The following is a 66482-nucleotide window of genomic DNA, read 5'->3' as shown; positions in this document are numbered from 1 at the left end:
GAGGCACATGTTGGAGTCACCCAGTGGGTCCAAGACTGGAGAGAGGCAGACCCAAAGTCACTGAGAAACATCTAGAATGGCATCCTGGTGCCGGCGATTAGAAAAGGCAGGAGAACCAAGGCCTCAGTGCGGGCTTCAGGGTTTGAGAGGTCAGGAGACGGGGTCCGAGCGAGCTAGGCAAGTGGGGGTCCGTCTGAAATTCCAGCCCGGCCTCCCAGTCCCTGGAAGGGTGGTTCCCAGCAGCATCTAACGCTCAGTCTTTGATCCTGAAAACTCAGGCTGCGGACAGCACACAGGCCCCAGAGACCTGACCATGGCCCTCAAGTCACCCTCCCCAGCCTCCTCCTGCTGCCAGACCCCTCCCTCCTCTGCCTACATATATAATTGATTTCAGAGAGAGGAAGGAAGAGGGGGAAAGAGAATCATTGATCGACTGCCTCCTGCTTGGCCCCCACTGGGTTCGAGCCCGCAACCTGGGCATGTGCCCTGACGGGGAATTAAACAGGCAACTCGCCCTGACCGGTTTGGCTCAGTGGATAGAGCGTCGGCCTGCGGACTGAAGGGTCCCGGGTTCGATTCCGGTCAAGGGCATGTACTTTGGTTGCGGGCACATCCCCAGTGGGGGGTGTGCAGGAGACAGCTGATCGATGTTTCTCTCTCATCGATGTTTCTAACTCTCTATCCCTCTCCCTTCCTCTCTGTAAAAAAAAAATCAATAAAATATATTTTAAAAAAATAAAAAATAAAAAAAATAAACAGGCAACCCTCTGGTTCCTGGATGGACACTCAACCACTGAGCCACACCAGCCGGGCTAACACTGCATTTTTAAAATGAAAATAGACGGACATGTGTGCAAGTTGTCTGGGAGCCACGGGCCAGAGTGCCCCTCAGCCCTGGGCAGTGGCGAGGCGTCCGGAGGAGGCAGAACTCACGTGTAGACATGGATGCATCTTAGGGGTTTCCCACGAGCAAGGAAGGGCCAGGCATTCCCGGCCGGGAGAGCAGCAGGGACCCGGGTCCCGAGGCGTGACTCCACGGAGAATCACCACTCATTCTCCAGCTGAAGGCAAAGGTCAGGGGACAGGGCGTGGGGAGAGATAAGGCGGGACTCAGAGGCAGGAGCCTCAAGTTCACGACACTCCTATTCCAGGTGCTGTTCGTGACATTCGACTAGAGTGGATACAAATCTCTCGTCCTCTACTCAGGATTCCGTGGGCCGCTGCTGACTCATTTACCAAGGCCTTGGTTCGGGGGCAGCATGATGCCCAAGTGGGCCCAGTCCCAGTTACCGAAGAGTGTCACACTGACAGCTTTCATCAGGGAGTCTCTAAAACCCCTTGAACTCTAATTCCTGGGATTCTGGTTTTCCTGGAGGTAATAGGATTGTCTGCAGCAGAGGGAAGTGATCAAACCTCCAGTTCAGGGAGGTCTCGTCTGCAGGAGGAGGAAGGACCAAAAAGAAGGAGAGTGGAGGCAGGGAGGCTGGGGCTGCCCCACGGTCACAGGCAGAGGGGCTGAGCTCAGGCTGCGGTGCTGCGGGGGGAGTGGGAGGGGGGGCTTGTAGTAACTTGCTAAGGGAGTGACGCTCACAGGATGGGCGGTGGGGGGTGAGGGGGGACTCGGGATGGTCCCAGAGGCTTGCTTGGGTGCTTGGCTGGGTGTGGTGCTTCTGATGAGCAGGGAACGTGGGAGGGGAGGCTGGGTTGTTTGGAGGGAGATACTGAACTCATGCTGAGTTCCAAGGCGTCTCCCGGAATCTAGCATCGTGCCTGCTTCCCCATCTTTGCTGAAGCCAGCTAGGGTCAGAGGGCATGGGGTAGGTGGGGGAGGTAAGAGAGCAGAAGAGAATGGGGGTGGGGTCCCTGCTGGGTGGGAGGCGACAGAAGAAAGGGCAAATGAGGTAGGCCCTGCCCGAAGGAACTCTCAGCCCTCCACGTCATGCCCGCCGAGGTCCCAGTGCCCAGACCCGCCTGCTCCTACGTGGTCCATGTCCTGGACCACCTGGGCACACACGGTCACACATCCACACATGCAGCACATGTGCACACAGATGCACATGCCAGCCCACAGCTTCCCGAGGCCTGGGTGCCCCTACAGCGCCTGCCCCCTGACCGCAGAGGCCCGAGGTGCACTCTTCTCCTGTCCCAGGCCAAGTGCCTGATGCTGACTGGGGGGCCCCAGAAGAGGAGCCCAAAAGGCAGGGGGAGGGGAGCCCCTCCCTAAAGCCACAGGCCAGCTGGGAGCTGGGAGTCAGGGTCCCTGGCTGAGCCTGGGGCACCTGTGGGCGCACACGGCGCCTCTGGTCCAGGCTGCGGTGTGGGCAGGTGCCTAGAGGCCTCCCCACCCACCAGAGTCCAAAGAGCACAGGTGTGGCCGCCTCCTGGCCTCATCAGCTCGGCCGCCTGCTGGGCCAGGGCCGCCTCATCACAGGGCCTCTGCCTGGCACTAGCGGAGGAGACAGCAGACGCAGCTCCCACCACCGGCGCCAGGTCACCGCCAGCGCCAGCCCCCTCGGGGGACCAGGCCTCACTGGAAGCCAGGTAAGGCCGGCCCTCGGGAAGGTCAGGGCCCAGGTGGCTGCCGGGGACCCCAGGGTGGTGGGGGCAGCTCAGAGCTTCCCAGGCCAGGGTCTCAGCCCAGTGCAGCCAGGAGGAGCAACCCCATGCAGGGCGAGGGGCTCAGCCGTGGGCTGGCCGGCTGGGAAGAAGGCAGGGCAGCCAGGGCTCCAGGCGCTTCTCCCAGAGGCCGTGATGCAGACTCCCCTTCCCTACTCCACGCCCCTAACTCAGGGGTAAGTGGAGGGTACTGGGCTGCCACAGCCCCCATTCCCCAGCCAGGGGCAAGACAGGCCAAAGCCAGCCTCCTCCCCTCTCCTGCATCAGGATCTGAGCAGCAGAAGCTGCAGGGGGACCCACGGGGACCCACGGGGCCAGCCTGGCGTGGGGCGAGCAGGAAGAGGTGTTGACCACTGCTGGCCATATGTACAGTATGTAGGAGCAGGAAACACTGCGCCAGGGGTGGGGGCTGGGGGGTGGGGGGTAGGGGAGCAGCTGCCAGCACCCCTTACCTTGGAGAGAAAAGGGGTCCCCCCCAACAAGACGCACAGACCTGCACCCCCCCCCCCACAGCACCTCTGCTGTTTACTGGCAACTCATTCCCCACTGCGTCACCATGGGAGACGCTATTTTCATACCAGTCCCCGTAACTAGGGGTGTGGGCTGCTCTCTTACCCTTTGCCCAGGATTCTCCGGCGCTTCCTCACAGTTGCAAGGACACACCCACAAAACAGAGACATACTCATGATGCTTAGATGCCTCATTCCAACAGCACATACCTTTGACCTACACCAAGCATGTCAAACTCACAAGGAATATTTTTGTGGCCCAGCCAATATAACGGTGTGAGCAGTTACTTACAACTATGAAAGGAAAGAAGTCTCCCGTCAGATCCAGAATTGCTGACATTCACCTTGGGGCAGTTTTGAAAGTGGGACCAGGGAGGAACAAGATTTCCCCCCAAGTAGGAAAGAGAGTAGAGAGGAGCGGTGCCAAGTGTCGGGAAGAAAGCATTAATTTTATCACTGCTCTTGTTCTTTTTTTTACACTCTACTTTCCTAAATAAACCTACGTTTCTATGAAAATTGAAGCTTTTGTTTTTTTGCGGCCACATAAGCTTAAACCTTGTTTATTTGGCCCCTGTTAGCCTTTGAGTTTGACATGCTTGACCTACACCCTCAATTAGGCCCCGCCCTGCATGAACACACACATTCACACACGCGCCTTCACCCATGTCATCATCTCCGTCTTCGGGCCCCTCTGCCCGCAGTGACAGAGGCACACGCATAAACACTCCGGCACCTCGCCTGGTAAATAGCATAATAACAGCACCACCGTAAGGGCGAGGACGTTTTGAGGATTAAACAAGCTGACGAAGGCAAAGTCCGCGAGCAGGCTGGGTGTAAGGGACGGCATGTGGTGGCGGTGAGAAGTCCACGGCGCCGTGTTCATCGGGGCCTCGGCCCGGGCTCTCGGCACTCACCGGGTGGCTGTTGTCTTTAAAGGAACAGACCAGGTTCCGGGTGGAGTGAGGAGGGCGCTCTGGGCGGGGGGTGGGGTGCTCATGGAGGGCTTCACCCAGGAGGTGATCCTCGAGCTGAGATGTAGGGTTGAGTGAGAGGGACCTGGCGGAGGGTTCAGAGTATGGAAAGACGAAATGACAGGAGACCTGGGAAGGCATTCGGGGAGCACAGGTCACCGATGCAGGGCCCCAGAAGGGTGCACGCACGGGCGCACCGTGCCCACACACCCTCGTGAGCGGTGCCCAGCTTAAGAGCCAACATCGACCTCGCAATGCGCGGAACTGAACCGGCCGCACAGGGGCTGGCTTTGGCGGGAAGCTGGGGGCAGCCCAGTCTCGGCCTCTTTCACACTCGGGCCCAGGACGGGATCTGGGCCGAGGTCCCCGGCCACCAGCTTTCCAGTGCCCATCGAAATGGCTTTATTGACCAAATAACAGGAGGCCGGGAGCCTGCCTAAGGGCCCCCAGGCCCAGCCCCCATGGAGGGCTCCTCGGTGGAGGAGGCATGGCTGGTGATGCCTCAGAGAGGCCCCTGGGGCCAGGGCTTTGGGTCTCAGAGGCCCCGAGTGGGAGCCTGGTCCAGGCCTCAGGCGGGTCAGGGACCAGGCACAGGATCCGCGACCTGCCCCTCCGCCCTGGGGTTTCTCTCCACAGCTGACGGCTGTCCCTTTGGTTCAGTTTAGGTCCTAGGAGCTCGCTCAGCAGCGTCACCATGTCCCGGCCCAGCAGCAAAGCCATCTACAGTAAGTTCTCCCTCCACCCCCTCTCCCTGGCCCTCCGCATGCTGCCCACCCCGCACTGCCTCGGTCTCACCTGGGCCTTCCGCTCCCGCCTCCCCCCGCCCCGCTGTCCCCCGCAGTGCACCGGAAAGAGTACTTGCACAGCCTGGCCTCAGAGCCCGCCTGCCCGCAGCACCGGGTGGAGGTGAGTAACCTGGGGCCCAGGCAGTTTCCTGATTCCACACCATTTTCCTGGTGCCCAAGGCCCTGCCTCAAATCAGACACCCAGACAAGTCCTGCCACGGAGCCAGCAGCCTGGCCCAGCCAGGTCAGGTGGGCTCGGGCTGGCAGCCTCGCTGGGCATCGGGGAGGCCCCGGGCAGCTGAGCTGGGCGGGAGGGAGGCCGGGCTGGAGGTTGGAGGACGCCAGGGCAGCAGTGGAGACACGTGCAGCCACTCCCACCCCCACCTGTCTCCAGCCCCACCCCCTGCCACACCTGGCCCCGGGGAACTGCTCTTTGCCCCGCATCAGGCACAGGTGCCAGAAGGAATGTGTGAGGTCAGCGGTCCCACAGGGCGGTACCTGGGCCTGGGCGGAGCTGCTTGGAGGCTCTGCCCCTGTGGCATCCGGTTACCAACACAGCTCAGGCTGGAGGGCGTGGTGGGGAGAGCGAACCGGGGCAGCAGCAGAGCAGGGCTGTCCCAGGAAGGAGGGGGGAGGGACATGGGCAATGGTCTGGAGGCTCCACAGGGCAGCAGAGGCTGGGACCAGGGTCCTGGGCTTCATGGCGGGGCAGGGGCTGGGAACTGGCTTCCCTTGGGCCCAGCGGGTGAGAGCAAGAGGAGGCATGCCCAGGATGCCAGGGCGTTTGCCCAGGATGCCAGGGCGTTTGCTCACGTCGCCAGGCCGTGGGCGTGCAGGCGGCTCCCCCAGGAGAGGCGCTGGGGCCTGGGCAGAAATCAGGGCAGTGGGACCAGGGAGGAGGCAGATGACACTCCCCCTGGAAGGGACCCAGGGCAGGACTATGACCTGTGAAGGCTGCCTGGACGGGAGGTGGAGGGGTCTCCGCCAGGAGGGAGAGTAACAGCGGAAACAAGAAACCGGGGATGATCAGACCAGCGGGGATGGGCCTGCACCGAGATAAGATCACTGCGCACCCCACGGGGCAGGAATCGGGAGGAGGGGGGCCTGGGTTTCCTCCCAAGACGCTGGGAGGCGCGGGATGAGCAGTGGGAAGGGGGTGGGGACCAGCATGAGCGAAGGCAAGGAGGCAGGAGTGCAGGTCAGAGAGAAGGCCCAGGCTGGGATAGCGGGTTCCCAAAGCAGCAAAGGAAGCCAGGGACAGAATGTGAGGGCCCTGCATCCCCCCAGAGGAGTCCGCGCTTTATTCGTTGGGTGGTGGAAGCCCACACTGACCAGCATCCGGCCCCCTCAGCCCCCTGGACCTGCCCAAGGCCACGTCCTCCCTCCGGAGGCCTAAACCCCCTCGCACAGCCCTCAGTCTCACTGGCCCTGGAAGGCTGCTCTATGGGGAGGCCCTGCTTCCTCCTCGGCGGCCCTTCCTCCACCCCGCGCGCCCCCTCTGCCCCCTCTCCAAACCTGCTCCAGCCCTGGCCTCCTCGCCCCTCAGCACCTGATGACGTGTAAGCTGGGCACACAGGGCGTCCGGGAGCCCAAGGACGCCGTGCAGCGGCTGCAGCAGCTGGACGCTCAGGGCCGGGTGTGGAGCCAGAACCTGCTGCTGCAGGTCAGAGACGGCTGGCTCCAGCTGCTGGACATCGAGACCAAGGTCAGCCCTCCGCGCACCTGCAGCGGGTCATCGCTAGCCCAGCTGTGGGAGAGCTAGCCCCGGGCGTCGGCTCCACCCTCCCTGCCCCAGACAGCAGCCGCCCTCCCGTGGGCAGTGCCCAGGCCTAGGAAGAGACCGGGCACAGAGGCCGGGGGCGGGGGAGTGGACACTGCAGCCCCAGGCCACTGCCGGGCTGGGGTGACCCCGGTCAGGAGCCCCTACGAGCCACCCAGGCTCTCGGTGACCTCACAGCCACCCTTCCACCTGGCCCAGGAGGAGCTGGACTCCTACCGCCTGGACAGCATCCAGGCCATGGACGTGGTGCTCAACTCCTGCTCCTACAACTCCGTCCTGTCCATCACCGTGCAGGGGGCGGGCCCACCGGGCGGCAGCACTCTGCTCTTCCAGTGCCCGGAAATGGGGGTGAGTGGCCGGGGTGGGGTCGAGAAGAGAGTGGGTGTGGGGCCCAACAACCATCACTCTCCCCAAACACACACACACACACACACACACACCCCTGCCCACCTGCTACTCTTCCAGGCAGAGCGGCTGAGGACCAGCCTGCAGAAGGCCCTGAAGGAGGAGCTGGAGCCCAGGTAGGCAGCCTCTGCCCCGCCCCCTGCAGGAGCGTAGAGCTCCCTCCAGCCCAGGTGAGAGCCCAGGAGCTTGCAGCCCAAGGAACCGGGGCCTGGAGCTGGGAGGGGCCAAGCTGGGGCCAAGGCTGGAAGGGCTGGGGCCTGGCCGAGGGGACACTGGAGACTGTCCCTAGAGCCTGACCAGGGACCTGAGAGAGCTCAGAGGTGGGCACATGAGGCAGGGAGTTGGAGGGGAAGCAGGGAAGGTTCCAGGGGGAGGCCTGGAGAGAAGTGTGGGCAGGGCCTCTGTCTCCAAAACACTGTCAAGCCTGTGTCCCCACCGTGTGCTCGGCAGACCCCGATTTGGAGTCCCTCACCCCGGCCAGGACAGATGGAGGGGGGCCCCTCTGGAAAGGCCACTCCCTAAGGAGCAGGCAGCCCCCCTGGAGTGGGGGCCCCCTCCAGAACAGCCCCCCTGGATGGCCCCAGAGCACAGTAAGTGTGGGGTGCGGGGACGGGGGAGGAGAGGTTTAGATTAAAGATCAGAGGCCATGCCCCCTTACATTGCAGGCGTGCCACCATCCCCACGGCCCCTGTCACGACACTCCAGTGCCCGAGAACCAAGCACCTTCGCTCTGCCTCCTCCAAGGAGCCCCCCGACCCCTGAGGACACAGTGAGGGACCAGGTAACCGCAGATGGTCTGGGCCTGCCGAGCTCCTGAGCCTGGCGAAGGGGGACACCAACCCTTCCCCCCAGAAACCAGGTCCCAGGGTGGCCAAGGCAGGGCTGGGGCTGAGAAGGGATGGGAGGGTGCGGGGGGGTGGGGGGGCTGGGGCAGAGGCAGGGGCTGGGGCTGGGGCAGGTTGGGGGTCCCAGGGGGGCCTGATTGCCCGCCTAAAGCCCTAGCTCTTTGTGTCCAGGAGGTGCTGAACCACATCCTGAGGGACATCGAGGTGTTCATGCAACCGCTGATGAAGACCCAGGTCAACGCCGGTGCGAAGAAGACGAAGAAACAGGGGAAGAAAAAGAACGCGGGCCCGGGGGGTGAGTGCTGAGGGCCAGGGGAGAGGGGTGGTGCCCCGGGATACCCTGTGACCCGCCGCCTTCTCCCCACCCCCTCCCCCACAGGGAGGACACCGGCGCAGTACGTCGATTGCTTCCAGAAGTTCAAGTACAGCTTCAACCTCCTGGTATGTGGCTCCCACAAGTTCCCAGCCCTCCCTCACACCCCTGCCCCCAGCACCCCCATTCTGGGGCCTCACAGGCGTCCCAGGCTTCTCCCCTGGAACCTCCCCTCCCCCCTCTCAGAACCTTGGGGTGTGCCAGGCTCCCAACCAAGGCCCGGGACACGGATGGGCCCTGTGGTCCCGGCGCAGGTGGGGTGGATGGAGGGTGGTGATGGTACCCTGTGTCCCCAGGGGAGGCTGGCCATCCATCTGCAGAATATCAGTGCCCCCGAGCTGCTGCACAAGCTCTTCCGGACTCTGCACTTGGTGAGTTGGGGAGGTCAGGGTGGCGAAGAGGTACAAGCTGAAGCGTAGACCAAGCACAGGCCAGGGTGGCGGGCAGAGGGTAGAGGGAGGCTGTGGGATCTTCCCCTCACTCACCCCCACACATTTTCCTTGACCCCAACACACCATCCCACTGTGTACAGCGCCCTGGGCAGACTAGAGGGGCTGGGGGTGGAGCCAAGGACAGTGGGAGCTCTGAGGGCCAGAAGGAGCAGCAGGCCTGAGGCCTTGGGCACCGCAGAGGCTGCACGAGACTCCGGCCCTGCCCACTCCAGCTGGGCCTGCGGGAGCCTGGCTTCCTGACGTCGCCCTCCTCCCTCTAGGTCCTGACGCAGTGCCCTGAGCGTGACCTCGCAGGCCAAGTGATCTCACCCCTCCTCACCCCCGAAGCTGTCGACATGCTCAAGTTCTACCTAAGCCCGCCTGACAGTAACCTCTGGAAGAGCCTGGGCCCGGCCTGGACCACCAGCCGGTGAGGGAAGATGAGGCTGGGCGTGGGGCATAGGGCAGGGCATGGGGTGTGGCGAGCTCTACACTGTCACAGACCAGAATCATCTCAGAACAAAGCGGTGGCTCCGCATGGAGCTCCCAACTCTATGTCACACCAAGTGCGAACAATTTATTTATATATATTTCAGAGAGGAGGGAAGAGGGAGAGAGGGATAGCAGCCATCAATGAGAGAGAATCATGGATCGGCTGCCTCCTACACGCCCCCTACTGGGGATCGAGCCCACAACCCCGGGCATGTGCCCTGACCAGGAATTGAGCTGTGACCTCCGGGTTCATGGGTCAACGCTCAACCACTGAGCCCCACAGCCAGGGCGAAAAACACTTCTTTTTAAACCATCACCTGCCATCACCTGCCTCAGAAGGTAAGGCGTTATCTCAGGAAAAAAGAACAATTCTCCCAAGAATGTAGAGTTGGCAACCTTCTACCAAAACACTTTCTCACTTTTGTCAAGAACAAAGTGAAAACGTGTCTCAATCGGGCCCAGAACTTAAGAATTACTGACATAGGAATTGCTGCAAGTGTAACATCTGTAAGACGTGGCAACCAACTGGCCGAGGAGTTAAGATCAAACATGAGGTGCCACATCCGTGTAACCCTGAGATGGGCAGTTGGACAACAAGGCCAAACCGATGAGAGCCGTGGGGAGTGGGGGGTAAACCCAGCTTGGATGTGCTGGGCTGGGGTATCAGTGAACATCCCGCAGAGATGGGGGGCGGGGAGGCCCTGGCCCTCAGGTGAGAGGTCCCACCTGGCTATGAGGGTTTGAGAACAGTCAGCACAGAAATGACAGCGCCACCTAGAGGCGAGCCCTCCACAGGCAGCCCTGGAACTCACCTTAGTGAGCAAGGTCGCTCTGTCCCGGAGAGAGAAGGGGAACTTCTATATGTAAGTGGAGAAAGGAAAGAGGATTAAGGAGGCAAAGAGATATTCCAGAGAGTTGAAAGAAGAAACAAAAAAAGCAGAGGCATAAAAACCAAGAGAGAAGAGGGTTTTAGAAAGAGAAACCACCAGGAAGCAAGCCACCTGCTCCGGCATCTTGCCTAGTGAGTTCTTTTCAACTCAGCTCCATTAGGGGGTGGTTGTCCAACCCACCCCACGACATCAAGTATAGTTCAATGTAGTCTATCTATTTAGCTGTGACAGAATGTACATAAGATGCAATTTACCATTTTAATGTTTTAAAGAGTATAATTCAGTGGCACTAAATACTTAACAATGTTGGGCAACCATCACCACTATCCATTTCTAGAGCTTTTTCCGGGTCCCAAACAGAAACTCTGTACCCATTCAGCAAGCAACACAACTCTGTGCCGATGCCTCCCTCTCCCCAGCCCCCGTGAGCTCCTCCTACTTTCTGGCTCTGTGTATCATTTTAAATACAAAACTAGGTCAGATATGCCCTGGAATGTTTTCTGATTTCTTACAATAACAAGAAGTTAGTGAATGAGTGAGTTGGAAGACAAAAAATACAGAAAATTGTCTAAAGAGGGTGTAAAAACCCTCAAGAGTTGAATTTCAGGCAAGTTCTATTTAGGTGGCCTGATTTTACGCAAATTGACCCCAAGCTGTAAACAATGCTAAATGCTGTGGTTTGGAAGGACATGGGCCATACGAAGCCAGTGGACTTGGCAATCAGGAGATTATGGGGACTTTAGAAAAACTGGTAGCAATAAAGTAATGGTGGAGGTAAGAATCGGGTTGCAAGGAATAATGAAAAGTAGGAAGGGCGGATAGACACATTCTCAAAAAAGTTGGTACAGAGAAGGGACTAGAATAACAGATTAAAAGCAGTAGTAACACAGTCAAGGGAAGGCCTGAGCATGTTTTTAAGGCAAAGGGACCACTTAAAAAGATTCAGAAAATAAACAATTTATTTGTTCCCATTGAACACATATTCTTAGCTGACGCCTATATACCCTCCACTGTCCTGGGGACAGCAGCTCCGGGGACAGGTGGAAGTCACGTGCAGCACATGTGAGAAGCGGAAACCCAGGCGGCCAAGTGCAGTGACAGTGCAGGAGGAAAAATCCACACTGCCCTGCCCCCACCTTAGGTCCGACCCCCAGTCTGTGTGATCGATTGCCCGGCATGTTCTCCTGGAGCTGATATTCTGAACTCCGTGGGCAGAGGCGAAGCTGGCCACAGATCCCTGCCCTGTGGGATCTGCTCACACCCTGCCCTTGCCCCTTCGCGGATGTTCTGGCGCCTTTCAGCTGTGTGCGTGGGCACGGTCAGGGGCGGGGAACGTCCGGCCCTCGGGCCATCTAAGGCGCACGAAATCGTTTCGTCTGGCCCTGCTGAGGCATGAGGGGCGAGTTAATTAAATGTTGGGCCAGATACCGCAGGCTGGTTTTTCAGTTGATAATTGTGTGTGGCTCTCGAGTGATGTTGCAAATGCCCAAATGGCCCTGGGCAGCAAGAAGGTTCCCCACCCCTGCCCTAGGAGGCCCCGAGGCTCTGTTCCGTCTCCTCCTCCGTCCCACGGCCTGGAGCGGAGTGGACTCAGCTTGGTTCTCTCCCAAGGGACAACTGGACAGGCCATGAGGTCCCACCCTACCAACCTACGTTCTATGATGGCTGGCAGCCTCCAGAACCTTCCAACCAGGTAAGGGGAGCTTAGCACGGAACCCTACTCAAAGCCCTGCCTCCGGCTAGTTTCTGCCTTCTCAGTCCACACCATGGTCACGTGGCGACCGAGAACCCACATGTAGGTGCCAGGCAGGCAGGCAGGGGAGGGGCCGTGAGGCGGCTGGGTGGGCAGCTCTGTGGCCAGCTCCCTGCCTCCATGCTGCCCTCCCTCACTCTGCCCTCGCCCGCTCTCTCCTGCCCCCACAGGCACCCCCAGGATACCAGGACTCTGCTTCCCTCCGGTGAGCCCGGGGCTTAGGCAGGGCTGTATGGTTAAGGGAGGGTGAGAAGGGGCTGACCCTGTAGACCTATAGGAGAGAAGTCCCCAACTGAGTCCTCAGAGATCAGCCACATCCCAGACCCTGCTGCCTGCAGACAACGCCCCCCCAAGCCCCACTAACACTGCCCTGTCATTCAACCCTGTGGAACCCAACAGTGGCCTCCCGGCTCGGGTGGGAGACAGCTGGGCTCCGGGGCTGGGCCAGGGGCTCCATTTCCCCGGTCCTGGCTCCAGCACCCTCGGTCGGGAGCGGGGGTATCAGGTCAGGGAGCACCCCCTACCAGGCTCAAGTGGAGACACACACCATGGCCCTCCGTGCGGGGCCCTAACCTTGTGCCCTTCACCCCAAGGCCAGTGCAGCCAGCCCTGAGAATGCAAGTCTTATTGGAGTTTGAAGCTAGGAACCCAAAGGAACTGACAGTGGCCCCGGGAGAGGTGGTGGAGGTGAGGCCGGGCTGGGCGGGCGGGCGCTGCAGGCAGCCTGGGGTGGGGGTGCGGGTGGGGCTGCTGGGGTGGGTGGCCTAGAGAGAGCGGGAACCTGGGGAGGGCCGGGGAGGAGAAAGCCTTGTCGGGGAGGGAAAGCCATGTGACTGAGGGTGACTCCCGGCAGGTTCTGGACCACAGCAAGCGGTGGTGGCTGGTGAAGGACCAGAAGGGAGACAGCGGCTACGTTCCCAGCAACATCCTGGAGCCCCTGCAGTCGGGGCCGCCCGGGAGCCAGAGCCCGGCCCTTCGGGTACTCCAGGGCCCAACCAGCCTCAGCTCTGGGGCCAGAGCGGGTGGGGCGGGGGCCTCGGGACCGTGGAGAAGGTCGTCCTGGTTGATTTCATGTCATCGCGTGCTCACGTGGCCGAGCTTATCAGGAGCCAGAGCCGAGGCTAAGCCTGGGCCCTACCTGCCAGCATCCCAGAGCAGGGCCCAGGCGATGGGGGCCCTGGGGGGCTCTGGGAGGAGTTGGTCTCTGACTCCCAGTGCCCCCAATTCTAGGCCCCGATGCTGCGACTGAGCTCCAGGCCCGAGGAGGTCAGAGCCTGGCTGCAGGCAGAGAACTTCACCCCTGGGTGAGCGCTTCGCCCTGGGGGTACATGGGTGGCCTTGGTGGAGGGTTCAGACAGTAACCAAGGAGACCCAGAACCCCAGGACCTGCCTCCTGTCTACCCGCTACCTACACGGTACTTACATGGCACATGACAGTCCCACAGAGCAGAAGAGGGGCTGTGTTCACTCCTAAGTGGGGAGCCCTTGCCATGGGGAAGGCAGTAGGATTGGGGGAACACAGGAGGAACCTCAGCTGCTACCCCCCTATCCCACCACCTACCCCGACAAGATTTTCTTCCCTGCACACCTCCCTCCAGACCAGGAGTCTGAAATTGGTTTAAGCCAAAATGCATAGGTTACTCCTTCACCTCCACATGCCCTGTTCCATGAATTTTCCCGCAACCCCAGCCTCGGATCCCAAACGGCCCCTCTCTGCCAGACTCGGCCCAAGTCCCCTGCCCACACTGACGGCCTCTGTCTGTCCCCAGCACCGTGAAGACCCTCGGGGCCCTGACAGGGTCGCAGCTGCTGAACCTGAGCCCGGGGGAGCTCCAGATGGTGTGTCCACAGGATGCCCCCCGGGTCATGGCCCGGCTGGAAGCCAGCAGAAGGATGCTGGGGGTGAGAACACCCTGGGAACCCCAGTGGAAATGTGGGGTGCTCCCTGGGTGACAGTGAGAGCCAGCAGGCCCGCCCTAGGGAGGAACTGAGCGTGGCGGGTTCTGGGCACGGGCTCTTCCCCCAGGGACTTGACAACACGGGCTCGGGCAGGCCTGGAGGTCCAAGCAGAGTGTCCACAGGACCTCTGGGGGGTCCCTTCCCTCATCTCCATCCTTCTTTCCTCAGATAAGCCCTTAGGCACCAACTCGGACATCTCCAAGATCAAGGCCTTCTCACAGCCAGACAGAGGATCCGATTCTCTTTAGAGCCCCGAGCAGTCCTCTTGCAGGCCCCCAGATTGCAGCGAACCCCACACCCAGCTCACACAGCAAAGAGGACGAGCAAGCCCAGAGGTTGGGTGGATGGTGCCCTCTCGCTGCGTGGGGAGCCCTCTCTGGCGACCATCTATTTATTGTGTCTGTCCCAGACCCGGAGCACGTGTGCCAAGCTTTGTCAAGATGCCGCTGAGCCGAACCGGTTTGGCTCAGTGGATAGAGCGTCAGCCTGCGGACTCAAGGGTCCCAGGTTCGATTCCGGTCAAGGGCATGTACCTTGGTTGCGGGCACATCCCCACTGGGGGGCGTGCAGGAGGCAGCTGATGGATGTTTCTCTCCCATCGATGTTTCTAACTCTCTATCCCTCTCCCTTCTTCTCTGTAAAAAATCAATAAAATATATTAAAAAAAAAAAAGATGCCGCTGAGTCCTCTCCTCCCCAATAAAAGCATCTCTAAGCCTGGCATGTGCCCCCCTTGCAGCTTCTTCTGGGCCTGATGGGGGGTGGGCAAGGGAAGGGAGGCAGGAGGAGCTGGGACACTGGGCGGGACCCAGCAGCAGCCCTGCACCCATCACTGGAGCAGACTGAGTGGGAGTCCCCGCCACCTGGAACGCGGAGGCAGCCTTTGAGATGATGGCCCTCTTGCTGAACAAACTCCCAACCATGCTCACCATCGTTGCCCTTCTGCGCACATTGTTCCGGTGTATCCCAAGGCGCCCGCCACGCCGAGGGCAGGGCGCTCCCCAGGACCAGAGTCCGGGCTGCAGACAGCGGGAGGCTTCGATCAGCCGTCCTGGCTGCTGGTCTGCTTGGCAGCTGCTTCCCTGGATACCATTTCGGTCCCCTCCTGCTGGGCAAGCCGACCTTGAGCTGCCTCCCCAGCTTGTCTCTAGAGGCAGAATGTAGGGAACGGTGGACTGGACGTTCAAAGTCCACCAACTGGCTGGCAAGGCACCTCACTCTCTGGGCCCTATTTTCTCAAAGATTAGTGAAGAGTTTCAGCACTAATGTGGCTTCTAGGATTTAAGGTACACAGCACAGGCACTTCTACGGATTCAGCCTACACATAAGCCCTGATGTGCTGTGGATCAAGGGCCCCTGGAGTTCTTTTTCTTTTCTTTTTTTCTTTTTTTTTTTTTTGTTACTCCTCACCCAAGGATATTGTTCCCATTGATTTCTATTGAGACTGAGTGGAAGGAAGGGGGAAAGACAGAAAGTCAATGTGAGAGAGACACATCAATTGGTTGCCTCCTGCACATGCCCCAACTGGGGCCGGGAATTGAGCCTGCAGCCAAGGTACGTTGCCCTTGACCGAAATCAAACTCGGGACCCTTCAGGTCTCAGGCCGACGCTCCAACCACTGAGCCAAACCAGCTGGAGGCACCCTGGGGTTCTTAGAGGTTTCCGTAAGTATCTCTTAGCTGGATTCGTCCAGGACCTTAACATGGCTGAGGCCCCAGATCACCGGAGGTACAGACCGCCTACGTCACTCCCTCGAGTTTCCAGCCTCAGAATATCATCTCTTTTCCCTCAAGCGAAAACAGGCGAGACCTTCGGGGTCTGACACTCAAGGGCAAAAGTTAATCAGAAAGTTAATGTCTTGGGATGGGGAGGAGATATTAAGCCACTGTCCTCTGGGCTGGTGGACCTGCAGGCGTCCTAGGAAAAGGGACATATTCCAGGATCAGGAAAAAAGGGCTTTAGCGCCGTGCCCCCCAGATTTCCCAACAAAGATTGAGATAAGGTGAGGGGCTGCCCGGATGTCCAGTTCAGTGGAACTAACATGAGCTGTGCTGTTAGACAGACCTCAAACTCTCATGAGAATTTGAGAGCTTAGAATGGCAACCCACCCAACCCCTCCAGGCCTCCTTTATCTCCCTCTGTAAAATGGGCATAAAATCTACTTCGCAAAGTTGTGAAGCTTAACATATATGAAGTACCTGGATGACTGCCTGGCATTTCATAGGAAGTGACTGAAGGTTAGGCCTATACCTCAGGCGAATTTGCGACTGGCCGTTTGTTTTCTTGGGAGGAGAGATTCAGCCATTAGGAATGTATCTGTCCTGTGTGTTGCACTTTGTTTCTTTCTTCTTTTCAGTGAAATGTCCTTTTAAAAAGTCCCAACCTTGCTTCAGCCAGACTAATGGAGAAACAGGATTTCCCACATCCTGGCGGGCGAGGCGGGAAAGGATTTGGGGTCCTAAGTGGCAGGGGCTGGGTAGACCCTGGGGCCAGGAACCTTGGAGTAGCTCTGGCCTCCCGCCCACCCACCAACATGCACACACAAGGGTGGGGTTCCCGGGTGATCAGAGCCACAGCCTTGCCCACCTTCCCCCTTGCCCCCCGACCAAGTAAATATCTCACTCTCCTGGGGTTACCCTCACTGCTCGGCTGTGGGCGCTCTTCCCACCTGTGGGCACCATTAACAGAGTGCAACTCCCACCCTTGGGGAGCGCAGAGTCCCGACCCCAGGTTCCCAGGCCCTCAGCCCCCCAGCCCCCCAGCACGCGCGCTGCACCCCTCCCGGGGCCTCGGGACTGCAGAACCCGAGCCCGCGCGTGGCCCAGGGGACACGTTAGGAGGGAACCCGGCGGGGGGCGGAGTCAGGCTCTCGCGTTGGCCCCGCCCACCACCTCGGGTATAAAGAGCCGCCCGCTCCGCGCTCGCCTCCCTCCGAAAGGCACGGAAAGGACATCACCATGTCGTGCTCTAAGTCCATGGTCCTCGGGTACTGGGATATCCGCGGGGTGAGTGTGCTCCCCACGGCCCAGCCGCTGGGGCGGGGAGACGGACAAAGAGGCGCCGGGGGCTCCGGCCAACGGCCCCCACGGAAGCGCTGTCCTCGGAGCCCAGCCCCGCGGGGTCCCGGTCGAGTCCCCGCCGCCGAGGCGGCCCCGGCCCCGCCCCTGGGACCCGGGCCGGCGGAGAGAGGCGGGGACGGCCGGCCGCCGGGCCGATGGCGGGGCGGGAGCCGGGGGGGGGGGGGGGCGGGGGGGGCGGGAGCGGGGGGGGCGGCGGCTTAACGACTACCGAGCGGGACGCGGGGCTCGGCAGCCCGGGCGGGGACGTTGGCGGGTGGGATGGGGGTGGGGAGGGGGCTGCGCAGGCGCCCACCCGGCTGTCCCCCCAGCTGGCGCACGCCATCCGCCTGCTCCTGGAGTTCACCGGCACCCGCTACGAGGAGAAACGGTACACCTGCGGGGGAGGTAAGGCGCGTCCGAGCCCCGGGGGCGGCATCGCTCCCAGCCCAGGGCGAGGGGTGCCCCGTCACCTGGAAGCGCTGACCTGCAGCTGGGCTCTCCCTCCGCCCAACCCCGTCCTCACCCTCCACCAGCGCGGCCCCAGGATGAAGGGGTCAGGCAGGGGGTGGGGATGCTCCTGGGACAGGCTCTTTCCCCAGCGCTTCCCACCGCCCGGGCGGGAAGGTACGGAGGTCCGTCCCACTTCGTTCTCTCTTGCAGCTCCTGACTTTGATAAGAGCCAATGGCTGGACGTGAAATTCAAGCTGGACCTGGACTTTCCCAACGTAGGTGGTTTAGGAGAAGGGGCCCAGAGGGAAGGTGTCACCTGGACCCCCACTTCTTCCCTCTCTGGCCTGGGGGGCATCTACAGCGGGGGCTCTTCGCCAGGATAGAATAAACAGCCTTCAGGGGCTCAAGAACTTGGAGAGAAGTTATTCTCACTTCCACAAAGCACTGACTAAAGCCACCAGTTGCTTCTATTGTGCATATGAGCAGTAAGTGACGCTGGGTATGGGCCATGTTTGTGGCTCTGTCACTAGTAGAAATCAGGTATTTTCATATTCTATTGGATATGTGGTAGGTATTGTAAATAAACATGTACATCCATCATACTTGGACATTGTGGTAATTACTACCCCTGCTTGTTATTTAATTCACTAATAGGCACATATTACTGTTACAATTTTGTTTTCTTAATGTTTTTATAAATTGTGTAAATATGTGTAATTTGCTTTATGCCTTTAAAAAACTTCTGCAAGAAGGGTCCATGGCGTGTGCGCGCACACACACACACACACACACACACACACACACGCCTACATTCAGGTGGGGGCCCAATCTCCACCTTCTACTTATGTGCTTCTTCCTGCTGACAGGGCATCTTCTCTCTACTGTTCATGTCCCTGCAATTCTTACCTGCCCCCGGAGTCAGGCAGCTTGTTCACTTCACCTTTTCCTTCCAGCTGCCCTACCTCATGGACGGCAAGAACAAACTCACCCAGAGCAACGCCATCTTGCGCTACATCGCACGCAAGCACAACATGTGTGAGTGGGTAGGGCTGGGGACGGGGACAAGGCTGGCCGCTCTCTGGGGCGGGGTGGATATGCCCAGGGTGATTGCTTGTCATCTGGCCTACAGGTGGGGATACTGAAGAAGAAAAGATCCGCGTGGACATCATGGAGAACCAGATCATGGACTTCCGCATGCAACTGGTTCGAATCTGCTACAACTCGGACCATGTGAGTTTCCCCGGCAGGCAGGCATGAGGGAAAGGAGCCTTAGGAACCCAAGGTCAAGTCTCCATTCTCCTGCCCCCTTCCCACCAACCCAAGCTGTCGGAATAGGAAGCAGAACTCTGACGTGGTGGGGGTTTGTTTGTCATAAACTGGTGTTGGCCCTCTTCCGTTCCAAACCCCTCCTGTGCACCCTGCCATCCCAACCTGAGGCCCTGGAGAGGAAGGTGCCTGGGGAAGGGGCCCTGAGCCCCAGTTAGCTGTGAACACGATGACAACTATTCTCTTTCTCTCTCCTCCCCCCCCCCCGCCCCCCACCCCAGGAAAAGCTGAAGCCCCAGTACTTGGAACAGCTCCCTGGACAACTGAAACAGTTCTCCCTGTTCCTGGGGAAATTCTCGTGGTTTGCAGGGGAAAAGGTAGGAGGAGGGGAAGGGAGAGGATCGCGCTCTGTCGCTGCAGGTGCTCATGAACTCCCCCGACCTCACCATCTTACTGTGTCTCTAGCTCACCTTTGTGGATTTCCTCACCTACGATGTCTTGGATCAGAACCGTATGTTTGAGCCCAAGTGCCTGGATGAATTTCCAAACCTGAAGGCTTTCATGTGCCGTTTTGAGGTGATGGAGGCTCCCTACACGTTTCTCTTACAGAAAACACTCACAGGCTCCCCGGGACCCCAGGGACCCCATTGTGGTGGGTCTTGCCCAACACCAGCTTTTGCCTCGAGGGATCCGTGGTTGGGCACCTCCAGACCTTTCCATCTTGGGAAGGGTCCAGCTACTGTACCCCAAAGGGGGGTGGGGCCAGGCAGCTGTGAGTGCCACTGGTTAGAAACGGGCCTTCAGGCTGTGCTGGTCTCTGAGGCTTGGCGTGCTTCCCCTGCAGGCTTTGGAGAAGATCGCGGCCTACATGCAGTCCGACCGCTTCTTCAAGATGCCCGTCAACAACAAGATGGCCCTGTGGGGCTGCAAGAGAATATGCTGAGCAGGAGGCTGCCTCCCACCGCCTCCTCTGCTCTGCCTCCTCCTGCCCCCGGGGGACCTGTGTGCTTTCTTCTCTGCTCTGCTCAATAAATAGCCCTTAGGCTACTGGTGTCGCACTGGCTCTCTCTCGGGAGGAAAGGCCGGAGGAGAGTGAGGATGCGGGAGAATTATTACCAAGATGTGGCTCAGTCCCTGCAACACTGACACTCCCATCCCCCAGTGTGTTCAGTGGCTACTATAGAGGGTCTTGCCCAAGCCTTGAGGGTGAGCACTAGAAAGAAAGGTGAGCCCTGGCCTGTGTGGCTCAGTGGCTAGAGCGTTGGCCTGTGGACCAAAGGATTCCAGGTTCAATTCTGGCCAAAGGCACCAGCCTCAGTTGCAGGCTCCTCCCAGGCCCAGGCCCTGGTTGGGGCACATGCAGGAGGCAACCAGCCGATGTGTTTTTCTCACATTGATGTTTCTCTCTGTGTTTCTCTCTTCCACTCTCCCCCAAAAAATCAATGGGAAAAATATCCTTGGGTGAGGATTAAAAAACACACACAAAAAAACCTGTGTTAGGAGCCGTTCCCCAAAAAGCACTAGAGATGCTCATTTGTATTCATTGTTGAAGGTTGAGCAACTGGATTAAGGCGTTTCCAGTTCAGAAGGCAATCGCTTATGTGACTCAGAAAGACGAGCTGCAGCGTATGTCATTGACGGGAGGGTGGAGTGGCGGCCATGACGTGTGTGGACATGGGTCTGCCTCTCAAGCCAGCTTAGGGCTCAGCACCGGAGCCTGGCCTCAGAGGAGAAATTGTACAGCCCTTATCCTTCAGCGGCAGGACTAGGTTGAGCAATGAGCCACACTGACAAATGGGTTTGGGGGTTCGGGGGGATGTGGGGGAGGAGAGCATTGGGGGTTAGCCAGTGACTTTTCCAATCTGCAAATTTGCTCGTATCACTCTCCTACTTAAGTACAATCAAGGGATTCTTAAGCCTCTGGGGAAGGACGCAGTCTCCTCCAGTTTACAAAGTCCTTCAAATCACTCCACTTCCTGTCCAGCTATCTCTTGGCAGTGCCACCTGCCCCTACCTGGGGCCCGGTTCCAGCCTTTCTGAATTCCCCGGGGGCTGCAGGGTGCTGGACATCCTGGCTCTGCCATGACAGACTGGCCCCTGGACCTCGTGCCTCCTCTGACCAATGAACCCTCCCTCACCGGCTGTCATGAGAAGTAAGCCACTCTGCCTAGAGCGCCTAGAACAGACCTGTGTTATGTAAACTTATAAACAAGTTATCCAAAAGCACCGCCACAGCAGCTTCCCACAGTTATGACTCGGCTCACAGGTGCCCGGCTGAGGCCTCCGTCAGTCTGGGTTTCCCACACACCTGACCTCAGGGCCCCTGCTGACCACCTGGGACCTGAAGCTCGAGTTTGTAAAACTGGTGTATTAAGCCACTGAGATTTGTTTGATCCTGACCAACATTCCCCGGCTCCCCAGGCCAATATATATATAGATTGATTTTAGAGAGGAAGGAAGAGGGAGAGAGAAATAGAAATATGAACAATGAGAGACGAGAGAACTATTGATCAGCAGCCTCCTGCAGGCCAAAAACACCGGGGATCAAGCCCACAACCGGGTATTGCCGGAAGCCGGTCCACCCTTGCTGCTTGACACAGTTGCTGCAGGGAAGGAACATCTGCACAGCATATGTTTCAAGGGACCTGGCGTATATGGCATACTGTTCTTAATATGTTTGCTCCCCTTCTTGGCGCTATGTGTTTTAACCAAGGTCACCTCTCCGAGAAAGGTTGTTTCCCCAGGTAGGGATTTTCCCCTGAACTTAGGGAGGGAATAAAACCCCTTAACTAAGTGCCAGGAGGGTAGTTAATCACTTTACAAACAATCACGCTTAAGCTACATACTCTTAACTCCCTGGAATAGAGATAAGAAACACCCTAATCTTTGGAATAGAAATTGATAGGATTAAAATCAACTGGTATAAATACAGATGTAACAAGACAATAAAAAGACAGAACCTGGGCGAGGGTGAGACATCATCCGCTCACGTCGAGCGGTCCGAAGCCGATTTCCTAGGAGCTGGGGCGCCCGGATCGAGGAGGAGGCCTCGGGATGTCTGTAGTAGACGAGCTCCTGGCCGACCTCGAGGAGGTGGCGGAAGAGGAGGAAGGAGGAAGCTATGGGGAGGAGGAAGAGGAGCCGGCGATCAAGGATGTGCAGGAGGAGACACAGCTGGGTCTTTCCGGGGATTCGGTCGAGAGCATCGCCAAGCTGTGGGACAGCAAGATGTTTGCTGAGATCATGCTGAAGATTGAGGGGTACATCAGCAAGCAAGCTAAAGCTTCGGAAGTGATGGGACCAGTGGAGGCAGCGCCCGAATACCAGGTCCTCGTGGACGCCAACAACCTGACCGTGGAGATTGAGAACGAGCTGAACATCATAAGTTCACCTGGGACAAGTACTCGAAGCGGTTCCCCGAGCTGGGGTCGCTGGTCCCCAACACGCTGGATTACATCCGCACGGTCAAGGAGCTGGGCAACAGCCTGGACAAGTGCAAGAACAACGAGAACCTGCAGCAGATCCTGACCAACGCCACCATCACGGTGGTCAGCGTGACCGCCTCAACCACCCAGGGGCAGCAGCTGTCGGAGGAGGAGCTGGAGCGGCTGGAGGAGGCCTGCGACATGGCGCTGGAGCTGAAGGCCTCCAAGCACCGCATCCACGAGTACGTGGAGTCCCGCATGTCCTTCATCGCACCCAACCTCTCCATCATCATCATCATCGGGGTGTCCACAGCCGCCAAGATCATGGGGTGTCCGGCGGCCTGACCAACATGTCCAAGATGCCCGCCTGCAACATCATGCTGCTGGGGGCCCAGCGCAAGACGCTGTCGGGCTTCTCAGCCACCTCCGTGCTGCCCCACACCGGCTACATCTACCACAGCGACATCGTGCAGTCCCTGCCCCCGGATCTCTGGCGGAAAGCGGCCCGCCTCGTGGCTGCCAAGTGCACGCTGACAGCCCACGTGGACAGCTTCCACGAGAGCACGGAGGGGAAGGTAGGCTACGAACTCAAGGACGAGATCGAGCGGAAGTTCGACAAGTGGCAGGAGCCTCCCCCTGTGAAGCAGGTGAAGCCGCTGCCTGCGCCCCTCGATGGGCAGCGCAAGAAGCGAGGCGGCCGCAGGTATCGCAAGATGAAGGGGCGGCTGGGCTGACGGAGCTCCGGAAGCAGGCCAACCGCATGAGCTTCGGAGAGATCGAGGAGGACGCCTACCAGGAGCACCTGGGCTTCAGCCTGGGCCAGCTGGGCAAGTCGGGCAGTGGGCGCGTGCGGCAGACGCAGGTGGACGAGGCCACCAAAGCCAGGATCTCCAAGACTCCGCAGTGGACCCCGCAGAAGCAGAGCGTGGTGAACGGCGGGAAGTCCACCACCCGCGACCGCTCCTCGGGCACCGCCTCCAGTGTGGCCTTCACCCCGCTCCAGGGCCTGGAGATTGTGAACCCACAAGCGGCTGAGAAGAAGGTGGCCGAGGCCAACCAGAACTACTTCTCCAGCATGGCCGAGTTCCTCAAGGTCAAGGGCGAGAAGAACGGCATCATGTCCACATGAGGGTGCACCCTGGGTGGCCGCCCACGGCAGACGTGGAGGCCATGTGCTCCCAAGGGGTCAGGGCTGGGGGCTCCGATGGGGGAGCCCGCCAGTGCCCAGTGCCCGGACTGTCCAGGGGGGTGCGGAGGCCCCCGCACCGAGATCGCTGCCCCAGTTGGGGGCAGAGCGATCCCCACCACACCTCGTTTTTGTTATTTTAACTGGGAAAGGAGATACTTTTGGGGAAAGTGTGATTAAAAGCACATTGTCAAAAAAAAAAAAATAAGACAGAACCTGGCTGGAGATCCTGGCTGGAACCTCGCTAGGGAAACTTGCTAGGCTGCTGATCAGCTGCTGTCTTTGTGTCATTCCTTCTTCGCTGACTCTGTCCACACCTTTGGGAACCCCTGGACCTGGTGGGGTTGGACCCCAACAGGGCATGTGCCCTTGACTGGAATCGAATCAGTCCACAGGCCGATGCTCTATCCACTGAGTCAAACCAGCTAGGACTGCCCCCCTCACCCACCCACCCACCCTATTTTTAAATTGATTTTTGAAGAGAGGAAGGGAGAGAAACACTGATGTGGGACTGAACCACTGGCTGCCTCCTGCACACCCCCAACCGACCCAGAATCCAACGCGCAATCACCACACGCCCAGCCCCGGGACAGAGCACTGCGCTCTAACCACTGACCACTGGCTGGGCGGCCGTGCTCTGTGTAAGGAGCAGCGGGCTCCGGTCCGCACTGCAGGGGAAGAGCCGCCAGGGGGCGCCAGCGACCAGTGCCCGGGGCAAGACGCGAACAGGACGCAAGGGACAACAGGGCGGGGCGCCCCCTACTGGCTCCACCGTCTGTGTCATCAGAATGCCAAAGCCGGAAGTGACACCCAGGGCCCTAGTCTCCAGCCAAAAACCTGGAGAATACGTCATCATCCTGCGCCGACGCAGGAGAAAACCAGGCTCCAGGCGGTGGTGTCGGCGCAGGGTGGCTTCACTCCACTGCGGGATGAAAAGGGCTCTTGGAAAGTGAAGACCTGACATGAGATTCTCCAGGAAAAGAAGCGACGGCAGGAGCAAGAGGAGAAAGCAGAGATAAAGCGCTTAAAACATTCCGATCGGTAACCCTTGGGCTCCGTCCCAGGGGCTGAGGTTGGTGAGGTGCGGGATAGGGCTCCCTTTGAGCTGTCCTCCTTTTCCAGAAGAATGGCGCTGTCCAAGAGGGAGCGGGAGGAGCTAACACCATGGAGAGGGAAGACGGTGAAGAGGGTACTAGGTTTCTCAGAGCCCACGGTGGTCACAGCAGCGCTGAACTGTGGGGAAGGGCATGGACAAGGAGAAAGCAGCTGACCATCTGAAGCCTTTTCTTGAGGATTCTACGCTCCGATTCGTGGACAAACTGTTTGAGGCTGTAGGGGAAGGCCGAAGCTCTAGACATTCCAAGTCTAGCAGTGACGGGAGCAGAAGACGAGAGCTGAAGGGAGTGTTTGGTGATGACTCTGAGATCTCCAAGGAATCCTCAGGAGGAAAGAAGCCACGGATACCCCGTGTTGAGGAGGTGGACGAGGAGCCAGAAGTGATCCCTGGGCCTGCTTCAGAGAGCCCGGGCATGCTGACTAAGCTCCAGGTCACACAGAAGATGGAGGCAGCAACTCGACAAATCGAGGAGAGGAAGAAACAACCGAGTTGCGTGAGCCCCTCTACAGCTCAGCCAAAGACTCCTTCTTCCTCCCACCCAGAGCGCCTTCCAATGGGCAGCACTATTCAGCCCTCGCAGGCCGCCACTTCCATGAATGATGCCATGGAGAAGGCAAGGAAAGCGGCTGAACTACAAGCCCGCATCCAGGCCCAGCTGGCACTGAAGCCAGGGCTCATTGGCAATGCCAATATGGTGGGCCTGGCCAATCTTCATGCCATGGGCATTGCTCGCCCGAAGGTTAAATTAAAAGATGAAACTAAACCTACACCACTGATTCTCGATGAGCGAGGTCGCACTGTAGATGCAACAGGCAAGGAGATTGAGCTGACACGCCGAATGCCTACTCTGAAGACCAATATTCATGCGGTGAAGAGGGAACAATTCAAGCAGCAGCTTAAAGAAAAGCCATCAGATGATGTGGAATCCAATACCGTTTTTGACCCCCGAGTTTCCGTTGCCCCTTCCCAGCGGCAGAGACCCACTTTTAAATTCCATGACAAGGGCAAATTTGAGAAGATTGCCCAGCGGTTACGGACAAAGGCTCAACTGGAAAAGCTGCAGGCAGAGATCTCACAAGCAGCTCGAAAAACAGGCATCCATACTTCAACTAGGCTGGCTCTCATTGCTCCTAAGAAGGAGTTAAAGGAAGGAGAGATTCCTGAAACCGAGTGGTGGGATTCTTATATCAACCCCAATGGCTTTGACCTTACAGAGCAAAACCCCGAGAGAGATGATTATTTTGGAATCACAAATCTTGTTGAACATCCAGCCCAGCTCGACCCTCCAGTCGACAGTGACACACCAGTTGCTCTGGGAGTATATCTGACCAAGAAGGAACGGAAGAAACTTCGAAGACAAACAAGGAGGGAAGCACAGAAGGAGCTACAAGAGGAGGTCAGGCTGGGCCTGATGCCTCCTCCGGAACCCAAAGTGAGAATTTCTAATCTCATGCGAGTATTAGGAACAGAAGCTGTTCAAGACCCCACGAAGATAGAAGCCCATGTCAGAGCTCAGATGGCAAAAAGACAGAAGGCGCATGAAGAGGCCAACGCTGCCCGAAAACTTACAGAACAGAGAAAGGACAAGAAAATGAAAAAGCTTAAAGAAGACATTTCACAGGGGGTACACATATCTGTATATAGAGTTCGAAATTTGAGCAACCCAGCCAAGAAGTTCAAGATTGAGGCCAATGCTGGGCAACTGTACCTGACAGGGGTGGTGCTACTGCACAAGAATGTCAATGTGGTGGTAGTGGAAGGGCGCCCCAAGTCCCAGAAGAAATTTAAGCATCTTATGCTGCGTCAGATAAAGTGGGATGAACAGACATCTACCACAAAGGGAGAGGATGAGGAGGAATCCGATGAGGAAGCTGTGAAGAAAACCAACAAATGTGTACTAGTCTGGGAGGCTACAGCCAAAGACCGGAGCTTTGGGGACATGAAGTTCAAACAGTGCCCTACAGAGAACATGGCTCGGGAGCATTTCAGAAAGCACGGGGCCGAACACTACTGGGACCTTGCGCTAAGGGAATCGGTGTTGGAGTCTACTGCAGCCGTGGGCAAACTACGGCCCGCGGGCTGGATCCGGCCCGTTTGAAATGAATAAAACTAAAAAAAAAAAAAAAAGACCGTACCCTTTTATGTAATGATGTTTACTTTGAATTTATATTAGTTCACACAAACACTCCATCCATGCTTTTGTTCCGGCCCTCCGGTCCAGTTTAAGAACCCATTGTGGCTCTCGAGTCAAAAAGTTTGCCCACCCCTGGTCTACTGACTGAGCCTACGCCAGCCCTTGCCTCCACCCTCTCGCTTATGTCTCTTCAGTCCTCCCTTATGCTACTTCCCAGCCCAGCCCACTCATGTGTGATCTCAGAACGGCGCCACGCTGACATTGGGGCGAAGGGAGAACACATTGCTCTCTTCCCCTGTCAGCCTGGGGCTGCCCTTTACTCCCCGTGTGTGCATATGATTAAAGAGTCACTTTAAAAAAAAATAAATTCTGATGACCTTGACTCCAAGCCGGATTCCCTTGAGGAGGGGGAGCTGAGGGACCACCGCATGGAGATCACCATCAGGAACTCGCCCTACAGGAGGGAGGACTCCATGGAGGACAGACGAGAGGACAATGATTCTTTGGCTTTCAAACCACCCCAGCATATGTCACGGAAAGAGAAAGCTCATCACAGGGAAGATGATTAGAGAAAAGAGAAACGTAGGCATCGTAGTCATTCAGCAGAAGGGGGCCAGCACGCCAGAGTGAAGGGGAAGGAGAGCGAGCATGAGCGCTGGAAGCGGCACCGAGAGGAGCAGGACGAAGCTCGGAGCTCGCTGGGAGTGGGAGAGGCGGGAGATGGCGAGAGAGCATTCCCCGGAGAGAGAGGGACCGCCTGGAGCAGCTGGAAAGGAGCGGGAGTGGGAGTGCAGGCTGCGGGGGCCGCAGCAGTGGGAGCCTGTGGGTCAGACCCGGTCCTGCCCCGGGTGACGGGCTGCTGGGGCCCGGCCTGCGGTGACGTGGCCTCGAGTTGAACTGCTGGCCTCGTTTTCCACATTTTGTTTCTATTTTGTCTTGGCTTGTAAATTTGTAGAATTAAATCTTATTTCCTTGTGTGGAAAAATAAATCCAGAAAAAAAGATGAAATGAATGCGTGTGTGATTGAATTTCAGGTGAGCAGGTGCAGCTCTGTGGCCCCACTTGGGGACAAAGGGCCAAGCGGAAGCCATGAGAAGGGCGAGTCCCCAGGGTGCGGAGGGAAGGACATGCATCCACAGGACCGCGTGTGTTGTGGTAGACGTCTGAGGACATGAGAATAGATCTGTATTTTATCTTCTGCAGAATAACATTTCCAAAGTTTGTTTCAAACGGGACAAGCCACGGAAGCTGGGCCTTTCGGACAGGACTCTGCTTTATCGGGGGGCTGTTGGGGCTACCCCACAAGGTGGGAGCAGCCAGATCGGCTAAAGGAGGAGGATGACCATCGGCATTTACAGAAGGAGTTGGGATCCATCAGGACCCGCCCCTCCTCTTCTCTGCTTCCAAGTCCTGAGTTACCAGGTGGCAGCCGGCAGGTGTCTCTGTGACTGTCATCAGTAAAGGTCTCTCCGTCAGGAGTTAGAAAGACAGCGGCTAACAACCTGAAAGTGCGGTCACCAGAGGGACGGAGACAAGAGCCAACCCAGAGATTGGCTGATGTCAATAAAAAGAGTCTTATTTCCCCACATCTCTTCTGAATCATCTCACCGAAGGAGGGCACCCCATGAGCTTTGCAAATAAGTACAAGACAGTTTCTCTGCAAGTCTGCGTGCAGGCTGCTTCCTACTACATCCCAAAGCTCACCCTTTTCCCTTTTTCCACTCCCCTTCCCTTAGCATCTTCTGTCGGACGAATCGGGGGTCATCGAATTGGGGCAGTATGCTTTTAGCCTGTCGTTTTCAAAATCCTGACCTGAATGTTCCCCACAGGGAGCAGGCAGTTCCGAAGCCGAGTCCTTAAGGCGCCTATAGAGCCCGCATTACCGGTGCCTAACTCTCCACCTTCAGATCTGTCCTATTTAGGCGTCTGTTATTATTGAGCTGTACCCACACCCAGCAGAACGTAATCCTCGCTAATTCACCTAAAATCCCCTCCCCTTGGCTCAGGCACAGGCCTGCAGGCTCTGAATTCCTGAATTGCACACAAGGGTGCTGCACTTCGGTCTTAAAGGAGCAGGCCCTGGGCATTGGTTTTCTGGTGAGGGTCAGGATTTCAGAGGCAGCAGTGGTGAGGCATTCGCACCCCATACCACGTGTCAGGGGGAGGACCTCCGGTGGGTGTCTGTTCCCAACAAGCAGGTAGGCCCACCTCCTGGCTGCCCAGCCTCCCTGGCCAGTCCCCTGGCCTCCCAGGGGTGCTGCTTTTCCTGTTTCAGCAACAAGGAAGTGATATGCCGCTCCCCTGGGGTGTACCTGAGAATAAGATCTTATCTTGCATACCTTAGCCTCTATCCCACAGGCTTCAGCTGCTGGCTTAACTCCAAGGTCTCCTCTAACCTGGGGCTTAATTTTTATACCTAATCTGGGTGTGGGAGGGACTGCAGCTGGCCACCTAAATGCATTCTTTTGAAACGTGGGTCTACCCCTGTGTCCGAGTAGAGCCACACGTGGGAACCTCACGAACAGACTGTGAACGACTGTGATTTATGCAACTCTGGCCTCACTTGCAAACAGCACATTGTTTCCGTGGGTTTTTCCTCTAGTTTTCTTCCCAGGCTCATGACACAGCTTCCACCAGAGACGGGAAACACCCTACAAGACGCAGGAGCCACAAGAAGGAAGGAAGGGGCCTCAACCCGTATAACTTCAGGGACCAGGGCTGCCCAACAGCCTTTGTTGCCGCGGAGACTGAGAGACCTTAGTTCTTGTCTCTCTCTCTCTCTCTCTTTTTTTAATCCTCACCTGAGGATATTTTCCCCATTAATTTTTTTTAGAGCGAGTGGAAGGGAGGGGGAGACACAGAGAGAAATATTGATATGAGAGAGACCATCTATTGGTTGCCTTCTGCACCACCCAACCAGGGCCGGGGGTCAAGCCTGCAACCAACGTACAAGCCTTTAACAGAACTCAACCCCGGACTCTTCAGCCCACGGACCAACACTGAGCCAAACTGGCTGGGGTTGTTCTTGTCTTTTTTTTTTTTAAATGTATATTTTTACTGATTTCAGAGAGGAAGGGAGAGGGAGAGATAGAAACATCGACGATGAGAGAGAAGAGAGAATCATTGATCGGCTGCCTCCTGCAGGCCTCCTATTGGGAATCAAGCCCGCAATCCGGGCATGTGCCCTTGACTGGAATCAAACCCGGGACCCTTCAGTCCGTAGGTCGACGCTCTATCTCTGACCCAAACCAGGTAGGGCTTTGTCTTTTTGAAGGAAAGATTTCAATCGAGAGACAGAGTGTAGGAAAGTAAGAATTTATACTGAGGACAGTGACAGAGGAAGGGCTTAGAAGAAGCAACAGGAACCGAGGTGGGGCCGCTTTGGCTGGCTGGAAAGTCAGAGAAGGGCGCCTTGGAGACAGGCTCAGGGGGGTTTCCCAGGACGAGCTGCTGCCCACTGCTCCCCTGGTTGCAGGTCTCGTGGAGTCCCTTAGAGGTTAGGGGACACGCGCCTGTGGGGGAATAGCAGGGGCGAACTCTTCAGAGGGAGAGAGAGCGTGCGTGCTCCGGGCCCTTCATCCTGAGGGTATTTATCTCTTTCCTGCAGGTGGAACCCTCAGGGGAGGTCCGAGGGGAGGGTTAAGAGAAGATTCAGCAGCTTTGCAGGTGTGCTCTTTCGGGGTCATGGTCTCCCGATTGGTCGGTGCAGGGCAGGGGTCATGAGTCAATGCAGCTGGGCCTGAGGCAGCCATTTACTTGGGTTTTTTGCTTTTCTGGGCCCGGAGCTGGAATACAACCGAGGCCCAGATGTTACCTCCAGGGAGGAAAAAGTCAGGGTGTCCAAGCGATGTGCTGGGGGAGGAAAGGTCACCCCGGGGGTGTGAGTCCTGTTTATCCAGTTTTGCCCCCTGCTAGGCAGCCGGGCTTTCGGCCCTGGCGAGGTCTGTGCCTGGAGAGGTTCTCTCCTTGCTCTGCTCGTGTCTGGCTCACCGCCTATAACACTCGGACTCTTTGCTGTGGAACCTGAAAGAAGAATAAACTTCCTTTTCTAGAAGCTGCTCTCTTGAGGTCTCCATCAGCTTTGCCTTTCTCTGCTACTACGATAGCAGCTGAGGAACCCTAGGCAGGGAGCTTGTAATTAACACAGGAGATTACAGACCCACGCGGGGGACCCCAGTGCCCCCTTCTCGGTGTGGCTTGTGTCCCCATTCTAGAAGGGGACATACACCCTCAACGACATCTGAGCACTGTCACCAGGCACCAAAGAATCCCAAGTTCTGAGACCTCTGCCGGGTCCAGCCACAATCAAATCACCTTTCAGTTTTCTCCGTTTCGGGGTAGACGTGAGCAGAGAGCAAGGACGATGGACCAGGCACAGGCCACCAGCGCGAAAGCCCCGGGTGGCCAACAATGGACCATTGCAGGTGGGACCTCTGGGGGCGACCTTTGCTCCCCAGCACATCGCTGGCCTGCGGTTTGGACCCCTGACATTTCTTCCCTAGAGATAACCTCTAGGCCTCACTTATATTTCAGCTCCGGCCCCAGAAAAGCAGCAAAATCAGACTAGTGACCCCAGGGCTGACCTCAGGACCAGCTGCATTGGATAATGACCCCCCTGCCAGGGCGTGGACCAATCCATGAGTGGAGACTTAGACCCTGAAAGGACCCACCTGGAAAGCTGCGGAATATTCTATTGTGATCTTCCCCTGGGACCTCTCCTTAAATTTCCACCCTAAAAACCTTAGGACAGGACCCAGCACACCCTCCCAGGAGCACCCCAGGGCCTCTCCCCTCCCTCTCCCCTCCCTCCAGGCAAGTCACCTTTACCTTCCCCACTCCTCAGCCCCAAGCGCCCTTCCTTTGCCTCCGGAACTTGTTTCCTACGCCCATTTCTTCTGAATTACTGCTTCCACCTCTGTGATTTTATAAACAAGTATTCTCTTGTAGTTTGAGTCTTGGTTCTGAGTGATTTCCTAGCCAGAACTCAAGTACCGAGGTTGCTGCACCCAGATCTGGTCTGACACCTGGTGCCATGCCTGCAGTCCCACAGTGTGAAGTCCATACATTCTGCTATTTCTGCCCCACACTTTAAAATGCTTAGCTTTTGCTGAAACCGGTTTGGCTCAGTGGATAGAGCATCGGCCTGCGGACTGAAAGGTCCCAGGTTTGATTCCGGTCAAGGGCATGTACCTGGGTTGCGGGCACATCCCCAGTGGGAGATGTGCAGGGGGCAGCTGATCGATGTTTCTCTCTCATCGATGTTTCTAACTCTTTATCTCTCTCCCTTCCTCTCTGTAAAAAAAATCAATAAAAAAGTATAAAAATAAAATAAAATAAAATAAAATAAAATAAAATGCTTAGCTTTTGTCATTTTGACCACAATGTTTAGCAAATAGTTTTCATTTGTGACTGTTTCCTTCGTTACATCTTCCCTCTTTTTTTTTTTTAAGATTTTAAAATTGATTTTTAGAGAGGACAGGAGAGGGAGAGAGTGAAACAGATTTGCTGCCTCTTGCACGCCCCCGACTAAGGATTGAGCCTGGGCATGTGCCCTGACCAGGAACCCACTGGTGACCTCAGTGCATGGGAGGATGCTCAGTCCAGCCACACCGGCCAGGGCTCTTCTCTCTTTGTTAAGGATTGAGTTCTTTTGTTCTGTTACATTTCAGAGCTAATATTTAAGCTTTAATACAGGTGTTCCTTTTCATCTACACTTCTAGGAGTCGGCAAACAGGCCATTTGTGTTGGAACCCGGGCCCACCCATTCACTTCTGTATCGGCGATGTCGGCTTTCGCACTACAGTGATGAGTGAGTAACTGACAGAGACCACATGAGCCGGAAAGCCAAACATATTTACTATCTACGCCTCTCCAGAGAACATGTGCCAGCCCCTGTTCTGGACGTACAACGGTTTTACTCGGATTTAACATTTTTATTATGTTAATAAACCTTTTATCTTAAAATCTGCTTATCTTTTATCGTAGTGTCACTCCTAATTTCCATTTCTTTCTCTTTTTTATCCTTACCCCTCCCTGCTTAAGTAAAGTTTAACAAGCTTTTGGTTTAACTTGTATCTTACCCATTTCGTAAACTTTGGTTAGCTTTGCTGAGCTTTTATCTTACCAGTTTTATCTTTTTAAGTTAATCACTGACTTCTTCATGACCTGGCACGTGATTCCCATGGCTCCCTTTTTATTTACTTAACTGCAAGAAGTACAGTTGCAGGCAGAGATCACCAGGACGGATGCCCCACAAGACACTTCAGAGCTCCAGTTGCGAGTTGTCTCTGAGTCTAGGCTGTGCCTTAATAAGGCCCAACTCCACTCTCCAGCCACTGGTGGAGGGGCGCGCTGATCCCACGGCGACCCCGTAAGCCCTACACCTGTGCAGGTGTCCTACCGTCAAAGCCACACTTCCTCCTGAGCACGCACACCTGCCGGCCTCTGGCCCAGCACACGGGGCCCAGGTCAGACATCAGGTTATTCGAAGAGCAGCTAAAGCAGTGGTTCTCAACCGTGGCTGCACATTAGAATCACCTGGGAATCTTTTTAAAATCCTGATTTCTGGGCCTCATCCTCCGGAAATTCTGTCTCTTTGTTATGGGGTGAGGCCACAGCATTAGTAACAAAGAATTTCTGGAGGATGAGGCCCAGAAATCAGGATTTTAAAAAGACTCCCAGGTGATTCTAATGTGCAGCCACGGTTGAGAACCACTGCGTTGGAAAGCTCAGGCGCCTTCTCCTAGGCCCGAGCATTTAAAGTCTCTGTTCTTCCTTCTGTGCCCCTGGTGGCCGAGATGAACTATATCCAGAGCTCTCATCCCAAGAATGGTTGTAGGGTTTGCCAGTGTCTTATTAGAGATTAAATTTCCAACTTTCCTTGAGTAAGTGTTCGGGCAGTGTGATCAATGTCAGAGGTAAAAAGTCCAATAAGATGTGGATCCTCAACGAATTTCAGATCGAGTCCGAGAGCAAGCAAAACGGCAATCACAGTGCAGGGGGTGCGTTTTATTGAGATATGTTGTAAGAGCACGGGGAAGGGTATAGGGCAAGGAACACTTCTGGGAAAGGTGACAGAAGGTAGGCCACTAGGATCCCACACCAGCAGTGGACGGCTCAACCCCCTTCCCCACCCCAAGGGCCCCTGAACCGTGACACAGAGTCCTGCAGGCTTACAGGAGGCATTCCACAAATGCAGACCCCAGGCTGAGGCACATGGAACATGAAGACAAAAATGAGCAGAAACCTTACAATCCTACCTGCCATCACCCCACACATACATCCCTACAACCCAGCCATTGCGGACAACAGAGGGGAAATGGACACCCCCAAAAACCAGCACAGTCAGTCCTGAGTCCAGTGGCCAGGAGGGAATGACAAGACAAGGAGGTATGACCAGGCTTTGCTGGGGCTCAGGCAGGCAGGGCGGGAGAGCCAATGGGCATGTGGGGGGGGGGGAGCAGAAAGAATGCAGAGCGCCCAGCTGCCCTCCAGGCCCCGGTGCTCCTCGCTCCCGTGTCCTGCACTTACGGGCACTACTTGTTGCCCCACATGGCAGCCTTGGAGTACACGGGTGTGGGGAGGAAGCGGCCGCTCTTCATGTAGGCGGCGATCTTCTTCAGGCCCTGGGGAGGGAGGGAAGAAGGCCAGACCTCAGGGTCTGCTGGGCTCACCCAGCCCCACTCCAGACTCGCCAAGTTCAGGATCCTGGCAAGGCTTCCGTGGCAGTTCTGCCAAGATAACGCTTGTAATTTCCTGTAACCGTGTTTTCTCCCAGTCAGTTACTCTACACAGTGCCAGGGGCCTTATAGGCATCAGAGATTGTGAAACAGGTTTACAGCCTCCACACAACTGCCTACAGGATAGGTTCTGCTTTCACCGTTTATCAGGAGGGAATCTGAGGCACACAGCGCTGAAGCCCCTGCCAAACGCTCACACAGCTGTGGGGCGGGGCAGGGCTGGAAGGCAGCCTGGCTCTCCCTCCCACCCTGTGCTCTGCTGCCCTCCCTTCCTCCCTTCCTCCCGCCCACACAGGAGGCCTTGGCCCTCCCGGTCTGTACAGACTGTCTCCTTTCTCACAGGGAGGCTCCCGCTGCCCAGGGGCTGCCCAGGAGGGACCCAGGCAGAACAAAGGGCTCAGGATGTGCCTGTGCAGCTTGCAGAGCAGGCCAGGGCTCACCCATGACTCAGCAAAACGGGGGTGAAAGCTGATAGGAGGGTGTGGAGCAGCAGAGCCAGGCCCTACCAGTCCCCTCAAAGGAGAAAGTCCAGCTGCTTGGCCTGGTTCCTGAGCCCAATCTCACTGGGCCCCGACCTGCCTCACCCTGTCCACCTGCAGCCAACCAGGCCTGGGACACACAGTGTGTGTGAGCGCCATGTTCCCACGACAGAGCCTGTCCAGTCACTTCTACAGGATTCGAAGGGCCTGGGACTGCCTGTGACCAAGGCCTGGCCCCCACAGCCCGCGGCTGCAGCCCACAGCTGTGCCCCTTCCCTCCCAGCGAGTCAGTCCCCGGCTCTTGCATAATATCCAGGGCTGATGGCCCTGAACCCGAACCAGAGTCGATGGGAACTGGCTGACAAAGCAGATCTCTTGATGGGGAGGGGAAAGGGAAACAGACTGTGAGCTGAAAAGTCTGGGCCTAAGGATGCCTCAAATTGCCACATCTGTTGGCTAAGGTCACCGATGATGAGCTGTGAGGTGAAGTTCAGGTCGTGCACCCCCACCACACACGTGGGACCGCAGGACCACACAGCGGGGACTCCTGCACCCAGAAGGGGGAAGGGGACTCCGGGGCTGGGCCACCTCTGCATCCTCCCTGAGCCTCACACAGAGGAGAGGGGCACATCCGTGAATACGACTGAAAGTAAATGTACCACCTCATCTCCGAGACGGTGTCCTGGGTAATTGGAAAGAAGGAAAAGGAGACAGTTAGGGAAGGGCCCACAGAAGATGTGAGGATGAAATCTGGCTGGCTGGCGGTGTGCTCAGTGGTTAAGGTGTCGGCCCACATCCTGAAGGGTCTCAGATTCCATTCCCAGTCAAGGGCATGTACCTGGGTTGCAGGTTTGATCCCCAGCCCCGGTCAGGGTGCAACCAATCAATGTGTCTCTCTCACATGAATGTTTCTCTCTCTCTCTCTCTCTCTCTCTCTCTCTCTCTCTCTCTCCCTCCCACCCGCTCTAAAATTCAATGGAAAAACTATCCTAGGGTGAGGCTTAACAACAAAAACCTGCTTCTGCAGGGGCCACCACATGTGTATTCAGATCCCGGCACAGACAGCTCAGAGATCTCAGCACTGCCCAGAGGGCACCCCAGGCTGCAGAGCTGTCTGGAGACAGGGAGGAAACACTGTGTCTTTGGTACTTCATGTCATCCCTACCGCATCCCAGCTCTACTCATTTCCTACATACATACTCTGGAAAGTTCTGCTTCCCCCACAAAGTCCGGAGCTGTGACACGCAGGCTGGAGGAGGGCCTGAGCTTGCCTTCCTGGCACAGGAAAGGGGGGCCTCTGCCTGCTGCCCATGGAAGCCCCCGCCAACTGCGGGTCCCGCACCAGTGCCGGGGCTGTGACCCAGTGGACTGGCTCTGTGACCTTGAGCAAACGACCCACCCTTTCAGTTCCATTTCCTAACATGGACGTGAAAAATGTTCCCATGTAGGAATGTCTTAAAGATTACATTTCACCAACTGTTAGCATCACGCTGAGCACAGATCCTGGCATTAAGCTAGTCCTCCGTGAATGCTGGTTAAGCCTCATTTGAGCTCCAGGACGAGGGAAGCCTCAGGGAAACGAAGGAGACAAAACACACAAAACAGTAGGAGGATCAGGGGGTTCACCTCAAAGCGACCCAAGAAGTCCTTCAGGTTCGGGAACGCGTCCAGGCACTTGGGCTCAAACATGCGCAGCACGCCCAGCAGGTCGTAGGCCAGGAAGTCCACGTAGGTGAGCTGCAGGCAGGCACAGAGTGAATGGGCGCCAAACTCTGAAACAGGGAGCGTGTCCCCTCCCCCACCCCAAAGCCTTCCCCGTACCTTGTCCCCTGCAAACCAAGACTTCTTGCCCAGGAACTCTGAGAAGAGCTTCAGCTTTTCAGGGAGCACCTTCAAAAACTCAGGTTTCTGCTTCTCCTGCGGCACAAAACGGCGGTCACCACCCAGGCCAGGGACTCCCTGGGCAGAGGGCAGGCCTCCCAGGGCTGTGCCCCAGCTGCCACAGTGGGCAGCCATGTCCCCAGCTGCACCCAGGTCAGTGCCCAGGTTAAAATTTAATCCAACCTGTGGTCACTACACTCCTCCTGGGTACCACCTCCCGCTGGGACAGGCAGATGGGAAGCACCGAGAGATACCAGCCTGTGCCTGACCCTGTCTCCACTCATCTCCACACTCTGCATGGGCCAGACCCAGGCGCCGGGGAACCTGCAGGGCCTGGACTCAGACGGCAGGCAGAATGAAAGCAGAGAGCTAAAATGGCCCAGGGGCAGGAACGATATGTTCCAACTGGTGCCCCAACCAATTTGGCTCAGTAGATAGAGCATCCACCTGGGGACTGAAGGGTCCTGGCTTCGATTCCGGTCAAGAGCACGTACCTCGGTTGTAGGCTGCCGGCCCTGGTCAGGGCATGCGGGAGGCAACCAATGGATGGGCCACTCTCACATCTGGGTTTCTCTGTCTCTCCCTCTCCCTTCAACTCTCTCTAAAAATCAATGGAAAAATATCCTCGGTGAGGATAAAGAAAGAAATAAAAATAAGTGCCAGCTGGTGAGAGACAGAAGGACATGTGAGCACTTTCTGGACAGACGGGGAGAATCTGAGAGACGGAAAGCAAGGAGTGAGGGGCACGCAGGCCCTGTGGGTGCCCCACGCCGCCTCCTGGGAAAGCGCTGACGCCCAAAGGTGCCAAGAAGGCGGGGCGGGGCTAACGAGCTGCACACACCATCAGGAACTAAACCTCAACTGCGGGAGTCGGCACGCTGTGCAGAGATTGAGGGGAACTGAGTCAGAGATTTCATTAGAGGCACTAGGGGTCCTGAGGGCCACTCTGCTGACAGGACAGGCACCAGCGTGGAGGATCCGAAGCTCCAAGGAGTTCAATGGCAAACAGGACATGCACGGAGGGGACGCAAAAGTCCAGCCACCGACCAACACCGACGCAGCCCTGCCCCCGGGAGGGACTCACAAAGTCAGGGCTGTAGCAGGTCCTGATGTGGAACATCCGGAGGTCCATCACCTCGTTCTCCAACATGTCCACGCGGATCTTCTCCTCCTCCGTCTCCCCACCTGTTGACACAACAGGGGCTCCGCCTCAGCCTCCCACCCCACCAGCCCAGGCCTGGGGCCGCCCGTCCCCCTGCACCCACCCCAGCCGCACTCACAGAGGTTGTGCTTGCGGGCAAGGTAGCGAAGGATGGCGTTGCTCTGGGTGACCCTGTGAGCCCCGTCAATCAGGTAGGGCAGCTGCGGGGGGACAGAGGCAGGTCAGGAGGCCATGGGCCACCCTGAAGCCCCTCCCTGCATCGGGGGCAGAGGTGAAACCTGGGCCCAGGGTCTGCCCACTGAGCAGAGGTACTGTCACATGAGGGAATGAGCTGCACACACAGCATCGCGGGGAAGCAGCGACAAGAACCAGGGAGCTGGGGGCTGAGCAGAGGCCCTGGGTCCCAAAGCCTCTGTCTCAGCCGGGAAAGGAGCCTCAGAGTAGAGGCAGGTTCCCTACGCCCACCGCCCACCGCCCCCCACTCCCTGCACCTACATTGGGGAAGTCCAGGCCCAGCTTGAACTTTTCATTCAGCCACTGGCTTCTGTCATAGTTGGGAGCTGTGGTGGAGAAGATGGAGTGAAGGGACCACCCCCCAGCCCAGCCCTCTCTCCCCGGGACCCACCAGGGAGTCAGGGGCCCGGCCCCTGAGCAGGGGAGTCTGGAAGCTGAGCAGGGAGTCTCTCTCCCGGGTTTGGGGGAAAGAACGCTGAGAAGTCCCAGGCGCCCCATGGACCAGGCTGCCATGAGTGCGGCAAACCCAGGGGGCCATCGCCGTCACTGACACAGGGGCCCGGCCGCCCCCTCCTGCCCTGCCTGAGGCCAAGGTCCACCCTCAGAGGGTGAAGGAAGGGCAGGGCCTGCTCCGGCCAGTGGAGGGCGGCAGGGGAAAGCCACAGGTGGCCGGGCACGGGTTCTCGGGACCAAATCAGCAGGAGTTGGGCCGAAGTCCGAACGCGACGGAGATGCCATTACCTTCCCCCTTCAACGTGTATTTCTTCTCCTCGTAGTTGGAGTCTGTGTACTCCAGGAGCAGGCGGATGGCGTGAGCCAGCTGGACGGACGGAGGGACGGAGGTCAGGGACCCAGGGCCCGACTCGGGGCTCGCTCTGCCCCAACTCCAACCCCATCCTCTCCCCCCAGCACACAGACACCCGGGCGCGCCCACCCGGGGTCAGGCGGCGGGCGGGGGCTGGGCACCAGGCGGCCTTCAGGTAGAACGGGCCCCGGCGGTTCGGCACCTCCCCGCCCGCCCCCGGCTCCACATCACCCCCCGCCCCACCTCGCGGGGGACCCCTCGCTCACCCCTCGGACGTCCCAGTAACCCAGAGTCATGGCCATGGTGCTGGTTCTCGCGCTCTGAGCGTCGGGGCTGTTTGGAATCCGGACTCGCGTTTTAAGCTCAGTCCGGGAGGAAGGGCGGGGCGGGGCCTGCCGTGCACACAGCCCCCGAGTTTCCGTCCCTGGGCCCCGCCCCCAGCCCCGCCCACACCCCCCACACCCCCGCAACCCCGAGACGCAGTGAAACAGAACGTGCCCGCCACCCAGCCGTGGAAGCTGGGGGACACAGCCTGGGCGCCAGGACGCGGAAGGGCTCCGCGCCCGCGTTCAGACCTCGGCCAGCCGGGCCAGAGGGAGTGGGCAGTGCGCTTGGGAGACGAGTCTGAATCACAAAAACACAAGGCTCTTCCCCCTTCTCCCCACCCCCTCCCCCCCCTCGCACCCCCGTTCCCCTCCAGGCACCGCGCGCCTCCCCCTGGGCTGCAGCGCCTCCAGGGCCTCGGATTCCCGCCGCCCTGCCCTGCGTCTTGCAGACCTCACTCTCAGGGGGTGGGAACACCCAGGGCAAGGACAGGGGAGGAGATGGGGCCTCCGTGTTTCCCTTCTTGCACGTGGGAGGACCCAGCTCTTAAGTCTTGTGTCTAAGAGATAAAAATCCAATGAAGCCAGCTGGTGTGGCTCAGTGGTTGAGCAGCGACCTGTGAACCAGGAGGTCACGGTTGGAGTCCCCATCAGGGCACATGCCTGGGTTTCAGGCTCATTCCCCAGTGGGGGGTGTGCAGGAGGCAGCCCATCAATGATTCCCTCTGATGTTTCTCTCCCTCTCCCTTCCTCCCTTTGGAATTTAAAAAACTGACCAAGAATCAAATGAAAATTAATCAATTGGCTTTATGGTCACAGTTGTTAAAATCCAGAACCGGCCCCTGCAAAGAAGCAGAGTATAGAGCGCAGCCCCAGAAATGGCCTGCCCGCCAGCGAGGTGTCCCCGATGCTGAGGAGAACAGAACGGGGAGCACAGTGGTCACACAGGGCGTGGGGTGAGGGCAGTGGCGCGAGTGCAGCGGGAAGAGGTGGCCTCTGAGGGACCAGCCGCCTGTGCTGCTGCAGAGGCATCAAAAGCGGGGGTGGGGGCTCCGCCAGGAGCCTGGGGACGCCCCGCAGGGCCGCAGTGTGGGCCTTGCAGACCCCCAGCTGTCCCGGCCCACGGATTCCAGCCCCGGCCCTGGATCCTGACACACATGTGCTTCGGGGTATGAGTGCTCAGGCGGCTTTTGAAGTCCCTCTGTGATCTGTGGCCTGAAGTACCGCCTCCACAAGAATATGTCCTACAGAGAGCCATGACGTGTCCTGCTCCAACGGTGTCTGAAATGGGAACAACACGTCTCACCCAGGATCCCCAAGGACCCGCCCCTGCCAGCATCACCAGTCAGTCGCTGGGATGCAGCAGGGCCTGTTGGACAGTGAGCTCGGCAGCCAGGAGGGATTAAGACAGGACACAGCAGGTGTGATCAGGTTTCACGGGGGCTCAGCAGCTGGGCAGGGGCCACGCAGGGGGTTCAGGGCCTGCACACCCCCAGGCCGTCCTGGTCTGCAGAGCAGAGGTGGGAGCTCAGGGCTGAGCTCCACAGGCCAGGGGTCCAGTCGGGCTCCTCCAAACGGAGCGATCACCGAAAGGACGGTCAGTCCGATTGGCTTTGTGCAGGAAGCCTTCACGGAACAAGGGGTGCTGGCGAGCTCTAAAGTCCTGGTGACCTGGGATTGGGGGTCCTGAGTGGGGGTGAAGGAAAGAAAAGGAGAAAAGAACAAGACAGCTGGTTCCGCGGGTTCAGGGAGGTCCAGCTGCTCTCCAGTCCCGGTGTGCTCCTCGCTCCAGGGCCCTGCCCTGCACTTCCGGGCACTACTTGTTGCCCCACACAGCGATCTTTGTGTAAATAGGTGCTGGGAGGAAGCGGCTGGACTTCATGTAGGCGGCGATCTTCTCCAGGCCCTGGAGGGGTGGGGGGTGGGGAAGGGAGAGAGCCAGACCTCAGGGTCTGCTGCCCCTGCCCCCGGGGCTCACACAGCCTCACTCCAGACACTCCAAGTTCAGGATCCTGGCATAAGAAAGTCTTCCTGGGGTCCCAGTTCCGCTGAGTTAACTCTTGCCGTTTCCTGTGACTGGTGTGATATCTTAGTCACAGTTCCCACATATGAGACCACACTGTGCCAGGGGCCTCATAGCCATTAGAGACGGTGAAACAGGTGTACAACATTCCACACAACTGCCTACAGCAAGCATGTCAAACTCCAGGGCTAAATAAACATGGCATGCGGCCTGCAGGCTGCAAGTTTGACATTCTTAGCCTACAGGATAGGTTCTGCTATCACTGTTTATCAGGAGGGAAACTGAGGCACACAGCGCTGAAGCCCCTGCCAAACGCTCACACAGCTATTGGGGGGGGGGGGGGGGCAGGGCTGGAAGGCTGCCTGGCTCTCCCTCCCACCCTGTGCTCTGCTGCCCTCCCTTCCTCCCTTCCTCCCTTCCTCCCGCCCACACAGGAGGCCTTGGCCCTCCCGGTCTGTACAGACTGTCTCCTTTCTCACAGGGAGGCTCCCGCAGCCCAGGGGCTGCCCAGGAGGGACCCAGGCAGAACAACGGGCTCAGGATGTGCCTGTGCAGCTTGCAGAGCAGGCCAGGGCTCACCCATGACTCAGCAAAACAGGGGTGAAAGCTGATAGGAGGGTGTGGAGCAGCAGAGCCAGGCCCTACCAGTCCCCTCAAAGGAGAAAGTCCAGCTGCTTGGCCTGGTTCCTGAGCCCAATCTCACTGGGCCCCAACCTGCCTCACCCTGTCCACCTGCAGCCAACCAGGCCTGGGACACACGGTGTGTGTGAGCGCCATGTTCTCACAACAAAGCGTGTCCAGTCACTTCTACAGGATGCGAAGGGCCTGGGACTGCCTGTGACCAAGGCCTGGCCCCCACAGCCTGCGGCTGCAGCCCACAGCTGTGCCCCTTCCCTCCGAGCCAGTGAGTCCGCCGGCTCTTGCATAATATCCAAGGCTGATGGCCCTGGACCCGAACCAGAGTCGATGGGAACTGGCTGACAAAGCAGATCTCTTGATGGGGAGGGGAAAGGGAGACAGACTGTGAGCTGAAAAGTATGGGCCTAAGGATGCCTCAAGTTCCCAAATCTGTGATAAAGCCCACTTTGTTTTTAATATATTTGTATTAATTTCAGAGAGGAAGGGAGAGGGAGAGAGAGAAACATCGATGATGAGAGAGAATCAGCAATGGGCTGCCTCCCACATACTGCCCACCGGCGACCCAGCCCACAACCTGGACATGTGCCCTGACTGGAAATCAAACCACCACCTCCAGGTTCATAGGTCAACGCTCAACCACTGAGCCACGCCGCCGGGCAAAGTGGACTTCATTGATCATCTGTGAGTTCACTAAGGTAACCAATGATGAGCTGTGAGATGAGATTTAGGACATGCACCTCCAACACCTGGGTGGAACCGCAGGACCACACAGCGGGGACTCCTCCTGCACTTCCTCCTGAGACCCAGGAGGCACGGGGTGCGGGGGGAAACAGGGGGTAGGGCTAAGTCACCTCTGCATCCTCGCTGAGCCTGTCACAGTGCCTCATACAGAGGAGAGAGGCACGTCAGTGAATCCAACCGAGAATAAATGAACCACCTCATCTCTGAGACAGTTCTTTGTGTAACTGCAGAGACGGGGAGAGGGCGGGGAAGGAAAGTGCCCACCACAGGTGCCAAGGTAAAATCCTTCTGCAGCGGCAACCACACTGCAGACCCCAGCGCTGGCGACAGCCCGGAGATCTCAGCACTGCCCAGAGGGCACCCCAGGCTGCAGAGCTGTCTGGAGACAGGGAGGAAACGCTGTGTCTTTGGTACTTCATGTCATCCCTACCGCATCCCAGCTCTACTCATTTCCTACATACACACTCTGGAACACCCTGCTTCCTCCACAAAGTCCGGAGCTGTGACACGCAGGCTGGAGGAGGGCCTGAGCTTGCCTTCCTGGCACAGGAAAGGGGGGCCTCTGCCTGCTGCCCATGGAAGCCCCCGCCAACTGCGGGTCCCGCACCAGTGCCGGGGCTGTGACCCAGTGGACTGGCTCTGTGACCTTGAGCAAACGACCCACCCTTTCAGCCTCACTTCATGTCATTATCTGTTAAAGGGAGGTAATAAATCTTCTACCATGTAGGCATGTTCCAAAGGTTAAACTCAATAAACACGCTGTGCACAGATCCTGGCATAAAGCAAGTCCTCAATGAATGCTAGTTATGCTTCATTTTAGCTGCAGGACGAGAGAAGCATCAAGAATAAGGGGGAGCTGGGCCGGCGTGGCTCACTGATTGAGCATCCACCTATGAACCAGGAGGTCACAGTTCAATTCCGGGTCAGGGCACATGCCTGGGTTGTGGGCTCGATCCTCCGTGTGGGGTGTGCAGGAGGCGGCTGATCAATGATTCTCTCTCATCACTGATGTTTTTCTCTCTCTTTCTCCCTCCCCCTTCGTCTGTGAAATTAATACAAATGTATTTTTAAAAAAGAATAAGAGGAGACAAAAGAGGTAACGTGGTGAGAGGATCAGTGGGGTCACCTCTATGCGGGCGACGAAGTCCTTCAGGTTCGGGAACGCGTCCAGGCACTTGGGCTCAAACGTGCGGTGCAGGTCTAGAACGTCGTAGGCCAGGAAGTCCACGTAGGTGAGCTGCGGGCAGGCACAGGGTGAAGGGGCGCCAAGCTCTGAAACAGGGAGCGTGTCCCCTCCCCCACCCCAAAGCCTTCCCCGTACCTTGTCCCCTGCAAACCAAGACTCCTTGCCCAGGAACTCTGAGAAGAGCTTCATCTTTTCAGGGATCACCTTCAAGTACTCAGGCTTCAGTTTCTCCTGAGGCACAAAACAGCGGTCACCACCCACGCCAGGGACTCCCTGGGCAGAGGGCAGGCCTCCCAGGGCTGTGCCCCAGCTGCCACGGTGGGCAGCCATGTCCCCAGCTGCACCCGGGTCAGTGCCCAGGTTATAATTTAATCCAACCTGTGGTCACTACACTCCTCCTGGGTACCACCTCCCGCTGGGACAGGCAGATGGGAAGCACCGAGGGATACCAGCCTGTGCCTGACCCTGTCTCCACTCATCGCCACACCCTGCATGGGCCAGACCCAGGCGCCGGGAACCTGCAGGGCCTGGACCCAGATGACAGGCAGATTGAAAGAAGCAAAGAGCTAAAATGGCCCAGGGAAAGGCATCCCAGCTGGTGAGTGACAGAAGGACATGTGAGCACTTTCTGGACAGACGGGGAGAATCTGAGAGACGGAAAGCAAGGAGTGAGGGGCACGCAGGCCCTGTGGGTGCCCCACGCCGCCTCCTGGGAAAGCGCTGACGCCCAAAGGTGCCAAGAAGGCGGGGCCGGGCTAACGAGCTGCACACACCGTCAGGAACTAAACCTCCACCGCGGGAGTCGGCACGCTGTGCAGAGATTGAGGGGAATGAGTCAGAGATTTCATTAGAGGCACTAGGGGTCCTGAGGGCCACTCTGCTGACAGGACAGGGACCAGCGTGGAGGATCCGAAGCTCCAAGGAGTTCAATGGCAAGTAGAACCATGCAGATGTGACAAAAGTGTCGAAGCTCCTATCGAAGCCTGCCCACCCCGTTCAGCAGGAGGCGACTCACAAAGTCAGGGCTGTAGCAGAGCCTTGCCAGCAGATTGGCCGTGTCCATCGCCTCGTTCTCCAACATGTCCACGCGGATCTTCTCCTCTTCCGTCTCCCCACCTGTTGACACAACAGGGGCTCCCCCTCAGCCTCCACCCCACCAGCCCAGGCCCGGGGCTGCCCGTCCCCCTGCACCCACCCCAGCCGCACTCACAGAGGTTGTGCTTGCGGGCAAGGTAGCGAAGGATGGCGTTGCTCTGGGTGAGCCTGTGAGCCCCGTCAATCAAGTAGGGCAGCTGCGGGGGGACAGAGGCAGGTCAGGAGGCCATGGGCCACCCTGAAGCCCCTCCCTGCATCGGGGGCAGAGATGAAACCTGGGCCCAGGTTCTGGCCCAATGAGCAGAGGTACTGTCACATGAGGGAATGAGCTGCACACACAGCATCGTAGGGAAGCAGCGACAAGAACCAGGGAGCTGGGGGGCTGAGCAGAGACCCTGGGTCCCAAAGCCTCTGTCTCAGCCGGGAAAGGAGCCTCAGAGTAGAGGCAGGTTCCCTACGCCCACCGCCCACCGCCCCCCACTCCCTGCACCTACATTGGGGAAGTCCAGGCCCAGCTTGAACTTTTCATTCAGCCACTGGCTTCTGTCAAAGTTGGGAGCTGTGGTGGAGAAGATGGAGTGAAGGGACCACCCCCCTGCCCAGCCCTCTCTCCCCAGGACCCATCAGGGAGTCAGTGGCCCCGCCCCTGAGCAGGGAAGTCTGGAAGCTGAGCAGGGAGTCTCTCTCCCGGGTTTGGGGGAAAGAACGCTGAGAAGTCCCAGGCGCCCCATGGACCAGGCTGCCATGAGTGCGGCAAACCCAGGGGGCCATCGCCGTCACTGACACAGGGGCCCGGCCGCCCCTCCTGCCCTGCCTGAGGCCAAGGTCCACCCTCAGAGGGTGAAGGAAGGGCAGGGCCTGCTCCGGCCAGTGGAGGGCGGCAGGGGAAAGCCACAGGTGGCCGGGCACGGGTTCTCGGGACCAAATCAGCAGGAGTTGGGCCGAAGTCCGAACGCGAAGGGGATGCCATTACCGTCCCCCATCGTGTACTTCTTCTCCTCGTATTTGGAGTCTGTGTACTCCAGGAGCAGGCGGATGGCGTGAGCCAGCTGGACGGACGGAGGGACGGAGGTCAGGGACCCAGGACCCGACTCGGGTCTCGCTCTGCCCCAACTCCAACCCCCATCCTCTCCCCCCAGCACACAGACACCCGGCGCCGCCGGCGCCCTAGCCCTGGCCCTGACCCGCCAGAGGACAGGTGGTGACGAGGGGGGGTGGGGGGGTGCTGGGCTCCAGGCAGCCCTGGGCAACCTTTAGGTGGAACGGACTCCTGCTGCTCAGCACCTCCCCGCCCGCCCGCCGGCCGCCGGCTCCAGCCCACCCGCCCGCCGGGGGCCCCTCGCTCACCCCTCGGATGTCCCAGTAACCCAGAGTCATGGCCATGGTCAGCGTTCCTGCCTGCAGGACACTCAAGCAGAGCTGGGCTGCAAGTTGATGGGCCCGGGTCGGGGGTAGGGCCTGATGGAGGCTCCGCCCCCTCGCCCTCGGCGCCCCGCCCTCGCCCCACCAATTACCCAATCCCCGCGGTCTCCTGATGACGCGGCGCCGGCGCCGGGAGGCGGAAGCGCGGCGAGCGACTGGCACAGCGCATTTCCGCCCCGAGCCGCGGGGATTGCGGTGCCGAGGTCTGGGCGCCAGGACGCCGAACTCCGGGCTGGGCTTGCCTGGCTCCCCATCCGCGTTCAGACCTCGGCCGGTCAGGGGGAGTGGACAGTGCGCTCGGGAAACAAATCTGAGTCGCAAAAAATAAAGGCTCCTCTCCCCTTCCTTCCCTTCCCTTCCCCTGCAGGCATCGGCTGCAGAGTCCCCAAGGCCCAGGGAGGCTCAGACTGCAATTACACCCAGAGTGGCGCCCCTCAAATCGAGTTTCAGTGGGCACCTGTCGCTGGTAGACCAGCCTGTCTGAAAGCTCCTCCAAGACTTTAGAATCCTGACTCCATGCTGGCCATGCACACACACAAGTGCTGGCCTTCTAAATAGCCCTCTAATATTTGTCATAATACATTAGGATTTTCCACTCTGAGTTTTACACATCTTGAGCTTGGAACAGAAACATTCCTGGAGTCCACTGAGAAAACGTATTTTTTAAAGCTAACCTTAAACAATATTTGTGGTATAGGCATGGGATACCATTTCATAGGCATGAAATAAGACAATTCAAGTATTAGAACATGGAACCGACTGACAGAGGTCAGAGGGGAGAGAGGAGGAGGGGACTGGATGAAAGGTGAGCATGGATGCCTGGAGAGGGTACCCCATCAGCCCAGCCAGCAGCTGCGGCAGAAGTCTAAGGTCTCAGTACCGCCACCCAATGGACAAGTTGGGAACTGCAAAAGGCTACCAGTCAAGGGGCAAGTGGAAGCTGAAATGCAGCCTGCACCCAGGAACTTGATCTCGCACAGCTGCAGCCACCTGGAGGGAGGGACACACTTTTCTCTCCCCAACGATGCCATCGGTTCTGTGAGTTAACAGGGCTGTGTCTGCTCAGAGGGCCCACCTTTTCCTAACTCACAAAGGCGGCACGCCGATGAGCATCAGTCTTGGGTTTATACATGACCCAGGTGCCCACGCAGCCCGGCCAGGCACCTGTGCACAAAGACAGGATGTGGCAGGGCGGGAAGGAGAGAGCCACGCATCTGGATGCTTCACAGTGGGGGCTCCAGCACCCAAGACACACAGGATACCTAGGCATGAACACCTACACCACCACCCCCAACAGCACTGCGGCGCTTGGGCAGCTGTGTGGGCACGGAGCTTGTTCAGCTACTGGACAGGCCAGGGACGGAGCAGGGGTGACTGTGGCTTGATCTGATGTATATGGGCCTGTAGGATGCCGCCAAGACCTCCCAGCTGGGAGAACCAGTACATCGGTGATAACGCAGCTGCACGTCCCCCCTTAGGCTGCAGGTGCCCAGGGCCCCAGGGCCAGGCCGTCACCTACATTAGGCAGGTGTGCACTGACAACAGCCTCCAGGTGATCAGGGACCGAACGCCAGCCCGAACTCTGCTTGCCGAGCTGTGCTCCCCAGCCCTAGGGTGGTTGGGGCAAAGGCACAAGATTAGGGTTAGGGATAGGGACAGAGGTAGGTTTAGGGCTAGGGGTAGGGTTAGGGCACTTGTTCTAACTCCCCGCTCCCAAGCCACTGCTGGGGGCCTTTGGGAAAATCCTGGGCTTGGAGTTTTGATTCCCTGATGTAGGCTTGAAAGTAGCATCTCCTGTGAGTGGGTCGGAGGGGGTCAGTTTCACTGCCGGGTCATCGCTGGCTGCGGTGACAGATGATGGCTGTGGCCTGCAGGGCCGCCTCCTCCCCCAGCAGCCAGTGAGCACTGTCTCCACCCGCAGCTTGACCTCTGCTAATCCGTTTACCCACTGAGGCCCAGGGAGAACCGCAAAGGAGCTTCCCCTCCTCTCCTCTCCCCCACCTCTGCCCTGCACAGGCCTCTGTCCCCCAATCCTCCCTGACTCTGGGCTGTGAGCAGAGCAGCAGCCGGCACTGGGCCCCATGAGGGTGGGGGAGGGGGGAGATGGAGACCTCAAGGAAATAGGACCAGCGGGAGTGGGGTCGACCCACGCGGAGGCAAGAGATCTTCCGGAAACAGGAGCAGCTGACGGGCCTCTGAAATATCAGAGAACACAGAACTGGCCATGGAAGGAGAGACCAGTGGGGACGATCTGGGAGCCGCCGGAGGGCGGGCGGGGCAGGGGAGCGGTCTGGTAAGGATAAAGAGGCCAGGAGAGGGCACATGACTTTATTAGACGGCTCCTCAGGCTCACCCCTCACCAGTGGGTGGTGCTATACACGGGGTGGCCCTGCTCTCCCAGCAGAAGAGAACATGCTGGCTATTGGTCCTGCAGGCCACCCAGGACTGACACCGGCAGCCTGTTGGCAGATTTCGGCTCTCTTCCCTTTGACGAGACCAAAAGGCCTGTCATCTCCGCGGGTGGCGCTCACTGCATCTCGGATGATGTGGGATTCGGATCTCCCAGACAGTGTGGTCTTTCAAGATTCTGGGGTTTGCCGGTCCTCCAGAGCCGCACGCCTGTGCGGCCGCTTGGAATCTGGAGTCCAGTGGACTTAGATTTGAGCCCTAGCTCTGCATACGAGGCTGGAAATGGGCTGCACTCTCTCCTTTGCATAGCACCCCAAACCTGGGAAGTCGGGGAGAGGGGGCTTGCCCCGGGAAACACTCAGGTTTCAAATCCAGGTCAGCTTCTTCTCTAACTGGAGCCAGAACCGCCAGCCACACGAGGGTTGCACAGACCCCTGCCTAGGCGCTCTGAACCTGCCCAACGTTAGGGAGGCAGGCGGGAGAAAGGGGCCCGGCTGGACCACAGGCGGAGCTGATGGCCGGGCCATTTTCAGCCCTCCACAGACCCCACCCCGGATGCCCCACGGCCCCACCCTCCTTGGAACAGAAGTTAAAATGCACCCACATTCCCTCATCAAATAGAACTCTTCTTGGCTTTCAATGTACAAGGGCTTTTATGAATTTGCTTTTGAAATTACTTGACGATGAGTAACTCATTTAGTTTACCATTGGCTAGGATTTATTTTTCTTTTTTGGCCTTATGATCTCTCTTCAATCATCCTGCATAGTCTGGAACGCTTGCCAAAAACCCAATTTACAAATTGTTTTCAAATATGACATTTCTGTGGATACCGAACTTAACAAAGATTAACGTTGACGTGCAGCTCAGCGTTCGGAAGGCATTCACGTATCAATTGCGACAGTGTCCTTTTCATATTCTGCAGCCCCAAAGTTCTTCTTTCAGGTCTTCACCATTTCCCAGGCCTTTGATGTACACCCTGCCCCCTGGAGAGAAGCCAGGGCACTTGGATCCTCCCCTGCCCCCTGGAGGCACAGAGAGGGAAAGTAACTTGCCCAAGGGCACACAGCCAGAAAGCAGTGTGTGGCTCCAGAGTGAAGTCACTCACAGCATTGGGCCATAGTTGTTCTCAACCAAGAGCTATGATGGCAAGGGATGGTGAGGCTCACTGCAGGCCAGTGAACAGGAATTAAGATTTATATAAATACTTTCATGAAATATGGAAAGATCTGTTAAAGTATTTGAAAACCACAAAATTATACATATATCTCAACTCAAAAATACCTTCTTTAAAAATAACTGAAAGATATGTATAAATATATTTTAAAACGTAGATCGCAGGCATGCAGATGATCAGCAAATATTTGCTGCTATTAAGTCAACCAGTGGGCTTTTTGCTGTTGTTCCAATTTTTGTATATTTTCCAAATTTCTGGGATTAAAATTATTTCCTTTCCAGGTAGGAAAAAGTATTAAGGCCTGACTGTTTTAAAAATATTTTCTCTCAATAAATGTTTGAAAGAGATTTCAGAGAACCAAAAAAATCCAGAAGCAAGTTGTGTAAAAAAAAAATAGTGGGGAGCTTGCAAAGAAACGCTCGGAATTGGTAGTGTTCTCAGGGCTGGGTCTCCGCACACACGAGAAGACTGTACACAGGACGAGAAAATGGCATGAAGGCTTCTATCACACGACAAACCCAGTGAGTAAACATGGAGTCCTTGCTGTCCTGATGCTGGCACACGAGGCAGGCAATTCTTCCTTCCAAGGAACCTTCTAGAAAGATCCTCCAATCCTGCTCCCTTGTTTTGCAAAGAGAAGACCGAGCACGTTTTTATTATTAAATGGATGGAACGCCTTGGAAAGGAGCTCCCCTCACCCTGGAACAGCAGCGTCCTTCAGGCAGAGGGGACCCAGCAGGGGGTGGAGGAGCCTGGGTGCTGAGCTCCCCAGGCCTCCAGTCCTGGTTCTACCACAGGCCACTTGCACCTGCTGTTTCCCCAACAGAAATGAGCCAGAGCTGTCCAGCCTCTAGCTCCTCAGCCAGCCCTGACGCGGCGACAGGAAACCGACAAGAGCCTTCTGGCGACTGGAGGACCTGGGTCTTGGCCAGGGGCAGGCCTGGCCCTCCAGGGGCCCTCGGAGGCAAGGGCACGAGGAGAGCTTCTGCCCGGGGACACTGGGCAAGTGTCATGCCAGGAGGTGGCTGGCACAGATGCCGCAGGCTGGGCCAAGCAAGCTGACAAGAGGGGAGGAGGAAGCCAGCTTTCACCAGGCCTTCAATTACTCGGATCGCACTGTTCTCGGGCTAATTGCTTCCGAAACAGCCAGCCCGTCATCCGCCCCACTCAGCAGCAGGGACAGGCTTCTCGGCGCCAACCCGGGACCCTGCCTGGCACAGGGCACACTCACTTCCCTCCCTGCAGATGCTCCAGATGTTGTGTGTTAAACACGGGACAGAAGCCGAGCTGGTTCAATTTCCACCTGCACCTTCCGCTCGCTGAATGGGGATCGGAGGGTGGGGCCTGGAAGTGGCATTTTCAACAAGCTCCCCGAACGTGCAGGCGTCAGAGTGTGAGGCCCACGGCCTAGGTCTGCTTGTCAGTGCACAGGCCCACATCTCCCAGGCGGTGCCATGGGGCTGCAGCAGATGGGCAGTGTCCCCGTCAGAGGGGCCAGGCTGGACGAGGCCTGTGACGGCAGGCGGGTCCCCCATGGGCCTCTTCACCCTCCCAGTTTCCGTGCGCACAAGCACACCCATCGGCCAGGCCCCGTCGCTCCCCTAAGAATCCCGTCCTTCCCTCCCCAGTGCTCCTGGCTTGACCTCAGCCACGGACCCGGCTGCCCCTCTCCCCACAGAGACCCCACCTGCCTCTTTACTTAAATACTCTTTATTTCTCATGCACTAGGTGGGACAGGATTGTACGAAACACTGCATTTCACAGCGAAGGCCTCAGTCCACACTACAGCACAGGGGACCAGCCAGGACTCAGGTCTGGTCAGAACTCCAGGGACCACATAGGAGAGGCCACCCCCAGGGCTGGTGGCAGGTCCAGGAGCCTCCAGCGGCACTGGCCCCACACATGGCCCAGGAAGCGGACAGGAGAGCACAGGGCCCGGGGGAAGGATGGAGAAGGCTGCCGGGCACCGACTGGGCAGAGGTGGTGGTCCCACGCCGCCAGGCCCAAGCCCAGGATGCCAGGGCTCCGCCTGCTCTCAGCCCAGAGCTAACTAACCCCCGCCCGAGCCCCCAGGCCCGGCAGCCCCGTGCCCACAGCAGATGTGCACAGGCCCCACCTTGGACTTCAGCCACGTAAACAAGACGGGGGTTCAACTCCACCCCCGGCCAAAGCTCAGACTTGCCCAGGCAGGACTCCAAAGGCCGGAGGGGCCAGCCCCCCACAACCAGCCCTAGCCAGGCTTCGGAGGATCTTGGAACAGGGCCTCCAATAGGGCGGCCCTCAAACTTGGGCCATGAGGTGCCACCTGAGCCAAGAAAGGGCGTAGCGCATCCTGGGCCCCGCTTCCGGGGGAGGCACGGAGACAGAGGACGGAGACATGCAGGGCAACAGAGGAGAACGAACACATGCAGAGGCCACGACAGGTGGGGGGGGGGGGGTCCGAGGACAAAACATGGTCAAGGCGCTGGGATGCGGGCACCCGTGGCCGGGCTCACTGAGGCCCTGGGCTCATGGTGAGGCCCGGCTCCTCCGGGATGGTCTCCAGCATCTCACTCTGCACGGCCTGCGTGATGAGTGCCAACTCCTGGCACAGGGTCTCGTGCCGGTAGCCCACGCGGATGTCGGGCACGTTGGTGCGGCGGATGTCGTTGCCCTCAGGGCCCTCTTTGGTGTAGTTGGGTCCCAGCCAGTGGCTCTTCACCTGCAGGGGGAGAGGGGAGCGGCAGCTGCAGCCGGCTCTGGGGGCCATGCCCCAGGACCCTGGGACTTCCCAGCGGAGGCGGGGAGGGGGGTGGTACCTTGTGGGAGAAGCCGCTCATGAGCACGCTGTTGCGGGCCAGCTCACACATGTCGCAGGAGCTGAGCTTCCACACCTGGGTGGCGATGCTGTATTCCTCCATCAGCGGCTCCTGCACAGGCAGGCTCCCTCAGATCGGTGGCCCCAGGCCCTGCGGCGCCAGCCCTCCCCGGGAACTCGCCCTGGCCTGCTGCGCTCCCCCAGCAGGGGGCAGCACCAGCCCTGAGAGCCCAGAGCTGGGTGTCCCTGCCTGCGGCCCTGGGGTCTGACCTTGGTGAAGTGGAACTGCAGGGGGTCGTCAGTGGACAGTGAGACCATGAGGCCGCGGGACAGGTACTCGGGCAGCGGGTTGCGGTGGTAGCTGAGGAAGAGGCTGTTGTTGCTCAGCGGCGACATGGCGATGCCGATCTGGGCCAGGTAGTACAGGTACTGCAGGACCGGGGCCTGGGTGACAGGGAGCGAGGCCGGTCAGATGCCTCGGGGTTGGGGGGCACCAGGTTCTGGGGACACAGGCTGCAGGCGTGTTGGGGGAATCCCGGCGGAGCCTGGTCAGTGGAGGGTCAGTTACTGCCAGGATCCAGGCTGGGGCCTCAGTGCGGAGGCTGCGGAGGGGAGGGGCCCAAAGGGTCGGGGAAGGGGGCCCCTGGGAGGGAGGCGGGGTGCAGCCCGGACCTTGCGCAGCAGCAGCCCGTGCGAGATGTTCTCGGCCAGCATGAAGGCGGACACCAGGTGGTGGATGGGCCCGGCCTCCCCGCAGTGCGGCCGCAGCACGAACGTGTGGAAGCCCCTCTGCCTGGGGGCATGAGGACAGAGTCAGCTCCCAGCTCCCTGCGCCCCGAGCTCGCTGGGCTCCCAGCCCCCACCCGAGACCGAGGGCCTGGGACCAGGGGCTAGATTCCTGTTGCCGGGCGACAGCCATGGAGCCCCGAGGGCAGGGAGGCAGCCGGAGGTCCATGTGTGGGCCCAGAGGTGGGTCAGCGTTCGAGGGGTGAGGGGGGGGGGCCCGCGGAGCGCACCTGCGCAGGTGGTTCAGCGTGGCCATGTTGGCGAAGGTGTAGTACAGGTAGTAGGCGTAGGGCGGGTTGTCCTCCTCCACCCACGCCTCGGGGAGGGGGCTCTCCAGGTTGAAGACGTGGTTCTCGGGCTTGGACTCGTCGTCCACGCTGTCAAAGCCGTCCACCTGGCACGGGACCCCGGGGTCAGGCCCGAGCTGCCCCGGGCCTGGGGCAGGCCATCTCCCCCGACACCCAGCCGTGCGCCCCCTCACATGCTCCAAGAAGAGGTGCAGCTCCGGGTGGCTGGCGGGGTGCACGGTGGCCTCGAACAGCGGCAGGAAGATGTTCTCCAGCATCTCCTGGAAGTTGGCCAGCTGGCCCTTCGTACGGTAAACGTCACTGCAGGCGAGACGGGCGCACAGGGGCGGGCAGGTCAGGTCCGGTGAGGCACCAGCAGCCCGGAAGGGCCGGAGCCCGGCCCGAGACCACAGAAGCACATGTGGACCTACGGGGTGGGCCGGGCTGGGCAGACCGTGAACAGACGCAGGAAGGGCCTCCCACTGAGAGGACCCAGCAGGGACAGGAGGCAGGCCGCCGCCCTTGGCCTCTGCCCATCTTCCCGCCCACTTCCAAGGCACTCACAAGAGACGGGGCACCTGCACGAGCCAGCGCACGTTGGGGGAGTGCACGCGGTGCGTGACGGCCCAGCGTGCCAGCTTGTCCCACTCGTCCCTCGAGCGCCCGTAGATGGAGAGCCGCAGCTCCGCGTTCTGGTATTTGCTCTCCTCCAGGTCCGACATCACCTCCTAGAGACACGCGTGGGGCAGCTGTCACCCTCGGGCTTCCAGGTGCCCCGTCCGCACCCACTACCACGTGTGCTCACTCAGGCCTCCTCAAGCCCCTGACCCACCCGCCTCACCCACCGGAAGCTCCAGATACCCAGGCTCTCGCTCAGGCAGGGGGAGGGCCGCCCCCATGGCTGGGCCCTGGCAGCCAAGAGCCTCACCTTGATGATGTGAGCGAAGTACTTCCCAGAAACCCTGTTGTCCGTCTTGATGAAGATCTCCCGGAGGACAGACTCCCCGATGGGGTTGTATTTGGCATTGAACTTGTCAAAGCGATGGAAGGTATTCCTGTCCTGGGGGAGATGGGCAGGTCACCCCGGCCCCTCGCCTGCATGCCGCCCCGGCCCCCGGCCCCCGCCCCCCGCCGCTGGGACAGACCGCGTGCATGTCGAGGGTGTCCACGCTCAGGTCGTAGGCCGTGAGGTTCATGCTCTGGAAGACCTCGCGCAGCGTCTGCTCACGGCCCTGCTCCACGTGCACGATCTCCTCCAGGTGGCGCTTCATCGCCCGCTTGATGAAGCGCAGCAGGTGCTTCTGGTTCATGCAGGACGAGGCGTGGATGTGCGTGTCCACCTGGGGGGGAGCGGGGGCTGCTGGTCCGGGAGGCCGGGAGGGCCGAGGGCCCGGGCGGCGAGCTGGAACGGCCTCTCCTACCTGGTACTGGATCGGGGGGAGGCTGGGCAGAGCGCGGGCCCGGCCCCAGTGAGGACCCACCTTTCGGATGTTGTAGAAATCTCGGTGCGGCACCTTCTTCTGGGCGGCCAGCTCCTTCATCTCGTTGAGCAGCACGTGCATCTGGAACTTGGAGCTGAGGTACTGCAGCCGGCGGTAGCAGAACGACTTTCTGCAGGATGGGGGGGGGGGCCTCAGGGCCTGCGGGAGGCACCTGGGAGGGTGCAGGGCAGAGGCTGCCAAGGGGGCAGCACACGGCGGGAGTCTAGGACTCGGCGACAGGTGTGGGGGCAGGGCTGGGAGGGGACCGCGGGGACTCACATGGGGCCGTTGATAATCAGGGCCATCAGCACATTGACGTCAGCCACAAACTCCTGCAGGTCAGGGTACGGCAGCTCCACCTCTGAGCACCTGGCATGTGGGGGGAGCTTGGGTGAGGAGAGCAAGCCAAGCGGGCCCTGCAGGCCCCCCCAGCCAATGCAGCGCCCCCCTCCACCCCGTTTCCCAGCCCTCCCCACCCCCTCTTACTGTTCATCAGGCTCCCTGCGGGTGTAGACGTGCACCACGCCCCGCACCATGCGCAGGCCCAGGCCCAGGTCCCCGGGCATGGTGCTCGGCTCACAGTGCTCGTATGGGTGCTGCTCCAGCGCCGGGGGGTGCACCGGGGCATCTGGGGAAGGGGGAGAACAGAGTCAGGGCCACCACGCACCGCCCAGCCCAGGGGCCCGCAGAGGGGAGACGGCAAGGCCCCAGCAGGGTGGATCCCGCCCCTGCCTCCGCCCCCCATGCCGAGAAGCTGGGTGTGGGAAGGGGCAGGCGGGGCAGAGGTTCCTGGGCTCTGAGCTCAGGGAACTGGGGACACCAGGGCCCTGGGCAGGGTTGGGGGTCCCACCGGCGGACACAGGGGTGTCGGGGCCCGGCTCGTAGGTCCGCGTCTCCAGAGGCTTCTCCGCCAGCTGCTGCAGGTGCCGGCGGGTGGTGGGGCAGAAGCTTTGCAGCGCCAGCGCCATGTACTTCTCCCGGATGAAGAGCGCCCGCACCACGCTCTTGGCCGCGTCCAGCAGGTCTGTGAAGGGCACCTGCAGACCAGGACGTGCGGGCACTGCCCTCCGGCTCACACCCGCCAGGCTCACTCCCACCTGTTCCCGGAGGCCTGACCTTGAAACGCGGAGCCCTTGCTGCTCCTCCCAGACCTTCCGCCCCTGCAGCTTCCGGAGAGAGAAGCACCCTCTCTAGCCTCACCCCCAGCTCCCCAAACTGCGGGAGCCCCTGGCCCCCAGCCCGGCCCACTCACCCCGCACTTCTCCTCCCCGGAGATGGAGACGCGCTGGAATTCCCGCTCCAGCACCGCGTCGCGCTCCCGCAGGCCCCAGTCTCCCTGCCCCTCAGCCTGCTCCTTGTAGAGCCTGGCGGGAGGGCGACAGGAAGGGGTTGGAGCAGCAGTGGGACAGGCCCAGCCCGTGCCCCCGTGCGCCCGCCCTCTGCCCTCCTCACTGGAGGTCCGATTCACTGTCCGTCTTCAGGAAATCTTGCTTGGCCCGAAGCAGGATGTCCGGCTCCAGCCTGGAGGTGAGGGGTGAGAGGTCAGGTGACGGCCCTGGCTCCCGGGTCCCTGCCCCAGCGAGGTGCTGCACGTGCTGTCCGGGCCCCAGGTTGGGACGAGAACGCACACCCACCCAGTTAGGCACCGACTTCCAGGCCACGCTGACGGCAGAAGGCAGACCAGCACCCGCAACCTGACCCCAAGGCCTGTGCTTCACCCCACAGCCCTGTGCTGCCTCCCGTGGGCCCCAAACAGGGACAGAGTGGGAGAGGGACAGAGATAGAGCTCAGAGAGCATGCCCCCCAAAGACACACAGCTGCCTGGTTCCACCCCCCCCACACACACACACAGCTGCCTGGCTGAGCCCCCCTACACACACACACACACACACACACACACACACAGCTTCCTGCCTGTGCCACACACACACACACACACATACACACACAGCTGCCTGGCTGAGCTCCCCTACACACACACAACTTCCTGCCTGTGCCACACACACACATACACACACACACACACACACACAGCTGCCTGCCTGCGCCCCCCTACACACACACACAGCTGCCTGCCTGCGCCCCCCTACACACACCTACACACACACACACACACACACACACACACACACACCTGCCTGGCTGAGCCCCCCACCCCGGGTTGCCTGCCTGCAGGGCTGGGCCCAGGCTCACTTGACATCCTGGCTGATCTGCCGCTCCAGGCGCTGCCTCCGCTCCTCCAGCTGCTCGATGGGGCTCTCCTCGGGGAACTCATAGGGGGCGCTGCGGAGCTCGCTCTCAGCCAGGGAGCGACTGAACAGCTCCTGGAGGCAGGAAGGACGGATCAGCATCAGCGAGGCCTGGCCCTCAGCCTGGGGCCCTCCCTGGCAGAGTCTGGGAGGAGGTGAGGGTGGCAGGAGCCGGGGTACCAGGAAGAGGCTAGGGGCCAGGCACAGCCCAGCCTGGGGACAGCGTGGGGGCCAGAGGGTGAGGTGCCAGGCATAGGATACCTCGGCTATCTCCTTGCATTTGCCATCCATAGACGTGCGCAGGTCCAGCGGGAAGTGCTTGAGGCAGGGGGCGGGGCCCGGCAGGGACCGGGCAGACTGCAGCGGAGGGGCCCCCAGCCCACCCCGAGCCTCTGTGGAGACAGGACACCAGGGTCACGGGGTGCACTGGAAGCCCGGGGCCAGCCCCACTCCCCAGTGTCAGAGGCTGAGGAGCAGGTGTGCCTGCGTGAGGCTCCCAAAGGACCTCACCTTCAGTCGAGCACGGGGACCCCTCACCCACCCAAGTCTGCCCCTAGACCAAGTGATTCATTCTCTCCAGGAATCAGAATCTAGTCCTAGACTAGGGGCCATGAGAACCTCCCCATGAACCTCCTACAGACAGGCACAAGTGTGTCTGCACACACACACATGCACACACGCGTGCACACGCCCCAGCAGCTCAGAAGGACCTGGGGGCCAACATGGCGATCCCCAGCCCGCAGCTCCCAGGGCCGAGGTGGGGATCAGACCTGCCTCTGGATGGCACGTCCTCTCGGAGGGCAGGGCCCACACCCGATGTCCAGGACCTACGGAGCCGCCACTCGGCTCCCACCTGGGACCAGCCCTCCAGGGAAGAGGAGGTGCAGGCGGTTGGACCTGGTTGCAGCAGGAACCCTACTGCCTCCCCGGAGGCCTGCCCTCTCCCCCAGGACCCCAGGGCTGCCAAGACGAGGCCTGGCCCCGCCTGCCCCTCCCACTGCTGGCTGCCCCTCTAAAGGGAGCTGCCACAAACAGTCTGCGCCACTCAGAGGCCGGGATCTGGGCGGGAGGCCCCGGGAAGGGCCAGGAAGGGCCGGGAAGAGAGAGCCAGAGAGCAGGGTCTCTCCCCGAGGCAGAACTCAGCTGCACATGAGGAGGCTACAAGGAAGGCCTCGAGCTGCTGGTCCAGAGGGGCTGCCCAGCTCCCAGCCCACCCCGGCCCACCTCCTGGGCTCCCCAGCCCTACCCTCCCAGCAGGAAGCTCTCCACACCCAAGTGGGCTCCCCCAGCCCAGGGTCGTCCCCTCCAGCACTCCCCTCCCCCCTGCCCTCCAGCACTCCCCTCCCCCCTGCCCGGTGGCTGAGGGACAGCCTGGAGGCTCTGCCCAGGTAGAGCGCCTTCCAGGCTCCAGGCCCCTCCCCGATGCCCCAGAGTCCCAGGACTGGACAAAGGGAAGAGGAGGTGCCTGCCCGATCCAGGACCCAGCCCCCACTCAGCCTCACGCCTGCCTGGGTCCTACCTGCAGAGTCCAGGCCGGACAGGCAGCAGCCCTGCGGCCCGTGCCAGCCTGTTTGCTGAGTGGCCAGCAGCCCTGTGCCCCTTGCCGGCCTGTTTGCTGAGTGGAGCTGCAGCCAGTCCCCCAGGACGGCTCAGGGGCCGGCACGGGCTGTACCAAGTGCAGCTGCAGGCAGGGGAGACCCTGGGATGCCGGTGAGCAGGGGCTGGGGAGCTCAGGGGAGCCCGAGAATCAAGGGAAGGAGCATCATCAAAGTTTGGGGCTAAGAGGAACCTTAGAACCAAAGAGGGCCTTCACAGGGCCCAGCCCAAAGTGGGGCCCCCAAGGGGAGGAGCACGGTGGGCTGATACGGGCAGGAGAGGCTGGCAGGGAGGGGCCAAGCCTCCTTAAAATGCACTGCCCTGGGGTAGAGTGAGTGAGTGGGTGGGACCTGGCTGCCCCAAGGAAGGGGGTGGGGGGGAGAAAGGGGACAAGCAGCCTCCATCTCCACATCCAGCCTCCTCTGCCCAGTGGCCGTTTTCCTAACCACTGTCCTCTGGGGCCCAGCTATGGGGTCCCTCGGGGGAGACAGGCCTGGCCTGGGGAAGGAGCGGCTGCCAGGGAAGCAGCTCGGTCCAGGCAGGAAAGTCGCTGAGCCTCCCCGATGCCCAGCGGACCTCCGAGACCTCCGACCCCCTGTGCCAAGCCTACTGTTGGGGACAACTGCCCGGGACGGGAGAGAGGTTTGGGAGGTTAGGGGGTTAGGATTTGGAGAACCTGAGTCTGACTGTTCCCGCTTATTCACAAGTCTCTACCTCGCGCAGGCTTGCAGTCCTGTCTATGAGGGGGTGATAAGCCGGTCACGTCCTGTCAGCCACAGCTGCCATAAGGCTCGCAGAGATACGCTGCACCCTGATCTGCGATTAGGAACCCCTGGGACCCTCAAACACATCCCACACGCAGTCCCACCCACTGGGGAGGGTGGGGGTTCCTGGGCCCAGCGCAGGCCAAGGCAGCCAAGCAGTGAATGACAGCAGGGGGTGGAGATGGGGGGGGGGAGTGGTGAGAGGGGGAGAGACATTACCTCTAACTTGGAAGGGGGCAGGGCAGGAAGAGGAGGGAAGACAGGCACCTATCCCGCCCCCAGATGTAAGAGCCGAAGGTCCTTGCCTGCCCACGAACTCTGACCCTACACAGCTCCCCACCTCTAACCCCTCCAGGGAGGCCAACCACAGGCCTGGGCGTGGTCTGTGAGGGGTCAGCAGAGTGAGTCACAGGCGCCAATCTCACCCTCCTCTCCTAGCGGGGTGGCCCAGGCCTCCACAGAAATGTTGGGGGTAACCGGGACCGGTTCCTGCCAGGCCACCGCACAGGGCGGCCGGGGTGCACTGGAGGTGACAGACAGACAGTGACCTCCGCACTCCCTTCTCCCAGCGTCCGAGCCACGGCACCATATGTCACATACCCTCTCATGGGGCTGGGGTCAACCAAAAGCCAGCCACTCCACCAACTCCAAGGGCTTTGGCATCCCGCCCACCCTCTTAACTGGGAGGCCCTCACTCACTGCAAGGACTGCCTCCGTGGGCAGAAAGGTGCCAGAGGCTTTGACCTACACGTAGCAGATGGTCCCCCATGTGACCACCCCAGGGTATACAGACCCCCCCCCCCCCGTCACCCTCCGATTGCAGAGACCTGAGCACAGAGAACACAGACCCTCAGGACAGACTGGGCCAGCATCCTCCGTGTCTAAGAAAACACGGAAGGTGGATGGCCAGGCTACAGGTACAGACAGCTGCTGGGGGAGGTGGGGGGGGGGGCTGGCTTGACCTGGTCACAAAGTGGGGGTGGTCTTTCCTTAGCCACAAGGCCTGGGGACAGCAAAGAGCAGGCAGGTAACCCTCAGCAAGCACAGCCCAGGCAGCCGCACCACTGCCTGCTCCAAATGGTGCAGAGACGCCTACCAGAGCCGGAGCCGAACCAAAGGGTGCAGAGCGCAGCGGTTGGGCAACAGCCGGCCTGAGCCCCCCACAGCCGGACCCAAGGACACCCCACACTTCTGAGGAAGCTCACAAGACGCACCAAGAATGAGCACACGACCAACGATCCATACCGTTGAGCCCCAGCCCTGGGACTCCCGGCAGCAATGTGTGTGCCCTAATGCCAGTCCCCCAGGGAGGGGGGCTGAGATCTGGGGTCCTGGCAAGAGGGCCGAGCCTCAGGAAGACAGCCTGAGCCTGCCTGGCAAAGGCCCAGCCGCCAGCAGCTTGGCCAGTCCACACACCCCTCCCCCTCCGCTCACACACTCCACATGCAAACAGTCCCGGCACTGTCCATGCTGACACGTGTGCAAATACACCTCTTGCTGCACCCACACCCACACCCACTCCCGGTAGAGTCCGGCGTCCCTGGCACGGGAACCGGCGGCCCTCCACCCCACCTCTCCCCACACCCCGCCCACGCCAGCTGGGGCTGAGGACAAGGCGCATCCCCGCAGAGAGGGTGCAGGGGGGCCTCCTCCCTCCGAGGGGCCAGTGGCCGGGCGCGAGGTGGCGGAGCGGGGCCGGCGCCGGGGCCAGGATGCGCACTCACCTGGTCCTGCAGGGGCGGCCTGCGGGTTGGCACGCTTCCTGAAGGGATATCTGGCCTTGGGTTTGCCCGGGCCGGATGGATAGGATGCCATGGCTCTGGCCGCGGTGATGGCGGGGGAGTCAGAGCCGCACCAGCCGGGCCAGCCTCGGCCACATCCAACCCCTTCCTCCGCCCCGCCCCCAGCGGGAGTGACTGAGGCAGGAAGCCGCGGCCCCGCCGGCGGAAGAGGCCCCGGCCACGATTCCTCGTGTTGTCTAGGCAACCTCCGCAGGGGGGCCGCCATCCCGCCCGCGATCCCTCCTCCCCCCTCCCCTCCGCTCCCCTCCCCTCCTCATCCCTGGGGTGACGTGGGCCCGGGGTGTGGAGGTGAGAACACGACCGGGAAGGGCCGGCCCCCAGCACGCCGCCAACCCCCTCCGGAGCCCGCGTCCCCGGCCAGGGCTCCGGAGCCAGGACTCAAAGTCCAGCGAGCTGGTCCAGCCCGCCCGGGAGAGAAAAAATTAAAAATAAACAAGAACCCAGTCCGCGCTCAGAGCGCGTTTGGCTCAGGGCAGGCGCGGTCCGGAACCCGCAGCCCTCCGGGCCAGAGTCCCGGGTTTTCCTTCTCTCCCTGAACCCCAGCCCCGGGGCCGCCAGCTCGGGGAGGAAGGGGTAGAACCCAGAACCCGGGTCCGGTGGGGAGGGGCCGTCCTGGGGAAATTCCACTGCCCGGCCCCGCCACCTTCTGGAAGGGGGGAGGCGGGGGCGGGCTCCCGGGCGCCTGGGAAGGAGACGCGGTATCTCCCCTCGTTCTCCCTCCGTCTCTGCGCACCAGGCTCGGCGCTCCGGGCCGGCCCCGCGGGGCGCTGGCCGCCTTCCCCGGGTCCCCATCCTCGCGTCGCCCCGGCCCCTGCACGGCTCCATCCCGGAGACCCTCCCCCAGCACCGACACACACTCACCCGAGGCCATGCTGCCGCGCCCGGAGCGGACCCGGAGGCCGCCAGCCGGGGTCTGCACCGCCGGGAAGCGCGGGTCGCGAGGGAGGGGACGGCAGCCGGAGCCCAGACCCCGGCCCAGTCGCTCCAGGAGCCCCGGCCCTGGCACCGAGATGGGGGCGGGAAGGCTGGTCTTTCAAAATTGCCAGCTGGCAGGGGGCGGACCCGGGCGGCTGCAGTGGCTGGGAGACCCCCGGCCCCGCGGCAGAGGCGGGCCGGCCACGTGCTCCCGGCGGGCGGGGCGGGGCTCGCCTGGGCTGCTCGGCGCGCTCTCTGGGTGTCCGGGGGGCGGCCCCCCGCAGCGGCCCGCCGGGGACTGACGCAACAGGTGCGACCCCACCGACACCCGGCCCGCGCCGTCCCGCGTCCCGCAGCCCCGGCCCCGCCCCGCAGCCCCGGCCCCGCCCCCGCCATCGGCTCCGCTCCGGGCACCACGTGGGCAGCGGCTCCGCCGTCCGCCCCGCGGGGCTCAGAGCGAGTTCCGTGCGTCAGCTCCGCGCCGCGCACCGGGATGGAGCAATCGCACGACCTCACTCGAGGCGCGATGGCACCGAGTCCACACCCAGCGCGAGACGGGCCTCCCTCCGGGGCCGGGGCCCGCGGCGAGCAGGAGCCCTGCCCCCGGTTCTCACCGGTGTCTGTTTCCTCCTGGCAGGCGGAGGCGGGCAGGGTGTGCCTGCGTCCTGGCTCCCCTTCCCACATTTGGTTCTATATTTGTAGGTTACGAGCTGGGCTGTGTGGCCAGCACGCCCGGGCTCCATTCCGGACTCCCCCGCCTGCTTCCTGGCCGCCTTCGGGAAAGTTACTTAACTTAGCTGAACTATTTTCGTCTGTAGAGCGAGTGGAAGAGACCCCGCTTTCCAGGCTGGTGGTTGGGATAAACGAGCTGATGTGAGCGCCCAGCACAGGGCCTGGCCTGCAGTTACTACCCCGTTAATATTTGTGTTTTATGGCTTTGGCCTTGGCGTTGGTTCCCTGTTAACGCTCCCACGGGTTGATTCACCTCGCAGCCCACACGCAAGTAGACTTGGGCTGTTTGGGGGACTACAGACACCCCCTCCCCCCCCAACCAGCACCCTCACTCCCAAGTGGCCCAGAGTCCTACCCAAAGGGACTTGCTGGGGAATTCCCAGGACGTCACTGGGCGTAATTAAGTGTATTAGAGGCAATTCATCTTTTTCCGATTTCTCCACCTTGTGGGAGCCCTTTGCCCCCCACACCCAGTTGTACTAAAGCTGCTTGTCCAGCTCCTCCCAGTTCTCACCACCCCCACAGCCAATTCCTTCCCAAACTCTGCCGCCCCCATCTCTCTGCAGGCTGCAGGCTGGACATTGAGCCGAGCCTGCCTGCGACGGGCCTCACTTCCGCTGACCCCTGCCTACTGCTCCCCACGCTGGACAAACGGAAAAAAAACGAAGGCCTCAGTACACATGGGGGAGAAAGCTCACCTCACAAAGAATCAATACGACTAAAAATAGGACCAGGAGAGAGCACTCACCCACTGAATCAGGAAAGGTTGAGGGGGAAGTCCTGACATAGGCATGAGTAGTCAGTGAGCTGAGAGACACACATACACTGCTGGGGGCATAAACATTGACGGAATCTTCTGAAAGCCATATCGTAATGTAAGATCAAGAACCTTTTAAAAATTCATTTGTTTGACCCAGTAATCTCCTTTTCCAGGGGATTGTGCTTCTAAAAAGAGCTGCCAGTGCCTGGCCGGTGTGGCTCAGTGGTTGAGGGTTGAGCATCGACCTATGAACCCGCAGATCGGGTTTCCAGGCAGGGCACATGCCTCAGTAGAAGGCATCATTGATGCCTCTGTCTCTCTATCCCTCTCTGAAATTAATAAAAATATATATATATTTTTTTAAAAATAATAAAAAGAGCTGCCAGAAAAATATGCATGAAGTTGTTAGTCACTGCAATGGTTATCACACGAAGGGCTGGCCGCTTAAAGGCGGGACAGTAAGGGGATGTTCAGATAGGTCACAGACACACAGTGAAACACAGCCATTACAGATGATTCTCAGAGAATGTCTTACCCAGGTGGAAATGTTTGCAATGTAAAGTGAAATGAAAAAATGGATGTTAAAATCGGTGCACATGGTATGGCCCTAATTGCGTGACATAGGAAATAAACACACCAAAACATTCACAAATGATTACCTGTGAGTGGCAGAATTATGGCTTGTATTTATTTTCTTCTTTATACTTATCTGCATTTAAAAATGACCATATTCATTACGTTTATAATCAAGAGAAAGGGAATAAAAACCAAGTCTGTAACAATCTTTAACAGCATCCATCCCCCACTCCCAACTGACCCTCCTGAGTCTCAACCCCAGACTGAACTGGTCTTGGAGCCTTTAGGCATTTCAAGGCTGTTGGGCTCCCAACAATAAATAGTACAATACGTTTTACAATTAAAAATCAAGCACCAGGTAACCCCGTAGATTGCCAACTATATTCTGATAAAATGCAAATTTCAACATAGTTTTAAGGGGTGGTACCTTGCATTGGGCCAGGTCTCTTTAGGATTCCCCCTTAATCCAGACCTACCTACCTATTTACCTACCTAAGCAGCCCATAGTTTGCAATCCCTGCCTCCACCCTACCCAGGCAAACCGGTTCACTAGTCCCTTCACGCTCCTCCCTAGTCCCACGTGCAACACACCCTTCATCCTGTCACCCTCCCCATTTCCAGGCCATCTGTGAGCTGTCTCTGCTAGGAAGTCTGCCCTGATTACAGCTAAGCATCAATCTCCCCACCTACACACACCAGCAAGAATCTCCGTGGGGTGTCCCTGTCTGCGTGGAACAGAGTTTGGGAAATGAAGGAGTGAGCCATCCCCTATGGCCTGGGCTTTTTTCATGTTGGGGCATCAATGTTGTCTTGGCGCCTCTGGGATCTCACCCCAGCTCTAAACACAGCTTCCTCCCCTCCTAGCCCGTTCACCAGATGGCCCTTACATGGCTCCCCCGCGCCCCAGGCCCCCCTGACGGGGTGCTTCTTCATTCCCCAAGATCTGCTTCTCTGAGCTCCGTCTGGCCTGAGCTCATGTGTGGCGTCAGCCTTCCCTCTGGGCCAGACCACCCTCTGCAGATAGGAAACTCCGTAGAGAACACGTTCGGCCTCAAGGAGATCCTGGGCCAGCACCATCTCTCAAAGCATACTCCATGCCTAGATCCTTCTGGAACCAAGCTATTCAGCTCCAGTTTCCCGCTTGTCCCAGCAGCTGCCCACCCCCATCCCAGGCACCCAGCGTTGTTTCTGGCACCTCGCAGCTGTGTCCATTTGTGCTTGTTTCTAAGTCTCCCACGAGTTTTAGCCAAACACTTTGTCCTTCAAGGCGCTCACCAGCTAGCCCCAATTTCCCTTTCCTGTCCGAAGCTCCCAGCCTCCCCTCCACCTCACTCTTTTCCTCCATCCAGTCACATCAGACCTCCTACACTTCTCTCTTTTTTTAAAAAAAAAAATACTTTTTTAATTGATTTCAGAGAGGCAGGGAGAGAGAGATAGAAACATCAGTGATGATCAGCTGCCTCTGCACAGCCCCGACTAGGGATCAACCGAACCCAGGACCCTTCAGTCTGCAGGCCAACACTATCCACTGAGCCAGACCGGCGAGGGCTTTCCCAGGCTTCTCTGAGCACACTGTGTACCCTGGGCCTCATGCCTTCCTTTTCTCACGCTCTCTCCTCTCCCGGAAATGCCTGTCCCCCATTTCCACTGTGTTCTGCTTCTTTGGCGAAAGTCTGTTCGCTTTACCGTCACTCCCTCCTTCCTCCTGCTGTAGAACTGAGCAGTCGGACAGTCCGCGGAGTGAATTGCTGTCTTTCCTCCCGGGGTGGAGACTAGCTTGCAGCAGCTCTGAATTCTCCAGCCCTTGCACAGCTTTCCTTCAATCAAGTTGTTTCTCTGTGAGTTTACCCCATCTCTGCCTGTGGACCTGAAGGCAGTTCCCCATTCTTCATCTCTCTCTCCCCTGTCCCACTCCAACTGGGACAAAGCTGTACTCAAGTCCCCACCACGGGGTGTAAAAAGATCCTGAGATCGCCCCT

The 66482-nt window shown here is 59.2% G+C and overlaps 6 protein-coding genes and 1 pseudogene across 8 annotated transcripts; 4 read left to right on the top strand and 3 right to left on the bottom strand.

Moving 5' to 3' along the window:
• Nucleotides 1-6433: 6433 nt before the first annotated feature.
• Nucleotides 6434-13803, top strand: EPS8L3 (EPS8 signaling adaptor L3; the record flags this gene model as incomplete). Its single annotated transcript, XM_081113086.1, has 15 exons — nucleotides 6434-6586; nucleotides 6860-7009; nucleotides 7127-7182; nucleotides 7517-7656; nucleotides 7732-7847; nucleotides 8083-8206; nucleotides 8291-8352; nucleotides 8581-8655; nucleotides 8997-9145; nucleotides 11709-11790; nucleotides 12021-12055; nucleotides 12444-12537; nucleotides 12704-12829; nucleotides 13081-13154; nucleotides 13620-13803. 15 exons carry the CDS (start codon nucleotides 6434-6436, stop codon nucleotides 13801-13803), a joined length of 1620 nt encoding a protein of 539 aa, XP_080969212.1.
• A 2894-nt stretch (nucleotides 13804-16697) lies between these two features.
• Nucleotides 16698-19630, top strand: LOC308534441 (glutathione S-transferase Mu 5). Its single transcript, XM_081112944.1, has 8 exons — nucleotides 16698-16813; nucleotides 17197-17272; nucleotides 17528-17592; nucleotides 18271-18352; nucleotides 18447-18547; nucleotides 18865-18960; nucleotides 19049-19159; nucleotides 19428-19630. The coding sequence occupies exons 1-8, from the start codon at nucleotides 16766-16768 to the stop codon at nucleotides 19524-19526; spliced, it is 678 nt and encodes a 225-aa protein (XP_080969070.1). The 5' UTR covers nucleotides 16698-16765; the 3' UTR covers nucleotides 19527-19630.
• A 2007-nt stretch (nucleotides 19631-21637) lies between these two features.
• LOC308534392 (U4/U6 small nuclear ribonucleoprotein Prp31-like) lies at nucleotides 21638-23137 on the top strand (annotated as a pseudogene). Its single transcript has one exon. The product of its transcript is annotated as a U4/U6 small nuclear ribonucleoprotein Prp31-like (transcript).
• Nucleotides 23138-24299: 1162 nt separating this feature from the next.
• On the top strand, nucleotides 24300-26409 carry LOC308534683 (U4/U6 small nuclear ribonucleoprotein Prp3-like; the record flags this gene model as incomplete). The annotated part of the gene is given in 2 exon segments (XM_081113250.1): nucleotides 24300-24430; nucleotides 24432-26409. Coding segments are annotated over 2 exon segments (2088 nt in total). The 5' UTR covers nucleotides 24300-24320.
• A 7023-nt stretch (nucleotides 26410-33432) lies between these two features.
• Nucleotides 33433-39440, bottom strand: LOC308533737 (glutathione S-transferase Mu 1-like). The gene is made up of 9 exons (XM_081111836.1): nucleotides 39012-39440; nucleotides 38682-38760; nucleotides 38202-38266; nucleotides 37825-37906; nucleotides 37629-37729; nucleotides 36485-36580; nucleotides 36290-36400; nucleotides 33976-34070; nucleotides 33433-33651 (listed from the first exon to the last, which is right to left on the bottom strand). Exons 1-8 carry the CDS (start codon nucleotides 39045-39047, stop codon nucleotides 33981-33983), a joined length of 660 nt encoding a protein of 219 aa, XP_080967962.1. The 5' UTR covers nucleotides 39048-39440; the 3' UTR covers nucleotides 33433-33651; nucleotides 33976-33980.
• Nucleotides 39441-39855: 415 nt separating this feature from the next.
• Nucleotides 39856-46232, bottom strand: LOC308533738 (glutathione S-transferase Mu 1). The gene is made up of 8 exons (XM_081111837.1): nucleotides 46100-46232; nucleotides 45726-45801; nucleotides 45247-45311; nucleotides 44868-44949; nucleotides 44673-44773; nucleotides 43793-43888; nucleotides 43598-43708; nucleotides 39856-40974 (listed from the first exon to the last, which is right to left on the bottom strand). The coding sequence occupies exons 1-8, from the start codon at nucleotides 46133-46135 to the stop codon at nucleotides 40885-40887; spliced, it is 657 nt and encodes a 218-aa protein (XP_080967963.1). The 5' UTR covers nucleotides 46136-46232; the 3' UTR covers nucleotides 39856-40884.
• A 3049-nt stretch (nucleotides 46233-49281) lies between these two features.
• AMPD2 (adenosine monophosphate deaminase 2) lies at nucleotides 49282-62660 on the bottom strand. Of its 2 annotated transcripts, none has more exons than XM_081112644.1 (18): nucleotides 62382-62660; nucleotides 57620-57750; nucleotides 57303-57433; nucleotides 56562-56630; nucleotides 56362-56473; nucleotides 55960-56146; nucleotides 55596-55737; nucleotides 55389-55478; nucleotides 55110-55239; nucleotides 54774-54968; nucleotides 54557-54688; nucleotides 54193-54356; nucleotides 53823-53949; nucleotides 53572-53735; nucleotides 53228-53348; nucleotides 52826-52999; nucleotides 52557-52667; nucleotides 49282-52459 (listed from the first exon to the last, which is right to left on the bottom strand). In XM_081112644.1, the coding sequence occupies exons 1-18, from the start codon at nucleotides 62389-62391 to the stop codon at nucleotides 52250-52252; spliced, it is 2400 nt and encodes a 799-aa protein (XP_080968770.1). In that variant the 5' UTR covers nucleotides 62392-62660; the 3' UTR covers nucleotides 49282-52249. The 2 variants fall into 2 exon arrangements, with proteins under 2 accessions (XP_080968770.1, XP_080968771.1); XM_081112645.1 differs by lacking the exon at nucleotides 62382-62660 and adding an exon at nucleotides 61443-61607.
• Nucleotides 62661-66482: the final 3822 nt, after the last annotated feature.

The sequence above is a fragment of the Myotis nattereri genome, assembly GCF_964212035.1.
Source record: "Myotis nattereri genome assembly, chromosome: 18".
Taxonomy (NCBI): Eukaryota; Metazoa; Chordata; class Mammalia; order Chiroptera; family Vespertilionidae; genus Myotis; species Myotis nattereri.
The sequence above is the reverse complement of the archived record's forward strand: the minus strand, read 5'-3'. Positions and strand labels throughout refer to the sequence as shown.

What these genes read in the sequence shown, in the direction of transcription:
- LOC308534441 (XM_081112944.1), top strand. Translation starts at nt 16,766, where the DNA reads ATGTCGTGCTCTAAGTCCATGGTCCTCGGGTACTGGGATATCCGCGGG. An exon ending in GGTACTGGGATATCCGCGGG is followed by an intron (nt 16,814 to 17,196) that starts GTGAGTGTGCTC and finishes CTGTCCCCCCAG; the next exon opens with CTGGCGCACGCCATCCGCCT. An exon ending in ACGGTACACCTGCGGGGGAG is followed by an intron (nt 17,273 to 17,527) that starts GTAAGGCGCGTC and finishes TCTCTCTTGCAG; the next exon opens with CTCCTGACTTTGATAAGAGC.
- LOC308533737 (XM_081111836.1), bottom strand. Translation starts at nt 39,047, where the DNA reads ATGGCCATGACTCTGGGTTACTGGGACGTCCGAGGG. An exon ending in TGCCCGCAAGCACAACCTCT is followed by an intron (nt 37,730 to 37,824) that starts GTGAGTGCGGCT and finishes TTGTGTCAACAG; the next exon opens with GTGGGGAGACGGAGGAGGAG. An exon ending in ACTTCTTGGGTCGCTTTGAG is followed by an intron (nt 34,071 to 36,289) that starts GTGAACCCCCTG and finishes CTCCCTCCCCAG; the next exon opens with GGCCTGAAGAAGATCGCCGC.
- LOC308533738 (XM_081111837.1), bottom strand. Translation starts at nt 46,135, where the DNA reads ATGGCCATGACTCTGGGTTACTGGGACATCCGAGGG. An exon ending in GAAGTACACGATGGGGGACG is followed by an intron (nt 45,312 to 45,725) that starts GTAATGGCATCC and finishes TCTCCACCACAG; the next exon opens with CTCCCAACTTTGACAGAAGC. An exon ending in CTTGGTTTGCAGGGGACAAG is followed by an intron (nt 43,709 to 43,792) that starts GTACGGGGAAGG and finishes GCCTGCCCGCAG; the next exon opens with CTCACCTACGTGGACTTCCT.
- AMPD2 (XM_081112645.1), bottom strand. Translation starts at nt 61,533, where the DNA reads ATGGCATCCTATCCATCCGGCCCGGGCAAACCCAAGGCCAGATATCCC. An exon ending in GACAGTGAATCGGACCTCCA is followed by an intron (nt 56,474 to 56,561) that starts GTGAGGAGGGCA and finishes CCCTCCCGCCAG; the next exon opens with GCTCTACAAGGAGCAGGCTG. An exon ending in ACGCTGAACCACCTGCGCAG is followed by an intron (nt 53,349 to 53,571) that starts GTGCGCTCCGCG and finishes TCATGCCCCCAG; the next exon opens with GCAGAGGGGCTTCCACACGT.